General features: G+C 45.9%; 2 protein-coding genes and 2 non-coding genes across 4 annotated transcripts; 3 read left to right on the forward strand and 1 right to left on the reverse strand.

Moving 5' to 3' along the window:
- Nucleotides 1-3,084: 3,084 nt before the first annotated feature.
- On the forward strand, nt 3,085-27,245 carry OXTR (oxytocin receptor). Its single transcript, XM_029049760.1, has 2 exons — nt 3,085-4,945; nt 25,637-27,245. The coding sequence occupies exons 1-2, from the start codon at nt 4,015-4,017 to the stop codon at nt 25,882-25,884; spliced, it is 1,179 nt and encodes a 392-aa protein (XP_028905593.1). The 5' UTR covers nt 3,085-4,014; the 3' UTR covers nt 25,885-27,245.
- A 4,563-nt stretch (nt 27,246-31,808) lies between these two features.
- On the reverse strand, nt 31,809-51,819 carry CAV3 (caveolin 3). The gene is made up of 2 exons (XM_029051537.1): nt 51,578-51,819; nt 31,809-32,588 (listed from the first exon to the last, which is right to left on the reverse strand). The coding sequence occupies exons 1-2, from the start codon at nt 51,686-51,688 to the stop codon at nt 32,247-32,249; spliced, it is 453 nt and encodes a 150-aa protein (XP_028907370.1). The 5' UTR covers nt 51,689-51,819; the 3' UTR covers nt 31,809-32,246.
- Nucleotides 41,046-41,183, forward strand: LOC114806696. The gene has a single exon (XR_003754758.1). It is a non-coding gene; the product is annotated as a small nucleolar RNA SNORA7 (small nucleolar RNA).
- LOC114806751 lies at nt 43,922-44,059 on the forward strand. The gene has a single exon (XR_003754813.1). It is a non-coding gene; the product is annotated as a small nucleolar RNA SNORA7 (small nucleolar RNA).
- Nucleotides 51,820-71,668: the final 19,849 nt, after the last annotated feature.

Below are 71,668 nucleotides of genomic sequence, written 5' to 3' on the forward strand. Positions count from 1 at the left end.
CAGTAAGCGCTCAAAAAATACAGTTGAATGAAAGAATGAATTAGAGGGAAGGTGTGTGCACACATTTGGGGTGGTTTTCAGTTAGTGTGGATTTTAATAAAAATGGCCACCTGGGCCTAAAATAAATCAGTTGTGGGTAATTACAATTTGAGATGCAATTTGACAATTGATTCATTCATTTATCCAGAACTGATGTCCACTGTTGGTCAGCAATGCCAGACCCATCATCACTGTGACACTGTTAAGGAGAAGTTAAGCTGCTCTACATTTTGCAGTTGGTAAACATTTTTCTAGCTCACTGATAATAATGATGATGGCATTTGTTAAGCGCTTACTATGTACCAAGCACTGTTCTAAGTGCTGAGGGGAGGGGGAATACAAGATAATCAGGTTGTCCCACATGAGACTCACAGTCTTAATCCCCATTTTACAGATGTGGTAACTGAGGCACAGTGAAGTTAAGTGACTGGCCCAAAGTCACTCAGCTGACAAGTGGCAGAGCTGGGATTAGAACCCATGACCTCTCACTCCCAAGCCCATGCTCTTTCCATAGAGCCACACTGCTTCTCAGATTTTTTTGTCTTTGATCTTGTTTCAGGTCTGGGGGTAAACCTTTTTCAAAGTCCATTTCCATTCATTCTTTTCCAGATGTTTACCAATTGTGCTATCCTCCTTGTCTTAGAAAATAAAATTGATCTGGTTAGTTTGGTTTCTGATCATTGTTAGTTGTCTTCCTGAGCTGATATTCCTGAATCATCACAAATTATATATCAAAGGCAAAAAATACCATTCTTCCGAATTTATAAAATAGGGGAAATTTCAATGATGGGATACGATGATATTGCTCATGGGCAGGGAATGTGTCAACTCTGTTATATTGTAGTCTCCTAAGCGCTTAGTACAGTGCTCTGCACACAGCAAGCGCTCATAAAATACAACTGTCTGATTGCTTTGGTCACCCAGGATGACATTTTGTTGCAATTCTTCTTTTCTAATACAACCAGGTCAGATTTTATCTACCCCAGTGCTTGGCCCAGAGCAAGTACTTAATAAATACCAAAAGTATCACTATTATTATTTATCACAGACATACTGTCGTGTCAAAATACCAGAGAATTATGCCCCAACCAGAGTTTGAATGGTATCCTCCACTCCCTCCTCCCTCCACCCCACAGTTCAATCAATTAATGATATTTATTGAGCACTTAGGGTATGCAGAGCAGTATATTAAGTTCTTAGGAGAGTAATAATAATATAGCAATTGCAGTTCTTGTTAAGTGCTTACTATGTGCTAAGCACAGTTCTAAGCGCTGGGGTAGATACAAGTTAATCAGGTTGGACACAGTCCCTGTCTCACATGGGCTCACACTCTTAATCCCCATTTTACAGATGAGATAACTGAGGATATGTTAAGAAGCTAAGTGACTTTGCCCAAGGTCACACAGCAGACATGTAGTGGAGCCGGGATCAGAACCCAAGTCCTTCTGACTCCCAGGCCCGTGCTGTAACCACTAAGCCATGCTGCTTCTCATAGTGTTTTTCATTGTGGTAAGAATAATGGATTCACTCCCAAAGAAAGTTGTGTACACCAAAAATAGCAGGTTCAGGAGGGATTTGGAAAAACTGATAGCCAAGGGATCCATAATGCTTTCTTAAATGGAAGGTTAGGGATGTAGGGGGAAAGGTTAGGGTACTTCCCTAACCATGAGTATAGATGTCAAAAACGGTAACCATCATACTGTTTCTCCAAGCATATCGTGGTCACTGTCAGAGTCAGAATACTGGACTGAATGGGCCACTGGTCTGACCCAATAATAGCACTGGGCCATGAATTTTCTGGTTTGCAGGGCAGAGCTAATCAGATTTCCCCTGTACTTAAGAAGTTGATCGAGAAATATTTTTATACGTCTTACAAAAACGCAACTTTTCTCCTAACAATAGTTTTATATTTTAGTTGTCAAATTTGGGAATAACAGAGATTCCTTTTATAAAGCAGCTCCTCAAACAATCAAGGCTTTATTTTAATGAGAGGCAGTGTGGCTCAGTGGAAAAAGCCCGGGCTTGGGAGTCAGAAGTCATGGGTTCGAATTCTGGCTCCACCACTTGCCAGCTGTGTGACTTTGGGCAAGTCACTTAACTTCTCTGTGCCTCAGATACCTCATCAGTAAAATGGAGATTAAAACTGTGAGCCCCACGTGGGACAACCTGATCACCTTGTATCCCCCCAGCGCTTAGAAGAGTGCTTTGTACATAGTAAGGGCTTAACAAATGCCACCATCATTATTATTATTAATTAGTTGTCCTGGCTAATAAACTACACAGTCTAGCTACACTAGGTAGCAACCCAAATTACTATCATATTTGGGAAATCCCCTTACGTGCTTTTCGGCAAGGTTACGGATTATGGCAGAAGACAGGACGTTCTGGAGCAAATATATCTATAGCATCGCTATGAATCGGAAACGACTCGACGGCACTCGATAATAATAATAATCTTTCAGGGAGCATCATCATCTTTCAGACAAACTCTTGTTTTCCTCCAGGTTTCAAGCCAGGATGGAGCAAAGGGGCAAGTTCCGCCCAAAGCCTCTTCTCTCGATATATGAATTCCCGAAGAAGGAAACTGATGTTTAAACTCAGGTGTCTTGACAGCTCCTGTGCCGAAATCAGCTCTTCGGGAAGGTGTGTGGCGGAGGCGCCTTTCGCCACCTAGTGGGCCACCCTCATCGCCGCTCATCGGTACCGGATTGAACGCAGATAAGCGGTGGCTTTTTCGTCCATCGGTGATTCCCGAATTGCTCTCCGCAGACTTTCCGTTCCCCTTTCCCTGATTGGGTTGCGAACCCGACTGCGGCAAAGAGACATCTCAGGAGAGAAGAAGATGGGGGCGGGTGGAGAAGGACAGGAAAGAGGGGCAGGAGAAATCACCAGTCCGACAGTCAGGGCTTGGGGTTCATTCATTCAATCGACCGTCTTTATTGAGCGCCCCGGGCCTCACTCCTGATGCTTTTCTACTCTGCTGTCATTCATTCATTCAATCGTATTTATTGAACGCTTACTACGTGCAGAGCACTGTATTAATCGCTTGCAAAGTACAATTCGGCAACAGATAGAGACAATCCCTGCCCCACAACGGGCTCATAGTCTTTAAAGGGGATGGAACGGCAACTCGATTCAGGAAAAAAAAACTTCAGGAGAGCTGAGAGTTTCCAGAGGAGAGGGAGAGGAAGGTAAGGCGGGCTTGCATGCTTTAGAGAGGGAGGTTGTCTGTGGGCATTAGCGGCCGAGGGATAGGGCGCTGGTCTGGACCCAGTTCCCACCCGCTGGCTCTTTCTCAGGGGCGATTTTCTAGTGACCCAGAGAGTGGCCCGGGGTGCCAAGAGAGTCCCCGCGGAGAGGGGCGCTTTGGCTGATAAAGAGCGGCGAAGGGCTGGGAACCTGCTAGCGGGGAGAAGCCAGGGGGAGGGAGACGGGGTCCGATGGGTCGGCGCTGGCCGGGCTGCTGCACGGCGCCCCCACGCCAACCCCTCTCCGCCCTGCCGGAACGGTTGCCCCTCCCCGTTCTCGCCCAGGACTTTGAAGATCCTGCGGACCCACCTTGAGTGGGGTCCGAGGGCGGAGCCGGCCCGCTCCCCCTCCCTCCCCGCAGCTCCGCTCCCGCACCATCTCCGGGACGGGGGCGCCAGCGGGGCCCTCCCTTGACTCTCTCTCGCCCACAGGGGGCGAGCCGGCCCCCTGGCCTGCACCGTCCCGCCTATAAAGGGCGGGTAGAGTCCCGGCGCCAGCCAGTGGCGGGGGAAAGGCAGCCAGAGGAGAGGGCGACTCCGGAGTCACTCCGCATCGGGACGGAGCGAGGGTCCGCGGGTCCGCGAGCGGCATGCTCCTCGGCCGAGGGTAGAGGAGGAAGGGAGGGGGAGAAGAAGAAGAAGGACGAAGAGGAGGAAGAGAAGTAGAAGAAGAAGAGGAGGAGGAGAAGGAAGAAGAGGAGGAGGAGGAGAAGGAAGAGGAGTAGGCATGGGCGAACCACTGGACGTGTGGGCTACCAACGGCAGCGCCTTCCCGGGCAACGGGAGCCTGGACCCCGGGCCGGTGGGCGGGAACAGCTCGGCTGACCCCCTGAAGCGCAACGAGGCCATGGCCAAGGTGGAGGTGACGGTTCTGTGCCTCATCCTCTTCCTGGCGCTGACGGGCAACCTGTGCGTGCTGCTGGCCCTGCACACCACCCGCCACAAGCATTCGCGCATGTTCTTCTTCATGAAGCACCTGAGTATCGCCGACCTGGTGGTGGCCGTGTTCCAGGTGCTGCCGCAGCTCCTGTGGGACATCACCTTCAGGTTCTACGGGCCCGACTTCCTCTGCCGCCTGGTCAAGTACTTGCAGGTGGTGGGCATGTTCGCCTCCACTTACCTGCTGCTGCTCATGTCCCTGGACCGCTGCCTCGCCATCTGCCAGCCCCTGCGCTCCCTGCGCCGCCGCGCCGACCGGGCGTCGGTGCTGGGCACCTGGCTGCTCTGCCTGGTGGTGAGCGTGCCCCAGATCCACATCTTCTCCCTGCGGGACGTGGGCAACGGCGTCTACGACTGCTGGGCCGTGTTCATCCAGCCCTGGGGGCCCAAGGCATACATCACCTGGATCACCTTGGCCGTCTACATCATCCCCGTGCTGGTGCTCAGCGGCTGCTACGGGCTCATCAGCTTCAAGATCTGGCAGAACCTGCGGCTCAAGACGGCGCAGGAGCCCCCGGGCGGGCTGGCCTCCCCCGACGGCGCCGACGCCGGCAGCCGGGCCGTCTTGGCCCGGGTCAGCAGCGTCAAGCTCATCTCCAAGGCCAAGATCCGCACGGTCAAGATGACCTTCATCATCGTCCTGGCCTTCATCGTCTGCTGGACTCCCTTCTTCTTTGTGCAGATGTGGTCCGTCTGGGACAAGGACGCCCCCAAAGAAGGTAAGGCGGGTGTGGCGCTCTATCTGCCCTTCTCGCCCTGCCCCCGTCCCAGCTGTCAGGGGGAGGGCCGGTGGCGGGCTCTCCGCCATCCCCGCGGTCGACTCTCCCGAGGTGGGGACCGGGGGCCGGGCAGGGCGGGACGGGACGGAGACACCCGGACACCCACCTGGCTGGGTCCCAACGGCTCGAGTCCTTCTAAGGCGGGGAGAGGGGCGGGGGTGGCCGCCTTAGGGGAGCCAGCCCAAACGGAGGAGGAATGTGGGGTGGGGCGGCCGGCTAGTAGACCCCAGGCCAGAGCCAGCGGCGACGGCCGCGCTGTCGGGAGCGGCCCGCGGCTTGCTCAATTTAGCGCCCGTCTATTGCGCGCCGCCCCGCGGGCTGCACTGCGGCGGCCGCCGCCGCCGGCGGAACCTTGCCGCTAGAAGGAGAGGCCCGCTCTGTTCATCTCCCCTCCCCCGGCCCCGCTCCCCTCATCCCACCCTCGGGGAAGGGGAAGAATGAGACCCAGGGGGCGGCTGAGCCCTCCGTCACTGCCCCGACTCTGGGGGATGGATTTGACCAAGTTGGGGTGGGCGGCCTTCGCCACGCCCGCCTCGGAGGACTCCGGCGCGGCGTGTCATTTGGGACCGGGAAGGGCAGGAAGCAAGCTGCAGGGGCAAATGATTAGACAAAGAGGAGGTTAAAACGGTTTCTTGGGGGAGGGGGGAACAAACCCCAAGAAATCCCCCTGCTTAATTAAAGGTTCATTTCCCAGCGCCTCCTCGCGCCTCACCAAGCCCTAGGAAGATCTGACTTGGATTCCATCCCCATTCTTCGTCTGCATGTCTTTGGTCCTCCCGACTTTCCTGATGTGCTTCTGCCTTCGTCCTTCCGTCCCTCATATCCTCCCTGCCACCTTGCTTCTTCCTCCGATGCCCGGGGCGGGGGGCGGGGTGGAAGTCGGCGAGAGCTTGACTTTTGCTTTCTGTTCTTTCTGCTCTGAACTCTCCCCGGCGCTTAGTACAGTGCTCTGCACGCAGTAGGCATTCGATAGATATGATTGATTGATCGATTGAGAAACCAAATCGCCTTTATCAGGATGGACTGGTCCGATAGTTCCTAGTTTTAACGGAAAGAATAGCTCTTGCGTGTTTGTGTATCTGCATCTCTTTGATCTTTTGGGAGAATAAGTAAATGGTGACTGCCAGATTGATTAAAACTTGCATTTCTAAATTTATGCAAGTACATGTTGTACTTGAAGAAAGCAATGAAGCATACTAACCAAGGTAACTTTCCCTTGGATTGTCTGACTTTTCGTCTAAGGAAAGAGTATGTGTCTAGATCTCCTGAAGCCGCATTTAATACTCCAGTGGCTCTCTTGTAAAACACAGTTATCTTGTGAGCTCTGATAGATTAAATAAAAAAAATACATTTTTTGCTTTCGAAATCTATATTATTCACAAAGTGCTGTAAGAGTAAGGCAAATGCAAATAAGCACAAGAATAAATTTCATCACTTCTGTTTTGAAAATCGTGCTACCTTTCTGATCAGCACCGCTATAGGAAGCAGAGCAGAACTGGAAGGAGATGCGAGGAATAGTCTGATATAACTTTGAGCCCAGCAAGAGGGTTACAGAAGCAGTGGGCATGTGGGAGAGCAGCTTGGATGGACTGGAGTGCTAAGCCAGAGGCAAGGAAAAATTGAGTTTGTAAAAAGCAACAGGTCAGATCAAATGGCAATATTTGCATGATGATGCATTTGTTTGGATTTGCTTTTAATATTTTGACAACATTAAGTGGCCGATCTCAATCCCTGATATTAAATATCCCTTAAAGTTAATTCAGGAACTTGGTTCAAGTTTCATTAGTCAAATGGAATTCACTAACTCCATTAACTTCTCAAGGAGTAAGGTTAATGGCAGAATGAATGTGAAAATGAAGCAGAGATCAAATGTTCTGAAATAAGCTTGAAAGTCATGTTCTGTCAACAAGCTGGAGCTCTGAAGAGCTAATCTGCTGGAGAACTAAAATGAAAGTCAAAGCAAGTGAGTGGTGGCACTGCAGCAGGTATAGCAGTCTTGGAGAGAGGATGTGAAGAATACAATGATTTTGGTGCCCGGTGAGGAGGAGGAGGCAGAGGTTGGAGCTTTGTGATGCTCTGCTGCTGACTTGTTCTGTGCGCCAAGTGCCAGTGGTATATACTGAGCGTTTTCTGTGTACAGAGCACTGTACTAAGCACTTGGGAGAGTAAATATAACAGAGTTGGTAGACACCTTCCCAGCCCACAATGATCTTACAGTCTAGAGGGGGAGACGGACATTAATATAAATACATAATTTACACTGTGGGCCCCTCCTTCAAATATGATCTCTTTCCCACTCCTTCATCCCCCCAGTCTAAAAAGTCACTTAGGAAGTAGAAGTAGGTCAGGAGAAAGCTTGTCTCAGCCGTCTACCAAACTTGTCAAAGGCATGTGCTGCCCTCTATGTGCTTACACTACTTAATAAGAAAATTGATCAATAATCGGACACTGTCCTCGGCCCAGAGGGCGCTCCCGGTCTAAAGGAGAAGGAAATGGATATGTTGGAAAGAAGAAAAAAGGAAATGGGATTAAAACAAGCCAGTGGGTGTCAGCAAAGTAACAAAACAGTTATTTACTGGTCCATACTGCCACAGACTTCCCAGTTAGACCGTAAGCTCATTGTGGTCAGGGAATGTCAGTTTGTTACATTGTACTCTCTCAAGCGCTTAGTACAGTGTTCGACACACAGTAAGCACTCAATAAATATGACTGAATGAATGAATTTTGTACGTGCATAGTATGGTGCACTGAACACACTAAGCACTCCAAAAATCCCATTGATTGATTTATAGGGACTCCTGCCTGCTTCCTCCAACTCTGTTATGTTGTACTCTCTCAAGTGCTTAGTAAAGCGTTTTGCACATAGCAAGCACTCAAATATGGTTGAATGATCCTCCCTGAAAGTGGGGCAGGGCTTCACTCCCACAGTGTTGGGTGAGAGAAGAGCTCTGTTGACGAGGAGGCTCCAGGCTCCATATGGGACTGAGCTTCTTCCTGCCCCCCCTTTTCAATACAAATTGACTTTTTAATTTCATTGAATACGCCCATCTTTTAAAATGATAACATTTTCGTCTCCAACTTGTCAATGGCACTAAGACCCGGATTCTACGCTGGGCATCAGGGAGAGGGCTAGCGCTCCACTTTCAGAGAAGGAGAGTCTCCTACTGCCCTCTTTTGGCGTCAGTCAGGATGTGCCAAAGAATTACCAGGCCTGCTTTCAAGCTCCTGGATGTGCGATGTCACGAGTGACAGAGGAGCTCAATTTTGCCCATTTACTTTGTCTAGAACTGGGCTTCTGGAGATATGATGGAGCCAGGGCATATCCCTTGTAAAATTGCTACAGAAGGATGTTCAGTAGCTTCATTTTGCTTTTCCTCCGGTGTGACTCTTCCTTCCTACATAAAGCCACAGAGAGGAGTTGAAAAATCTTCCAACAGTCCACTGCCTCCCAACTGGGAGGGAGAATAAGGCTTTTGTTCTTTCCTATTACTTTGTCTTTCATGGAGTAATCCAAGGGCTTGCTTTCTATATACTTCTGTTTTTGATAAAGTATTTCGATCTTGGAGAAATATATTGAGTTTCTAGGAAGCAAAAAAACAACTTTGATGTCTTGAGGAGCAAGATCCAAAACTGTCATTGGATGTATAAGTAAACAGTTATATGAATGAGCAATCAGGTGTAGTTTTCTGTTGTTAACATATTTTATTCTCACAGTGGCACTCCAACATGACCTCAAAGTAGGGGAAAATGGTAAAAAAGAAACTGTTGCCTCTATTTTTCAAGGTTTTATTGATTTATTGATTTGTTTTCTTTTTATATAAAAGCTTGGACTGAAAGAACAGTTGAGGTTGGAAGGTACAGGGAAACCAAGCCAGGAGATCTGCAGCATCCAAAATGGCATCCAACGACCTACTGACTTACATGAATTTGCCAATAATGAAAGGGCACCAGAGATAACAAATTGAAACAAAAGGTGGGATGGCAGGTAACAGCTGTGTTGCCTAAGAGGGTACTGAGCCTAGTAGGTTGACATCTGGTGCTAGTCCCACTTTGAGACAGCCGATATCCACCTAAAGAAAACGAATAGGGTGAAAATCACTTAATTCACTTTGACAAATGAGGTGAATGTAATGCAGTCAGCCTCAAAAACAATGAGAAGGAAAATTTCCACCCTCCCTCCTAACAGTAATCTACTTTGAACCTGAACCTTGATAGTTATTTGTTCTTGCCATGGAACTCTAGAGACTGGATGCTTACGGACTGCTCCTGTCCTACCCCGCCTCCCTCCACCATATCAGTCATTTCCCATTGTCACAGATGACTTCAGCACCATGGAGGTATATTTAATCTTTGGTCTCCCCAAACATAGGTCGGTCTACCATAGGGCCCGTTGACATTAGTCTGGAACCGAGCCATTCGAATATTCCTCGAAGTCAGGACCTTGTTTTAATTCTTTTTTACCTCTTCAGCACTTACTGCAGAGCCCTACCCAGTCCCTAGTCAATATAGACTGTTGATTGGCAGAATTCTTGCCTGCCAAGAAACCCCAATGATTGTCATTGATGCCAACCTCTTCCCTCCGACAACATTATGCCCACTTGTCACCACCCCAAAATCACCCCAAATATGGCCGTTTCCCACCCGCTGGTATAAGACTTCTCTGTGGAATTTTGTAGAATCATGGTAGGTGAATGCAGTATTATGGTGCTCAGTTGGGAAAAGGGAAGTCCGTGGGTTTGTGGCTGTTGAGGATGAAGGTCGGATTCAATTTGGAGATTGTGGCAGAAGGATGGGTGGAGTTGAATACGAACACTTTTCTTTTAGTTGGTTTTTTTTGCTGCTGTCCATGAGTTTGCTTGTTGGTTAGAGTTTAATTCATTTTCTATTGATTTTTTTTGGCCCACTCAACTAATCTCATTTTTCATGGATCACCATTCGTGTTGAACACAATTGACTGGTATCCACCAGCTTTCTTCTTCTTACTTTTCCACCCTCTTCACCCACTACACTCCAGTTTACAATCTCTGCTCCTCCTGAGCTAACATTCTACCCCTTGACTCTCCCATCTCTTACTCATGGCCTTCCCCCTGCAAGGAACTTTCTCTTCTTTCAAGTCTGCCAGTCTATATTTCTCTCCACCCTCTTGAAAAGTCCCCTCCTCCAGGAGGCGATCCATGACTAAATCTCCACTTCCCTGGTCATGTCATCTCATCAGCCACCCTAAGCACTTATGTGTATATGAGTCTATTCATTTTTAGCTCACTCTTGCAGTTACCAGTTGTATCTATGAATTTCCTCCTTTTCCATGGTATGTTTCCATTTATGCCCATCTTCCCCATTAGATTGTGAGCAACTCAAGGGCACAGATCGGGTCCATTTGTCTTACTGCATGCTCCCAGGCATCAATCAATTAATCGGTCAATTGTATCTGCTGACCACTTACCGTGTACAGAGCACTGAACTAAGTGTTTAAGAGAGTTCATTACAACAGAGTTGGTAGACTTAGTCCCTTTTTTAATGGTATTTTTTAAGCATTTCCTATATGTTGAGCACTGTTCTAAGCACTGGATAGGTACAAATTAAAAATCAGATACAGTTCCCATCCCACATGGGACTCACAGTCTAAGTAGGAGGGAGAACAGGTATCGAATCCCCATTTTGCAGTTGAGTAAACTGAGGCATAGAGAAGTTAAGTGACTTGCCCAAGATCACACAGCAGGCAAATTGTGGATCCAGGATAAGATCCCAGTTTCTCTGACTCTCAGGTCTGTGCTTTTATCCCCTAGGTCAAGCTGTTTCCCAAGGAGGTTATAGTCTAAATGCAATGTTCGACCCACAGTAGGTGCTCAGGAAATGCTAATGAATGGATAGATGCTGTTGACTGGTTGTGACTCTTCCAGTAACCCTTCTCCTAGCCCTTCAATTCTGCGTACTGTGTTTCTTTTGTTCTTTTCCCTAAAGGAACAGGATTAGGGTCGAAGAAACTGGCTGCACGCCGGATCCTTCCATTTAGTGTTAGAAACCAACGGGTGTTGCATTACCTCAGAGGGGATTCAGGCGTTTTCCGCTGTGTCTTGCAGGACCGCCTATACGGAGTCGGGAGCAATGACAATCGGCTATTAAGTAACACCTCTGCATAACTCTAGACCTGCCCTCTAGTGGCAACACCTGGGAAGTGACACAAATGTCCAAAATCCCCATATCTGAAAGTCACATCCTTGGAAATTCTGTCAGTAGCCTACCACCTTGGAAATTTGTCCAGCCTATTGGGCACAGGTGTGGTGGGGTGTTAGGTGCCACACGAGTTAATGGGGTGTGATATGAGAAGCAGCGTAGTTTAATGGAAAGAGCACGGGCTTGGGAGTCAGAGGTCATGGGTTCTAATCCTGTCTCTGCCACTTGTCTGATGTGTGACTTTGGGCAAGTCACTTAACTTCTCTGTGCCTCAGTTATCTCATCTGTAAAATGTCCATTAAGACTGTGAGCCCCGTGTAGGACCACCTGATTACCTTGTCTCAACCCCAGCGCTTAGAACAGTGCTTTGCACATAGTTAAGTTAGAGAAGCAGCGTGGCTCAGTGGAAAGAGCCCGGGCTTTGGAGTCAGAGGTCATGGGTTCGAATCCCGGCTCTGCCACCTGTCAGCTGTGTGACTGTGGGCAAGTCACTTAACTTCTCTGTGCCTCAGTTCCCTCATCTGTAAAATGGGGATTAAGACTGTGAGCCCCACGTGGGACAACCTGATTCCCCTGTGTCTACCCCAGCACTTAGAACAGTGCTCGGCACATAGTAAGCACTTAACAAATACCAACATTATTATTAAGTGCTTAACAAATTGCATAATTATTATTTTTATTAGATAGTATTATCAGTAATAGTAGTAGCAGCATTTATTGAATATCTACTTAATAATAATTATAAAACTTAAGCATTTACTATTTGTCAAGCACTACTCTAAGTGCTGGCATAGATATTAATTCAATCGTATTTATTGAGCTCTTACTATGTGCAGAGCATATAAGCTAATTAGGTTGGACACAGTCCCTATCCCACATGAGGCTCAGAGCCTTAATCCCCATTTTACAGATGAGATAACTGAGGCACAGAGAAGTGAAGTGACTTGCCCAAGGTCACACAGCAGACAAGTGGCAGAGACAGGATTAGAACCCAGGTCCTTCTGATTCTCAGGCCTGTGCTCTAAACACTAAGCCATGCTGCTTGGTGCTGTGCACTGTACTTGGCACTCGGGAAGTAGAGAATAACAATTTGACACTTTCTGTGCCATCAGGATGCTTACACTTTACTGGGGAAGACAGATATACAAATATTTGCAAGTATGGAGATGAAAAATAAAGTGGTTGCAATAATAATTGTGGAATTTGTTAAGGACTTACTAAATGCCAGGCAGCGTACTAAGCACTGAGGTTGACACGATATAACTAGATCAGATACAGTCCTTGTCCCTCATGGAGCTCACAGTGTGAGGGAGAGTCTTTATTGGGATCTTTATGGGGTCTTTATTCCCCATTCTACAGATGAGGAAACTGAGGCCCAAAGAAGTTAAGTGACTTACCCAGTGTCACAGTGCAGGTAAGTGGCAGATCTGGGATTAGAACCCAGGTTCTCTGACCCTCCCCCCCCAGGTCAATGCTCATTCCCCTGGGTCATGCTGCTTGCACATGTATCTACGGGAGTGGTAAGGACAGGAGTGTAAATATGTTCATAAGTGGTAGAGTTGGCTGAAGGGATGATACAGTTCCGGGTGCTGGGGAATTCATCAACAGAAGTTCATTGGAAAAGGTATTAACCTCCAGAAAGTTTGCAGGCCTCAAGTTTGACCCTGGGTCTCTCATTCCATCTTGCTTCCTCTTGCTGCTGACTCAAAGGATAATTGCTTCTGGCCCTGAACATGCTGAGTGAAGAGGGGTAGGGATGAGCCATACATAGAAGGATGGTCTTTGGGGTAATTCCCCTCCTCTGGCAGATACTGTCACCCTAGTTGTTCACCTTTGAGTTTCCAGTAGAACAGGAAGTGGAAGAAAATTGGGACCATAGACTGCCCTGAAAGCCATGTATTTTTCCCCAAGTACTCCAGAAAACTTGGGAATGTAGTGGCAGCCAAAGTAGCAGCCATTACCACCTTCCTGGACCTCAGTAAGTATCTTTAGGCCCATCCATATCTCAATTTCAGGTCACTGTCAATTGGGTGGCATCCCAACCCTCAGATAAATCTTGTCAGTTCCATGGAGGACTTAGTCATCCCTCTCTCCCTTTCTGCTAGAGTCTCTGGCTCCCTGCTAAATGGCTTCTCTTTCTAATCCTACCTCCTCTGCTCTATCTTTTTTACTCCAGGGAAATGAAGGGAATTTGTAGAAAGATAACAGTGCAGATTGCCTGTGTAGTCTATGATCTCTTTTTTTCAGCACAATTACCTTCCAACATTGGTGATCTCAGGTATGGTCACTCTCATTAACCTGTCCGTTAGCCTCACCTGTAAACTCCTTGTGTGCAGGGAACATGTCTCACACTCCTCTTGTATCTTTCACTCAGTAGGTGGTCAATAAATACCTTTGTTTATACTACCACTATTAATAATAATAATGGTATTTGTTAAACTCTATGTGCCAAGCACCGTTCTAAGTGCTGGGGTAGATACAAGGTAATCAGGTCATCCCACGTGGGGCTCACGGTCTTAATCCCCATTTTACAGATGAGGTAACTGAGGCCCAGAGAAGTTAAGTGATCTGCCCAAAGACACATAGCTGATAAGTGGCAGAGCCGGGATTAGAACCCACGAGCACTATAATAATAATTATTATGGTATTTGTTAAGTGCTTACTATGTGCAAAGCACTGTTCTAAGCGCTGAGGTTGTTACAAGGTAATCAGGTTGTCCCATGTGAGGCTCACAGTCTTAATCCCCATTTTACAGATGAGGTAACTGAGGCGCAGAGAAGTGAAGTGACTTGCCCGAAGTCACACAGCTGATAAGTGGCGGAGACAGGATTAGAACCCATGACCTCTGACTCCCAAGCCTGGGCTCTTTCCACTAAACCACGCTGCTTCTCCATGACCTCTGACTCCCAAGCCCGACTACCATCATCAATGGTATTTATTGAGCACTTCCTGCGTGCAGAGCACTGTGCTATGCACTGGGGAGAGCTCAATATAACAGAGTTAGTAGGTACATTCCCTGCCCACAGCAAGTTTTCACAAGAAACCATATTCAAAGTGGGTACTCAATTACTACCACTATCACGACAGTGACAACGACTACTAGAAGAAGCAGCGTGGCTCAGTCAAAAGAACCCGGGCTTGGGAGTCAGAGGTCATGGGTTCTAATCTTGTCTCCGCCACTTAGCTGTGTGACCTTGGGCAAGTCACTTAACTTCTCTTTGCCTCGGTTCTCTCATCTGTAAAATGGGGGTTAAGACTGTGAGCCCCATGTGGGACAACCTGATGACCTTGTATCCACCCCAGCGCTTAGAACAGTGCTTGGCACAAAGTAAGCGCTTAACAAATACCACCATTATTATTATTACTACTACTTCTATCTGGCAGGCTGGGAATCTGGCAAAGGAAGAATAACTTGTAGTTTGAAACAGTTTGACAAAAGGAGAGTTAGACTAATAATACGGATGGTATTTATTAAGACCTTACTATGTGTCAAGCACTGCTCTAAGCACTGGGGTAGATACAAGCTAATTTGGTTGGACACAGTCCCTGTCCCACATGGGGCTCACAGTCTTAATCCCCATTTTACAGATGAGGTAATCTAGTCACAGAGTATTTAAGCGACTTGCCCAGGTCACACAGCAGACAAGTGGCAGAGACTGGATTAGAACCCAGGTCCTTCTTTCTTTCACTCATTCATTCAATCGTACTTATAGAGAAGCAGCATGGCTCAGTGGAAAGAGCCCGTGCTTGGGAGTCAGAGATCATGGGTTCAAATTCCGGCTCTGCCACTTGTCAACTGTGTGACTGTGGGCAAGTCACTTAACTTCTCTGTGCCTCAGTTACCTCATCTGTAAAATGGGGATTAACTGTGAGCCTCACGTGGGACAACCTGATTACTCTGTATCTACCCCAGCGCTTAGAACAGTGCTCTGCACATAGTAAGCGCTTAACAAATACAAACATTACTATTATTATTATTGTTGAGTGCTTACTGCATGCAGAGCACTGTACTAAGTGCTTGGAAAGTATAATTCAGCAACAGTTCCTTCTGATTCTCAGGCCCGTGTGCTATCTACTAGACCACTCTGCTTCTCAAATGAGAAGTAAATGGGAAAAGTTCCAGGGGGAAGGATCCACAATAGGAATAACCTGACAAGCAAAGCTTTAACCTCTCTGCGCCTGGTTCTGCTATGTTTCTTTTAATTTCAGTCGGTCTGGGCAAATCCAGCAGGGCAAATGTGGCCACTAAGTGGCAGTCTCTGATAATTGGCCAAGTTTTGCTATCAGCTCAAGCAAGCTTTTTGACGTTTTCTGGTGATCATAATCTTGGCTCTGGCAGTGGCCAGATATGTAAATTCTCGAATTTCCTCCATTGCTCCCCTTCCCTCTTGCCAGCACTTATCTAGCCAGTTGTGAAATTGAGAGTTTTTCTCACGACCTAATATTCTTCCATCAGTTTCTGCTCTAAAAATATGATATGGAATTAACCTTATCTTACTGCCTAACGGGAAAAATTCCTGATAGTCTCTCCTAGCTTTCTGGAGAAGAGGCCTTTCACTTTCATCATTCATTCAATGGTATTTGTTGATCGCTTATTGTGTTCAGAGCACATCAGTTGAAGGGCTTCTGCTTTGGACGGACAGGAGACATAATCCCTTTTGCAAATAACTTGGACCTGATTCATTCAATCATTTGTTCATTCAATTCATTCAATAGTATTTATTGAGCGCTTACTATGTGCAGAGCACTGTACTAAGCGCTTGGGATGAACAAGTCGGCAACAGATAGAGACAGTCCCTGCCGTTTGACGGGCTTACAGTCTAATCGGGGGAGACGGACAGACAAGAACAATGGCAATAAACAGAGTCAAGGGGAAGAACATCTCGTAAAATCAATGGCAACTAAATAGAATCAAGGCGATGTACAATTCATTAACAAAATAAATAGGGTAACGAAAATATATACAGTTGAGCGGACGAGTACAGTGCTGTGGGGATGGGAAGGGAGAGGTGGAGGAGCAGAGGGAAAAGGGGAAAATGAGGGTTTAGCTGCGGAGAGGTAAAGGGGGGATGGCAGAGGGAGTAGAGGGAGAAGAGCATTCAATGGTATTTATTGAGAGTTTATTGTGTGCAGAGCACTGTACTAAGCGGTTGGAAGAGTACAATATTCATTCATTCATTCAATAGTATTTATTGAGTGCTTACTATGTGCAGAGCACTGTACTAAGCGCTTGGAATGAACAAGTCGGCAACAGATAGAGACAGTCCCTGCCGTTTGATGGGCTTACAGTCTAATCGGGGGAGACGGACAGACAAGAACAATGGCAATAAATAGAGTCAAGGGGAAGAACATCTCGTAAAAACAATGGCAACTAAATAGAATCAAGGCGATGTACATTTCATTAACAAAATGATTAGGGTAATGAAAATATATACAGTTGAGCGGATGAGTACAGTGCTGAGGGGATGGGAAGGGAGAGGGGGAGGAGCAGAGGGAAATGGGGGGAAAAGAGGGTTAAGCTGCGGAGAGGTGAAGGGGGGCTGGTAGAGGGAGTAGAGGGAGAAGAGGAGCTCAGTCTGGGAAGGCCTCTTGGAGGAGGTGAGTTTTAAGTAGGGTTTTGAAGAGGGAAAGAGAATCAGTTTGGCGGAGGTGAGGAGGGAGGGCATTCCGGGACCGCGGGAGGACGTGGCCCAGGGGTCGACGGCGGGATAGGCAAGACCGAGGGACGGTGAGGAGGTGGGCAGCAGAGGAGCGGAGCGTGCGGGGTGGGCGGTAGAAAGAGAGAAGGGAGGAGAGGTAGGAAGGGGCAAGGTGATGTAGAGCCTTGAAGCCTAGAGTGAAGAGTTTTTCTTTGGAGCGGAGGTTGATAGGCAACCACTGGAGTTGTTTAAGAAGGGGAGTGACATGCCCAGGTCGTTTCTGCAGGAAGATGAGCCGGGCAGCGGAGTGAAGAATAGACTGGAGCAGGGCGAGAGAGGAGGAAGGGAGGTCAGAGAGAAGGTTGACATAGTAGTCTACCCGGGATATAACGAGAGCCTGTAGCAGTAAGGTAGCCGTTTGGGTGGAGAGGAAAGGGTGGATCTTGGCAATATTGTAAAGGTGAAACCGGCAGGTCTTGGTAACGGATAGGATGTGTGGGGTGAACGAGAGAGACGAGTCAAGGATGACACCGAGATTGTGGGCCTGAGAGACGGGAAGGATGGTCATGCCATCCACGGTGATAGGGAAGTCTGGGAGAGGATCGGGTTTGGGAGGGAAGATGAGGAGCTCAGTCTCGCTCATGTTGAGTTTTAGGTGGCGGGCCGACATCCAGGTGGAGACATCCTGGAGGCAGGAGGAGATGCGAGCCTGAAGGGAGGGGGAGAGGACGGGGCGCGGAGATGTAGATCTGCGTGTCATCTGCATAGAGATGGTAGTCAAAGCCGTGAGAGTGAATGAGTTCACCGAGGGAGTGAGTGTAAATGGAGAACAGAAGAGGGCCAAGAAATGACCCTTGAGGAACTCCAACAGTTCAAGGATGGGAGGGGGAGGAGGCGCCAGCGAAGGAGACCGAGAATGACCGGCCAGAGAGGTAAGAGGAGAACCAGGAGAGGACGGAGTCCGTGAAGCCAAGGTGAGATAAGGTATGGAGGAGGAGGGGATGGTTGACAGTGTCAAAGGCAGCAGAGAGGTCAAGGAGGATTAGAATGGAGTAGGAGCCATTGGATTTGGCAAGAAGGAAGTCATGGGTGACCTTAGAGAGAGCAGTCTCGGTAGAGTGGAGGGGACGGAAGCCAGATTGGAGGGGGTCTAGGAGAGAATGGGAGTTAAGGAATTCTAAGCATCGATCGTAGACGACTCGTTCTAGGATTTTGGAAAGGAAGGGTAGTAGGGAGATAGGGCGATAACTGGAGGGGGAAGTGGGGTCAAGATCGGGTTTTTTTAGGATGGGGGAGACGTGGGCATGTTTGAAGGCAGAGGGGAAGGAGTCATTGGAGATTGAGTGGCTAAAAATAGAAGTTAAGGAAGGGAGGAGGGCAGGGGCGATGGTTTTAATAAGGTGAGAGGGAATGGGGTCCGAGGCGCAGGTGGAGGGGGTGGCACTTGCGAGGAGGGAGGAGATCTCCTCTGAGGATACTGCAGGGAAGGATGGGAAAGTAGGGGAGAGGATTGTTGGAGGGGAGGAGAGAGGCGGAGGGGTGACTTTGGGGAGCTCAGACCTGATTGTGTTGATTTTCGTGAGGAAATAGGTGGCCAGATCATTGGGGGTGAAAGATGGGGGAGGGGGAGGAACGGGGGCCTAAGGAGAGAGTTAAAGGTCCGGAACAGTCGGCGGGGGTGACGAGCATGGGTGTCGATGAGGGAGGAGAAGAAGTTTTGCCTGGCGGAGGAGAGGGCAGAGTTAAGGCAGGAAAGGATAAATTTGAAGTGTGTGAGGTCGGCTTGGTGCTTGGACTTTCGCCAGTAGCGCTCAGCAGCTCGAGCATAGGAGCGTAGGAGGCAGACTGAGGAGGTGATCCAGGGCTGTGGGTTAGTGGAGCGAGAGCGGCGGAGGGAAAGGGGGGCGAGAGAGTCGAGATGAGTAGAGAGGGTGGAGTTGAGAGCGGAGACCTGATCATCGAGAGTGGGAAGTGAGGACAGGGCGGCAAGGTGAGGAGAGATGCTTTTGGAAAGATGGATGGGATCAAGAGAATGGAGGTCTCTGTGGGGCAGTAGCAAAGATTTTCAGGGGGAGGGAGTGTGAGAGATGAGGCAGGTGAGAAGGTTATGGTCAGAGAGAGGGATTTCAGAGTTGGTGAGGGAGGAGATAGTGCAGCGGTAGGAGATGACGAGATCGAGGGTGTGACCGAGTCGGTGAGTGGGCGCGGTATGGTGGAGGAGGAGGTCGGCAGAGTCGAGGAGGGATAGCAGGCGGGCAGCAGAGGAGTCATCGGGTACATCCATATGGATGTTGAAGTCTCCGAGGATCAGAGTGGGCAGAGAGAACGAGAGAAGGAAGGTGAGAAAGGGGTCAAGGTGGTTGAAGAAGTCGGAGGTGGGACTGGGAGGGCGGTAGATGACAGCGACAAGTATCTGGAGGGGGTGGTAGAGGCGAATGATATGGGCTTCGAAGGAGGGGAAGGAGAGGGAAGGGGGAGGAGGGATAGTGCAGAAGCGGCAACGGAGTGAGAGGAGGAGGCCGACGCCTCCTCCCTTACCGGTGAGTCTGGGGGAGTGGGAGAAGGGGAGGCCTCCGCTGGAGAGAGCAGCGGCGGAGACCGTGTCTTCGGGAGTGAGCCACGTTTCTGAAAGGGCGAGGAGGAGGAGAGAGCGGGAGAGGAAAAGGTCATGGACGAAAGGTAGCTTACCTGTAATAGAGTCGGGGTTCCAGAGGCCACACTTGAAAGTAGCTGTGGGTGCAAGGGGGGGAGGGGGGAAAGGGCGGGGGGAGGGGAGGGTTTGGATGGGAAGGAGGTGGCGGGGCCCTGGACGGGAGAAGGGGATGAGGGGTAGCGGTGGGACAGGAGCACTGGGATGGGGGGCGTGGGTGGGGAAGAGATAAGGGGGGAGGGGGTGAGGAGGGGGTTTGGTGGGGGGGAGAGTAGGGGGAGGGGGAAGAGGGGTAGCGCTGGAAAAGTGGGGTTCTAGGGCGGGGGAGGGGGGAGGAGACAGAGGAGAGAGCGGGAAAGAGCTGAGCGAGAGGGGGGAAGGGGAGGATAGGAAGGGGTGGGAGGGAGGAGGGGGGGAGGAGGGACATGGCGAGGCCAGAGAGGTGGGTGGCAGCACTGACAACAATAAACAGTAACAAACGAAATCGGTAATATAGCAACATGATACAGTATGATACAATACAGTATCTCTCCTTCCCTCTCCTTCCCCTCCTTCGAAGCCCATATCATTCGCCTCTACCACCCACTCCAGTTACTTGTCGCCGTCATCTACCGCCCTCCCGGTCCCACCTCCGACTTCTTCAACCACCTTGACCCCTTTCTCACCTTCCTTCTCTCCTTCTCTCTGCCCACTCTGATCCTTGGAGACTTCAACATCCATACGGATGTACCCGACGACTCCTCTGCCGCCCGCCTGCTATCCCTCCTCGACTCTGCCGACCTCCTCCTCCACCATACCGCGCCCACTCACCGACTCGGTCACACCCTCGATCTTGTCATCTCCTACCGCTGCACTATCTCCTCACTCACCAACTCTGAAATCCCTCTCTCGGACCATAACCTTCTCACCTGCCTCATCTCTCACACTCCCTCCCCCTGCAAATCTTCGCTACTGCCCCACAGAGACCTCCGCTCTCTCGATCCCATCCGTCTTTCCAATAGCATCTCGCCTCACCTTGCCGCCCTGTCCTCTCTTCCCACTCTCGACGATCAGGTCTCCGCTCTCAACTCCACCCTCACTACTCATCTCGACTCTCTCGCCCCCCTTTCCCTCCGCCGCTCTCGTGCCACTAACCCACAGCCCTGGATCACCTCCTCCGTCCGCCTCCTACGCTCCTATGCTCGAGCTGCTGAGCGCCGCTGGCGAAAGTCCAAGCACCAAGCCGACCTCACACACTTCAAATTTATCCTTTCCTGCCTTAACTCTGCCCTCTCCTCCGCCAGGCAAAGCTTCTTCTCCTCCCTCATCGACACCCATGCCCGTCACCCCCGCCGATTGTTCCGGACCTTTAACTCTCTCCTTAGGCCCCCTGTTCCTCCCCCTCCCCCATCTCTCACCCCTAATGATCTGGCCACCTATTTCCTCACGAAAATCAACACGATCAGGTCTGAGCTCCCCAAAGTCACCCCTCCGCCTCTCCCCTCCCCCCCAACAACCCCCTCCCCTACTTTCCCATCCTTCCCTGCAGTATCCTCAGAGGAGATCTCCTCCCTCCTCGCAAGTGCCACCCCCTCCACCTGCGCCTCGGACCCCATTCCCTCTCACCTTCTTAAAACCATCGCCCCTGCCCTCCTCCCTTCCTTAACTTCTATTTTTAACCACTCAATCTCCAAGGGCTCCTTCCCCTCTGCCTTCAAACACGCCCACGTCTCCCCCATCCTAAAAAAACCCGCTCTTGACCCCACTTCCCCCTCCAGTTATCGTCCTATCTCCCTACTACCCTTCCTTTCCAAAATCTTAGAACGAGTCGTCTACAATCGATGCCTAGAATTCCTTAACTCCCATTCTCTCCTAGACCCCCTCCAATCTGGCTTCCGTCCCCTCCACTCTACCGAGACTGCTCTCTCTAAGGTCACCCATGACCTCCTTCTTGCCAAATCCAATGGCTCCTACTCCATTCTGATCCTCCTTGACCTCTCTGCTGCCTTTGACACTGTCGACCATCCCCTCCTCCTCCGTACCTTATCTCACCTTGGCTTCACGGACTCTGTCCTCTCCTGGTTCTCCTCTTACCTCTCTGGCCGATCATTCTCGGTCTCCTACGCTGGAGCCTCCTCCCCCTCCCATCCTTTAACTGTTGGAGTTCCTCAGGGTCAGTTCTTGGCCCTCTTCTGTTCTCCATTTACACTCACTCCCTCGGTGAACTCATTCGCTCTCACGGCTTTGACTACCATCTCTACGCAGATGACACGCAGATCTACATCTCCGCCCCTGTCCTCTCCCCCTCCCTTCAGGCTCGCATCTCCTCCTGCCTCCGGGACGTCTCCACCTGGATGTCTGCCCGCCACCTAAAACTCAACATGAGCAAGACTGAGCTCCTCATCTTCCCTCCCAAGCCCGGTCCGCTCCCAGACTTCTCCATCACCGTGGATGGCACGACCATCCTTCCCGTCCCGCAGGCCCGCAATCTCGGTGTCATCCTTGACTCGTCCCTCTCGTTCACCCCACACATCCTATCCGTTACCAAGACCTGCCGGTTTCACCTCTACAATATCGCCAAGATCCGCCCTTTCCTCTCCACCCAAACGGCTACCTTACTATTACGGGCTCTCGTTATATCCCGGCTAGACTACTGTGTCAGCCTTCTCTCTGACCTCCCTTCCTCCTCTCTCGCCCCGCTCCGGTCTATTCTTCACTCCGCTGCCCGGCTTATCTTCCTGCAGAAACGATCTGGGCATGTCACTCCCCTTCTTAAACAACTCCAGTGGTTGCCTATCGACCTCCGCTCCAAACAAAAACTCCTCACTCTAGGCTTCAAGGCTCTCCATCACCTTGCCCCTTCCTACCTCTCCTCCCTTCTCTCTTTCTACCGCCCACCCCGCACGCTCCGCTCCTCTGCCGCCCACCTCCTCGCCGTCCCTCGGTCTCGCCTATCCCGCCGTCGACCCCTGGGTCACGTCCTCCCGCGGTCCTGGAACGCCCTCCCTCCTCACCTCCGCCAAACTGATTCTCTTTCCCTCTTCAAAACCTTACTTAAAAATCACCTCCTCCAAGAGGCCTTCCCAGACTGAGCTCCTCTTCCCCCTCTACTCCCTCTGCCATCCCCCCTTTACCTCTCCGCAGCTAAAGCCTCATTTTCCCCTTTTCCCTCTGCTCCTCCACCTCTCCCTTCCCATCCCCACAGCACTGTACCCGTCCGCTCAACTGTATATATTTTCATTACCCTATTTATTTTGTTAATGAATTGTACATCGCCTTGATTCTATTTAGTTGCCATTGTTTTTACGAGATGTTCTTCCCCTTGACGCTGTTTAGTGCCATTGTTCTTGTCTGTCCGTCTCCCCCGATTAGACTGTAAGCCCGTCAAACGGCAGGGACTGTCTCTATCTGTTGCCGACTTGTTCATCCCAAGCGCTTAGTACAGTGCTCTGCACATAGTAAGCGCTCAATAAATACTATTGAATGAATGAATGAGTAGTGTTAATAAGCAGGCGATGATACAACAATAAGCAGTCACATTCCCTGCCCACAATGTGCTTACAGTTTAGAGGGACGAGATTCCTGCTGTCCCTTTTTGGAGTTCTCAGACAATGTTGTTAGCTCCGCAAATGAATGTATTTTGACCAGTTGGCTGAATGGAACACCTCTGTATGATACACTGCAAATAGCACTTTGGAAATGAACAGATCCAGAGAAATCTGTGGTTAGGTGCCAGTCAGCTGTTACTGACTTATTCCTGGCATTCAGTTACTGTAGGTTCTGATTGAATTGCAAGAAGGTCAGAGCAAGACAGAACCAATTTGCTGAAGTCCAACATGGTGGCGAGTGGGTGTTCTGAGGCTGCAAAATGAACCAGGGTGAAAACTCTTGCTGGGAATTGCACTTCCCTGTGTAACAATGTTTGCATTTTTCTTTCTCCATGTATTAGGTTTGTGCCTTCTGTAAGATTTCATCTCTTGATATTATATCTCTTTCTGTGTACGTATATAGGAGGAGAGTGTCGCTACAAAGAGCCCTGATTGGCTCACAGGTAATCCTGATGGCAGTTGGCTGGGAGGGCCGGTACCCATTGCCTCCCTCCCACCTGCTGCAGCCCCTGTGTCCTGGGGGAGCGGGACTGTGGCCAAATGGCCCTGTGGGGGCTGGGAATCAGCTGGGCATGGCTGCCCACCAGGAGCGAGACCGGGTCCATGGACGGGCTGGCAGGAAACACCGAGGTCCAAGCTTAGGCTCTGGTGCCATGTTGGAGGAAGAGGCAGCAGGGAGCAGAGCAGCTGAAGTAAGTGCCTGCTCCCTGTTTGCCTCCACCTCCCCTTGTGTCCCTTGCCTTCTGCTCAGTTCCCTGGCCCCTCTGAGACTCCACCCCCTCTCCCCTCAGCCCAGTCCTGAGAATCCTTCCCCCTCCCCAAACTCCCATCCCCCCTTCCCCCCTTATCCTGCCTTCTGAGTCCAAGCATCCCTCTCCCCTCCATGTTCCTGCTCCGTGATCTCAACTCCCACCTCCTTGCTTCCTAGTGGCTACAGCCAACACCTTTCCAATCTCTTCCCTCCTTTCTGCATTCCTAACCTCATACCCTCATTCCTTGCTTTTTACACCCTCATTCCTTGCTTTGGGATTCCCTCTATTTTTCCAATGCAGGTCTCCTATCTCCACCACTTTCTCCTCCAACTTCCCTATGTGCCTCTGTGTGTGTGTGTGTGCACGCACGCGCGCACACACAAAGGTGTGAATGTGTCTGTATGCCTGCTTATATGTTTGCCTCTCTGTGTGTGCGTGTGTGTGTGTGTGTGTGCTTGTGCACCTCCCTGTGTATGTGTATGTGGCCCATTCATCTGTGAGTGCATGAGCAAGCCGCTGTGTAGGCCTGCATGTGCCTATGTGTGGGTGTGCATATGTGCTGAGCTGGGAGTGTGTGCAGATGCATAGGACTACTTGAGTATAATTGCCTGTGTGACTGCCTATGCTTATGTGATTCTGCTGGGTGCATGTGTGCCTACGGATATGTGAGTGTGCATTGTGCCTGGTGCGTATCTATGTGTATCCACGAGTACTTGCCTCCCTATGCAAAGCATGCGCTTTCGTTTAGCAGTTTAATGTCTAGCAGCTTGCTCTCAGAATTGGGGGAATCTTTCCAGTTTCAAATTCTGGGTGTGTTTTTTGTTGCTTTGTTTTGTTAATCCAGCATTGTTTTTTTGGCCGATGCAAAAGACTGGGACTGGGAAACATACTCTTTCGTTTAATTAGGGAAGGGAGATCCAGAATGTATTCAATTTTTATCATTAGATTAGGTCTTTACTTTCCCACTTCCTTTAGCAAGAAGCAGACTTCTTTTACTATTTAAAATATAGGAGTTTCTTAGCACCCACTCAAACTGGGAGCTCCCCAAATTGTCAGTTCTTCTCATTGTGATGTACCATACAATTGTCTTTACCAGAATCTTATGTCACTGATCACTATCATTAGCAAGATAAATGCCCTAAGTCACACAGAGCCAGATTGTTCTCTAGCCTTTTGGCTAGCTTTTCTCCTCATCTAAAATTCCAAATCTCAGCATATGAAACTAAGATGAACTATGAAGGCCTGCAGTTCCATCTGCAAGTAAGATTTCACCCTGAAGGAATGAGTAAATATGTCTAATTTAAGAAAAATCCCAGGAAATTTTCATCCGATATTCATCTTTTATATAAAGATCTGCTACTTAGAATGTGGTTATTTTCCTCCACCCCAAATGACCCATCTCTTCCATCTGTCTAATCCTGAAGGGAAATCACAGTGCTGCTCTAGAAAGGTCAGAGTTTTATTACAAACCCTAAAAGCTTAATTAATAATAAACCATTTTGAGTAAGTAAAGCTCTCCCTGTATAAATTGACATTTTCCCACATTTATTCTATCAGAGAGCCTCCCCTTCAGCAAACACAGTAACTCTGAAGTGCAGTTTACAAAGGCTTAGTGGCCTTGGCCTAAGTTCAATAATGCATTCCAATCGAGAGACCTGATGCTGCCCACCATGTTTAGCAATGGAGCCTTTCAACCGAAATGATGTAGCGATGACATAGAATTTTATCTAATCTTGGTTTGAGAGATAATGCTCATCTCTGCTGTACTATACCTCACAGTGACTTCTGTAATGTTTCATTATTTTTCTTGTTCTGTTCCTTACTTGTAGCGTCTCCGTTTATCATTGCCATGCTTCTAGCGAGCCTAAACAGCTGCTGTAATCCCTGGATCTACATGTTGTTTACGGGCCACCTCTTTCACGATCTCGTGCAACGGTTTCTTTGCTGCTCCACGAACTATCTCAAGACCAAACAAGCGGGTGACACAAGCGTCAGTAAAAAGAGCAACTCCTCCTCTTTCGTCCTGAGCCGGAAAAGCTCAAGTCAGAAAAGTTTTACTCAGCCATCCGCAGAGTGAGGAAGTTACCAAGGCTCACTGGACTATACTTCTGCTCTGGTGTCACTTGGCTTAATTCTGTATTTGTATAAAGTTGATGGTCCCTAGCATAGTTTTATATCTGTGTGGAAGAGGTGTATTCCTAGCTACCCCAGGTAAGCCTAGAAAAAGTAGTTGAGAGCTTGCTTAAAAATGGAGAGCTTGGCTCAGTTTCAGTTATAGCAGCTGGTGGGATGGAGGCCTGTGTTTGAAAAATGTGCTTTGAAAAATCATTCCCAACACAACCTTTTTTTTTTCCCTTTTATAACTTACTACTTGACACTCGTGGTGATGTTTTTCTAAGCAGTTTTAGTGTAGGAAGTATTGTTTGAGTTCAATAGGAGAAACTCTGTACAGAAAGATGAAGGAAATATCATAAAAGCATGCTTTATTCATCAGTTATCAATATTGTATGTAAATTTGTTGGTAAATTCGATACATTTATGGACTTTATGCAGTTCTGTTACTCTCACAGATTTACTGGTGGTTCAGAGTTTAAACAAGCGAGTAGTGTGGTTTATGGATAGAGATGAAGCACTCCCCTTATCAGTGTACAGCTCTCTGTACACTGTCCAGGAGGTTCATTTGCTGGGTGTGACCGACTGTCCTGACCAAAAATTACAATCCAGGATTGTGCCCTAGACTGAAGAGCTTCCCTGGTGAAGATTTGGGAGGGACAAGGAAATGGTGAATAATGTAAATTCACAGCATGAGGATCATAAACTACACTAGGGCAATTCTCCTCATCAGTGGTATTTGTTGAGGACTTATAATACTGTACTAATAATGAGGGCTGGAAACTCAGAATGTATTAGCAAGAGTGAATCAGAAATCTCCTCTGTGGAGATTTTGAAAAGTGGGGCAAACAGTCCTGGCTTGAGGAAGGGGGGCATACTATCCACTGGATTGTATGTTCCTTGAGGGCAGAGATCGAGTCTACTGATTCAGTTGTAATCTCCCAAGTGCTTAGTACAATGTCTGCCTCAGCAGGGGCTCAATAAATACTATTGAATGATTGAAGGGGGCTAGACCAAGGAAGATAGACCATGACACCTTGGGGTTCCTTCCAAAGATGTGATTCTCTGAGTTGGAGCAGAACATGTCCTTTGTTTTCCTCTTTCATTCCATTTTCTTCCCTATGATGTGTTTTTTAATTATTTTGGGGTTTCACATTAAATGACCCATGAGATCATTTGTGATTCCCCCAAAATACTTCAGTCTCTGTTTTTCTGTTCAGCAAGTGTCAGTAATTATTTTGCTCCGACAACTGTTGTGCTTGTGGTTTGTATCCTGGAAAGTGTGTAAATATACAGCAAAATAAAACATATACTTTTGTTTGGAAATTTTAATTGATTTATCATTGAGAACCAAAATATTTGAAACACTCTAGAAATTGAGTTGATAGGTCTGGCCTGAATTCTTTAGGCAATCAGGAGAAAATTCCACTGAAATCTAATTTGATCTCAAGATTTGGTCTCGTATTCATAACATATCTAGGAAAATGACATTCTATATAATACACATTTCGAGAAACACATTGAACAAATTGGATGATGGAAAATTGCAATCTGGCTTTCCTGAGAATCCATATTTTATGGTTTGGATTTGAAAATACTTACATATCTTCTAATTAATTACTACACAATCAGGCTTAAATAACAGAGCATATTTCCCACTAACTGCACACCCTTCTGTTTCTGAGTACTGTGCAAAATACTTCTTCAGAATGAAATTTCTTAAATTCCTTTCATAGATTGATTTACAAAAAATAATTTCAATATTTTTTTCCATGAGTGATTATTTTAATTTCAGCTGCAAGAATTGTGAAATAATATTTGAGAAACCATTTATTTATCATCCAAAATAATACTAAGAGGTTGCCTTAAAGATACATTATCTTATTTGTCTTATTCTTAGAAATCTTTATAATAAGAATTGCAAAATCCTTTTGGTCTTAGAATACTAATAATAATGCTAATGAAAGCAGCATGGCCTAGTGTCAAGACCACGGGCTTGGGAGTCGGAGGATGTGGGTTTTAATCCCGGCTCTGCCACTTGTCTGTTGTGTGATCTTGGGCAAGTCACTTAACTTCTCTTTGCCTCAGTTACCTCGTAAGATGAAGATTAAGACTGGGAGCCCTAGGGGACAGGGACTGTGTCCAACCTGATTACCTTTTATGTATCCCAGCGCTTAGAACAGTCCTTGGCACATAGTAAGTGCTTAACAAATACTGGAATTATTATTATTATAATGATGATAGTATTTGTCAAGTGCTTACTATGTGCCAACCACTGTCTAAACTAAGTGCTGGGGTAGATAGATACAAGATAATCAGATTGGACACAATCCCTGTTCCCCGTGGGACTCACAGTCTAAGTGGGAGGGAGAACAGCAATTGAATCCCCATTTTACAGATGAGGAAATGGAGGTTTTGAGAAGTTAAGTGATTTCCCCAAGGTAACACAACAGTTAAAGCCAGACTTAGAACCCAGGTCCTCTGACTCCCAGGCTAATGGTCTTTCTGCTAGGCCATGTTGATTAACATTTTTCACAGGAAATGGGATTCATTATTTCATATTCAATTCAATACCTTTGGTGATTGTGTGAATTCATTCTGTTACCAAAATGTTTCCTCTGATTCACATCGCTGAAGGTGTTAACATTTCTAAAGATGTGACACTAGCTTTTACAGGGACTCATTTTCCAAGAATTTCATTGATTTTCCAGCGGCCATGTACACTATTTTTGATATGCTGTCTTCACTCCTGGGCCTCAGTTACCTCATCTGTAAAAAAATCAAAATGGGGATTAAGACTCTGAGCCCTATGCGAGACAGTGACTTTGTCCAACCCGATTGTCTTGTATCTTCCCCCATGCTTAGTACGGTGACTGACACATAGTAAGTGCTTAATAATAATGTTGGTGTTTGTTAAGTGCTAACTATGTGCAGAGCACTGTTCTAAGCGCTGGCGTAGATACAGAGTAATCAGGTTGTCCCACGTGAGGCTCACAGTTAATTCCCATTTTATAGATGAGGTAACTGAGGCACAGAGAAGTGAAGTGACTTGCCCACAGTCACACAGCTGACAAGTGGCAGAGCGGGGATTCGAACTCATGACCTCTGACTCCCAAGCCCGGGCTCTTTCCATTGAGCCATGCTGCTTCTCACGCTGCTTAACAAATACCATGAAACGAACAAGCTCTCAAAGTGATATTTTCACTCCCATTTTCAGGTGGAAAATGGGGGCCCAGGGAAATAAAGCAACTTGCCCACTTAGATTCTAGTATTTCATCAAGGAGGAGGGCCTGGTATTATTTGACTCTTAAACTACATACTGTCCAGCTCCTTCTTTTTAGTTTAATTCAACCTTCATCCTGCCCTGCAAATGAAATGCGTGTTGAGCTTATCCTGGTAGTGTGGAAGAATAAGTAGAAGAACTGAGCATCTCAGATTCATGGTCTGATTCTATGTTGGTCAGCCTCCATCAGAGGTATTCCATGTTGGTTTTCTTTACAGTGAGGTAAAAAGGTAGATTTGGGGAAGGGGGAGGCCCAGGCCTCCCCGGTTTATTAGATAGCCATAATAGCCTCATTCTCCATTTTATTTGGGCAGTGGAGAGCTGGCTTTAGCAATTCAGGGATATAGGTTGGCTGCTCCCCAGCCCCCTTCTCCGGTAGCAGAAACATTCCACAGTAGTGCTGGAAATAACTCAGTGACCCAGGAAGCCGCATTATATATTACTCATCTATTTATTCTGTGTCTCTACCCATTCTGTGTTTCATTCGAATACAGGGTGCACGAGAACGTCTTTAGTTGCAAAAGGAGCCTTGAAAGAAACCAACAGAATCACAAGCAACTTCAGATTGTGTCCTAATTCCCCATCTTGGTAACATCCTCTGTTGACCACTGAGCAGGATGAGGTATGGACTTGCAAGTATCCTCTAAGTCACTAATTCCCAAACTGGGTTATACAAACTTTTTGGGCAGAGTCAGCTTCAGACATATGACCATCTCCCCTGACACTGTGTGGAATCTTTATGTGGCACTGCACGTCCATGCAACATTCTGCATGACATCATTACTTGGTACTATGCACATGCAGGACTTCACTAGATGTCATTTATGTGCTCTGTGTGGAGCATAATATAATTTGTTGGAGGCAACATTTTTCTGAAGTCCATGGCCCCCATGGCCACTACAACCCACCCTGCTGCCACTCCATAACTCGGGGTCCTGGGCAGCTCGGCTCTGAGAGGTCCACTTCCGCCCCTCTCACAGATCACTTTCCTTCTGTATGACTCACAATCCTGCTGCTACCATTTTAGAGGGGCGGAGAGACATATAGCTCTTGTTTCTGCTATCTCTGAGAGAAGCTGCCCAACTGCCATCTGTATGAGGAGCAAAACAGCTACTATCTTAGGTACAGCACAGCCACGGCCGCCATTTTTGTGAGAGGCAGAGTGGCCACCATCTTAGGTACAGCACAGCCACAGCGATCATCTTTATGAGATGTAGGCACAGCCAACATCCTAGGTACAGCACAGCCACAGCCACAGCCACCATCTTTGTGAGAGGCATCATGGCCACGCTTTTTAGGTAAAGCCCAGCTGCAACCACCATTTTATGAGAGGCAGCACATCAGTCATCTTAGGTACAGCACAGCCACAGTCACCATTTTAGGTACAGCAAGGTCACAGCCACCATTTTCATAAGAGGCAATAAGCCTCTGTCTTAGGTACAGCACAACCATAGCCATCATCTTTGTGAGAGGCAACACAGCTGCTATCATCATTACAGCAAAGTCACAGCCACCATCTTTGTGAGTGGCTGCACTGCCTCTCCCACTGAGCCATGCCCTGAGGCATTGCTTACCTCACTTACCATGTGAAGCCAGTCCTGTTTTGGTTGTTTAGGCTTATTCCAGGAGACATGTGGAGTAAATTCTCTCAACGACAATGTCTGCCATAGTTGCTGTTTCATTTGAGAGGAAGTAAGACCCAACCACCTGGATGTACCTTTTTTTCCACATCTTCTCTTCCATCCCCAATACGTGCCGACTACACTGTCAGCTCCAAGCTTGTTCACATGGTCAGCCCGAGAGTTCCCAACCTGTCCCAGAAGGGCTTAGTTAAAGCATCCTCAAGGCTACAATGCTGAATACACACACACACACACACACACACACACACACACACACACACACACTTGTGTTTGCACAGAATCATAGCTATATTTAGACACATTAGGAGGAGAAACAGAGGAAAAAAATGGAAGAAGACACGCTTTATCTTTGGTAAGTAAAGCAGGGACTACACAAGATGGTGTGTGTGTGTGTGTTTGTGTGGTTGTGTGTGATTGGGGGCTGAAGATGATCTCGGAAAGAGGAAGGGATGTTAGTGCCCAGGAATACTTGTGAGGTTTATGTCTGCATGGTACTTGCAATTTTGTTGATCTGTAGTCTGTCAGGTTGATTTCAAACAATTACGAATGATAAACTCAGTGCAGAAGAGCAAGAACAAAGATGTAAATTGAAAGCGACAGAAACTCTAAATCTTAGGTCAGTGCATGAGTGGCAGGATGGGACAGGAGAAAAATACATCATCAAAGGTGTTTATTGAGCGCTTACTGTGTGCAGAGCACTATACTAAGCACTTGGGAGAGTATAATACAACATGCTAGGAAACGATTCTACACTGACCCCCAGGAGGTCCAGGTGGATTCATCCAGCCTTCCCACCTGGAACTCCTATGATTACATTCATTTGGAGTCGGTCCCATCCCACTAGATTTCAACACACCAGCAGGAATGAGTTTGTTCCTTGGAGAAGTAAGATGCATTGTGAATCAGTTAAGGAGGGTGATTTGTTGTCGCTTTGATCACAGAAATGAATGCGAGACTCCCCCATGATACGGCCAGAGTCCTTTATTAGAACACAGCTCATTCTTACTCAAAAACTGTTCACTCACTGCGTACCTGGGCATTCATAGAAACATACTGCTTGGAAAGAGAGTGACTCATTTTCCTGCCATGAAAATGGTTAAATAGCTACAATTACAGTATGGATTAATGCAGAGACTTTTACGGTAGCTTCCCTTCAAGCGGTTGTCATTGTTGCGTCTTGGAAATTAACAGTATTGTTGGCAGGTGACCTGGACAGATTCAGGTGCCTTGTGCCCAAAAGTAACTTCCCTTGGTGCTTTCCCTCTCTTTTCGCAAATCTCATATACAGGGTTTGAAAGATGAAGAAGTCTTTAAAAGAAAACTCTCTGAAATATCAATGGATTGTTACAGTGTGAGCAGATGGGGATGGACTCCCCCCTGCTGCCCATTCTTCCAAACTAACTAGGGTTCCTTTCGTAGAGAAACTTTGATGCTGCTGAAGATCCGGCCTAGGGCTTCAAACAGAGGATCACAGAAGGTGTGGATGCACAGGGAGTAGATGCGGCTGACACACTGGATTTCAATCAGGTAGCTCTTGATGCATGGCACCACTGCCCAGATGTGGCAGAAGGAGATACATGCAAAGAGGAAGCCCCAGACCAAGGCGAGTGGGATCCCCAACACAGTGGAAAGCAGCCGGTAGCACCAATATTTAGTAACCGTGAAAGTGGTGTAGCTGACTTTCCAGACTCCATCAAAGCTGTAGGTGCCCTCTGGCTCAGCTATCACGTCTTCAAAATCCACCTACAAGACATTTAGTAGAGAGGGGAAAACAAGGCCCATGAAGTCGAATGATTCTGAACAAATTTAGAAAAATTCTATTGATTTGAGAAACCATCCCCGTTCCGAACAATCCTTCCATTTTTGAATTTGATTAATAAGTAGGTAAAGTGCTTTGGTCTATCCACAGGCAGTCAATCAATCCATCAATCAATCACATTGATTGAGCACTTACTGTGTTCAGAGCACTGTACTAAGTGCTTGGGAGAGTACAATATAGAACACGTTCCCTGCCCACAAAGAGCTTACAGGTTAGAGGAGGCGATGCTATGTAAGTCAGATGCTCTTTAAGAAAAAAAAGATGATTAGGTAGATTTGTATTTAGGATTGGCAAATAAAGTGTGCTTTGCACAAGGGTGATAATAATTATGGTATTTGTTAAGCGTGTACTATGTGCCAGGCACTGTAATAAGTGCTGGAGTGCATATAAGCAACTCAGGTTGGACACAGTCCCTGTCCCATCTGGGGCTCACAGTCTCAATCCCCACTTTCCAGATGAGGTAACTGAGGCCCAGAGAAGTGAAGTGACTTCCCCAAAGTCACACAGCAGATGAGCAGCCGGGATTAGAACCCATGACCTTCTGACTCCCAGGCCCATGCCCTTCTCACTATGCCATGCTGCTTCTCATGAGCAGCATGATAGAGTTGCACCCATGCACACACCAAGTCAGACAGTCAGAGGCAGATAAAGATACAGATTGAAAATATAGGAACAGGCATACAGAGACATACAAATAGATTCAGTCATGAAGGAGAGGGAGAGGAAGAGGGGGGAAGTGGCCCAGAGAGAAGGGGCCAGTATGAGCTCAGAGAGGAGAGGAAGGGGCATATTCAGGTCCTTAGGGTTGGGGAAAGTCATGTCTGGGTTACTCAATCAATCAAGCAGTGGTATTTATTGAGCACTTACTATGTGCAGAGCACTGTACTAAGCTCTTAGCACTGTACTTTTCTGGCCATGCTGCCTCTCCTCCACCAAATTTCTTGGGCTGGCACCATCTAGAAGCTCCTCCTGCCACTGCCACCACCGCAACTCTTTCATTCATTCAATTGTATTTATTGAGCACTTACTGTGTGCAAACCACAGAACTAAGCTCTTGGGAGAGTACACTATAACAACAAATAGACACACTCCCTGCCCACAATGAGCTCAGTCTAGAGGGGGAGACAGACATTAGTACACATAAATAATAAATCATTTGACAGAGTACTTAGTCTAACATTTAAATAGTAAAGATCTTGACTATTTATACACATGAGCTGGAGTCAGGATTCCTAGGTCCCAGTCTAATTTTAATTGACCCTTAATTTATCAATAGTATTTATTGAGTGTCTACTGTGTGCAGAGCTCTACTATCCATCAATATTATTTATTGAGTACTCGCTGTGTGCAGATCATTCATTCATTGTCGTATTTATTGAGCACTAGTACTAAGAGCACTATAGGATACACTTGGGAGAGTACCATACAACACACTTGGGGAAGTAGTATGGCGTAGTGGATAGAGCATGGACCTGGGAGTCAGAAGACCATGGATTCTCATCCCAGCTCTGCCACTTGTCTGCTGTGTGACCTTGGACAAGTCACTTCACTTCTCTCTTCCTCCGTTACCTCATCTGGAAAATGGGGATCAGACTGGGAGCCTGATGTGGGACAGGGACTGTGTCCAACCCAATTTACTTGTAACCATCCCAGCACTTAGCACAGTGCCTGGCACACAGTAAGCGCTTAATGAATGCCACCATTATTATTATTACTTGGTAGACACATCCCCTACTCTCAGGGAGCTTACAGTCTTGGAGTTGGGGCGGGGGGCAGACATTACATTACAGATATGTACATGAATGCAATGGGACTGATGGTGGGATGAGTGTGAAGCGCACAGGCAGCGCAGGAGGGAGAAGGAGTAGGGAGGATGAGAACTTAGTTGGGGAAGGCATCTTGAAGGAGGTGTGACTTTAATAAGGCTTTGAAGGTGGGAAGAGTAGGGGTCTGCCATATATGGAGGGGGTGGCATGTTCCAGGCCAGAAGGAGAATGTGGTCAAGGGATCAGCAGCGAGATAGATGAGATTGAGCTACAGTGAGCAGGTTGGCATTAGAGGAATGAAGTGTGCAGGCTGGGTTGTAGTAGGAAATCAGCAAGGTTAGATAGGAGGAAGAGAGCTGACTGAGTGCCTCACAGACAATGTTAAGGAGTTTCTGGTTGATGCAGAGGTTGGCGGGTAACAACTGGGGGTTTTTGAGGAGTGGGGAGATGTGAACTGAACAACCTTTTAGAAAAATGATCCGGGCAGCAGAATGAAGTAAGTAAGGACTGGAGTGAGTAAAGGCAGGGAGGTCAGGGAGGAGGCTGACGAAATAGTCAAGGCCAGATATGATAAATGGTTGGATCAGCCTAGTAGTAACTGGGATGGAGAGGAAAGGGTGGATTCTAACGATGTTGTGCATTTGGGAGAGTACGATTGGATCAATAGGTATATTCCCTGCCCTCAGGGAGTTTACAGTCGATTGGGGGAGACAGACATTACAGAGAGGAGAAAATAACAGCATATATAAAATATAACACAGTAAAACAAAGCCTCAGACAAAGTTGCCTCCCAGCTGAAAGCTGGGAGTTAATTCCTGAGGATAGACCAACATGCCACACCGCTGTCAAGAAAGGACAGACAAGAGTCAAGGGAGGAAAAGAGAAAATAGTATGAGGCACTGCAAATATTAACCATGACAACACAACATAGAACAGCATTTTTGTATGCACAATGCAGCCAGGACTGTAGGTCTCACATTGGCCTTTCAGTAACACGTACTCAAAGGTGAATTTCACACCAATACAAAGGACAATTATAGGTAAGATTTGTATATAAGTACTGTGGAAGTTGAGCATTAAAGTGTTTAGGCAGTGTGGAACTGCTGAAATGACAGTTGGGGGATTTTGAGAGGTGAAGGTGAGAAATTATTTGGGGAAGACCTACTGGAGGAGATGTGATTTCAGATAGGCTTTTAATATAGGAAAGCAGTGGTCTGCTGGGTGTGAAGTGGGAGGGAATTCCAGGCAGGAGAGAGGATGTGAGCTAGAGATTGTCTGTGTGTACAAACTTGTCAGCCCCTGACACCCTTAGCTAGATAGGTCCAAGAATTGCAAACTTCTATTAGCTGCAATATTCAACCTGCTTTTAAAACAGCCATTTTACAACATAAACCCCTAGAGAAGACATTGGCAGTTCCCGGCATGCCTGCTGAAGGTGGCAACCCAAGCCATTCTGGTTGTCAGGCTTGTCTCTAACATTGGCTGAGTGCGTCGTTGTCCACTTCCACAGGTAAGGGTACTTGAGGGTCTGTAGGGCTGCTGGCAGTTCAAAATCACTATCCCAGAGAGCTGCCCGCTTCCTGGGTTGCCTTAATAATGATGGTATTTCATTCATTCATTCATTCAATCACATTTATTGAGTCCTTACTCTGTGCAGAGCACTGTACTAAGCGCTTGGAAAGTACAATTTGGCAACAGAGACAATCCGTACCCAACAGGCTCAGAGTCTAGAAGGGGGGAGACAGACAACAAAACAAAGCAAGTGGACAAGCATCAATTGCATCAATGTAAATAGAATTATAGATATAGACTCTTCAATAAAATAAATAGAATAACAAATATATATGCACAAGTGCTGTGGGGCAGGGAGGGGGGTAGATCAGAGGGAGGGAATTACACACCTGGTCTCCCTTCAAAGCCTTACTGAAGGCACATCTCCTCCAAGAGGCCTTCCCTGACTAAGCCCTCCTTTACTTTTCTCCCCCTCCCTTCTGTGTCACCCTGACTTGCTCCCTTTATTTATTACCCCCCCAACCATAAAAGCTTAGGTACATATCTGTAATTTTGTTTGTTTGTATTAATGTCTGTCTCCCCGTCTAGACCATAAGCTCACTGTGGGCAGGGAATGTGTTTATTGTTTTATTGTACTCGCCCAAGCACTCAGGACAGTGCTGAGCACGCAGTAGGTGCTCAATAAATATGATTGACTGACTGACTTTGATTCAATAAGCTGGGCCCAAATCAAACTCTCTGGTTTACCTAGTAGGGCCTGGAGTGGCACAGGGTTAATTAGGTTCCAAGTGATGGCACTACTGAGTGGCTCTTGGCAATATCTAGAGCACAGATCCAGGTGTCAGAAGGACATGAGTTCTAATCCCAGTTCAGCTACATGTCTGCTCTGTGACCATGGGCAAGTCACCTCACTTCTCTGGGCCTCAGTTACCTCATCTGTAAAATGGGGATTAAAAGTGTGAGCCCCATGGGGGACGGGACTGTTCCCAACCTGATTAATCCCTACCTACCCCAGTGATTAGAACAGTAAGTGCTTAACAAGTACAATAATTTTTATTATTCATATATCTCCTCCCCTTTCTCCCCCTCAGGGACTCCTTTCCTCTTTCCTTCTCCTTTCAGACTCTCTCATCTCTTCCCCTTCCCCCCACTCTCCCCCTCCAGTCAATCAATCAATTAAGCACTTACTACGTGCAGAACACTGACTAATAATAATAACGATGATTGCATTTGTTAAGGTCTTACTATGTGCCAAGCACTGCTCTAAATGCTGGGGGAGATGCAAGGTTATCAGGTTGTCCCACATGGGGCTCACAGCCTTAATCCCCATTTTACAGATGAAGTAACTGAGGCATAGAGAAGTTAAGTGATTTGCCCAACATCACACAGCTGACAAGTGTTAGAGCTGGGATTAGAACCCACGACCTCTGATTCCCAAACCTGTGTTCTTTCCACTAAGCCACATAAGCCCTTGGGAGAGTACTTTACAACAATACAACACCCTTATCTCTGCCTTTCTTCTCCTCCCTTTTTCCTTTCCCCCACCACATTGCTTACCCCTGCTGATGGCCCATGGGGGCTTCAAAATGTTGCTGACCCTACCAGGCTTGGACAGCAGTTCTCAGAATGGCCATTAGGCATTTGTGTTTGGTATACAACTACAAATTAGGTGTCTGTTAAGTGCTATGTGCCAGGCACTATACTACGCACTAGGTTGGATACAAGCAAATCCTGCTGGTAACAGTCCCTGTCCCATGTGGGTCTCACAGTCTCAATTCCCATCTTACAGATGAGGTAACTGAGGCCCAGATAAATGAAATGACCAAGATCACACGGCAGACAAGTGGTAGAGCCGGGGTTAGAACACCTGACCTTCTGACTCTCAGGCCTCTGATCTTTCCACTAGATCTATTCTCTTTCCATTAGGCTATGATGCTTCTTCAAGTAAGCCTTATCACCCTAACTTGTCTGTTCTTCTTTGTTGAGGTCTACGATGCAAGATCCTAACTGCAGCCTCAAATGCTGCAGACTTGGAAATGTCTGGCAACTGCACAGTGACTCTGGCTCCTTTTGCTAGCCTGGCACACACCCCGTCTCTTTCATCCAAGCCTTTTTCTAGAAAGGCATGTTTGGAGTTGCTGATGCCCACCATATAGGGCGGAACCCATAGCTCAGCACATTTGGATTTTCAATAAATGATATTCATAATGATGATTTTTTATTAAGAAATGAGGGGATTGAGAAGTACTTTCCCTCTATCTACTCTACCTGGAAGCTTGTCTGCTCTTATGTTGCTTTCTATGACCAGTATGTAATAAGTGGCTGCCATATCCTCAGATATGAACTTTCAATTTTGTGAGGGGGGCAAATGAGAGGTGGGGCTTCCAGGAGGTAGGTGAAAAAAGGCTTGGGAAGAACAAGTGAGAGAGTAGGGTATCCAGAGGTCCAGCTAGGGATATAGGGACAGGCATGAACAGTTGGGAGCAGGCAAACAGAGGACCTTGCTGCCTTAGCCCTCCATTTTATGTTCCCTCCCTTGTAGAATTTTGCTTTCTCTGTTTCTGCTCTTCAACCCAGATTCTCTACTTTTCATCTCTTGCAGGGAGAAAAATGAGAAAAATGAGCAGCAGCTATGTCACCACATTCTGATGTGGGCCAGATGGTAGCCAAATCCCACCATTCTGTACACTCTAGAATCCCAGAAGTGACAGATTTCAGTGGTTGCTTGCTCCAAATCTACAATCAAAGCCGTTAGATCGCCAAGCTGGGGCAGAGAACTGTGAGAGGAAAATGAGCACAGATAGATCAGTATGGGGGCTCTCTTGCCTACGGCCCTCAAGGAATTGACACCTGTGTCCTGGTCTCTCTCTTTACCCCTTTCCTCTCCACCCAAACGGCTACCTTACTGCTACAGGCTCTCGTTATATCCCGGCTAGACTACTGTGTCAGCCTTCTCTCTGACCTCCCTTCCTCCTCTCTCGCCCCGCTCCAGTCTATTCTTCACTCCGCTGCCCGGCTCATCTTCCTGCAGAAACGATCTGGGCATCCAGATCCACTCCCCTTCTTAAACAACTCCAGTGGTTGCCTATCAACCTCCGCTCCAAACAAAAACTCCTCACTCTAGGCTTCAAGGCTCTCCATCACCTTGCCCCTTCCTACCTCTCCTCTTTCTACCACCCACCCCGCACGCTCCGCTCCTCTGCCGCCCACCTCCTCACCGTCCCTCGGTCTCGCCTATCACACCGTCGACCCCTGGGCCACGTCCTCCCGCGGTCCCGGAACGCCCTCCCTCCTCACCTCCGCCAAACTGATTCTCTTCCCCTCTTCAAAACCCTACTTAAAACTCAACCTCCTCTAAGAGGCCTTCCCAGACTGAGCTCCTCTTCTCCCTCTACTCCCTCTGCCACCCCCCTTTACCTCTCCGCAGCTAAACCCTCTTTTTCCCCTTTTCCCTCTGCTCCTCCACCTCTCCCTTCCCATCCCCACAGCACTGTACTCATCTGCTCAACTGTATATATTTCCATTACCCTATTTATTTTGTTAATGAATTGTACATCGCCTTGATTCTATTTAGTTGCCATTGTTTTTACGAGATGTTCTTCCCCTTGACTCTATTTATTGCCATTGTTCTTGTCTGTCCGTCTCCCCCGATTAGACTGTAAGCCCGTCAAACGGCAGGGACTGTCTCTATCTGTTGCCGACTTGTTCATCCCAAGCGCTTAGTACAGTGCTCTGCACATAGTAAGTGCTCAATAAATACTATTGAATGAATGAATGAATGAATTTTCCTCTATCTGAGCCCAAATCTCACTGTTGGCAAGACATCTTTAATTGAATGTCCTGCCACCACCTCAAACTCAGTTCTACTCTTCGGGGCTGGAAGGGACTTGCCATGTGCTTTGCTGTTAAAGGAGAGGGGTCCAAATGACAGCAACTGGACAGGCTGTATTCTCAGGACTAAGTCCAACCCAACCTGAGCCAGACAAGAATAGATGCTTCAGGGTCCAGCCCACCCGAACCCTGGACTATGAAAAAATGTTCCCATACAGCAGCGTTGATTCACAAAAGGCCTCGGCTAGGGTGACCAATCATCCGGTTTCACAACAAACAGTCTGATTTTCAGCGGGTCTGTCCCCCTTCTGGAACTGATATGGGCCTGGCTGCTTTCTGTTTTGAAAGTTCTCAGCACGGAATGGCCTGCCACTGTGTTCTCCAGCTCAGACATGTTGCTAGAGTTCCTATGGACCTTGTAGGGGAACACAAAGACTCCAGAATGAGTGAAGAGTTAGGAGGTCTTCCTGGAGAAATACCCCAAATCAGCTTGCTCATTCATGATTAGTTTTGACTCTGTGCTGACCCAGTAGAGCACTACTGCTTTGAGTGCCCTAGGACTTAATAATAATAATGTTGGTATTTGTTAAGTGCTTACTATGTGCCGAGCACGGTTTTAAGCACTGGGGTAGACACAGGGGAATCAGGTTGTCCCACGTGGGGCTCACAGTCTTAATCCCCATTTTACAATGAGGGAACTGAGGCACTGAGAAGTGAAGTGACTTGCCCAAAGTCACACAGCTGACAAGTGGCCGAGCCAGGATTCGAACGCATGACCTTTGACTCCAAAGCCTGTGCTCTTTCCACTGAGCCACACTGCTTCTCTGGACTTGTAGGGTGATCCAAGTCCATGTAGGGTTCTAGCAGCTAGAGTACAGTCAGTCCATTTGAGGCTATAAAATATTTATATTCACAGGGAAAATCAAATACTCTTTCATTTAAAAAAATGGCATTTCGACTTTGTTAAAGGTAGCACAGAATGATGGAAAAGGAGTACTAGGAGATTCTCTGAATGAGGATCCACTTTAAAACCTGAGGCAATGATAGAGATAATCAGTCAGATATTTGGACCAGTCGAAATAGATTACTGTTAATGTAGTTAGAGCTGAAATTAAAATTTTTCAAAGAACAGACCAGAGATAAGCCGATTCATTTACTGAGATGTTACCCTTATCTTTTCCTAAAATGATATCTTCTATATCACTGATACTAGATTTTTTCCCAAAATGATATCACATTATTTTCTGTTTATATGCATATAGTAGTTTCAAACCTCTCTTAGGATTGCACCTGGAGAGTTTCTAGTACTCTACCAGTCTCGACTATGGGAGGGAGAGTCAAGCGGAGCCATATCCATTCCATTCCTAGCTTGGGCAGTGGCTAGTGAGTGGAAGTCAATCTGCTACAAATCAAAACTCATCTGTGCTGGGCAGCAGCAGCATGGGAGAGAGTCGAGGCTGGAGACTCAAGTTTACTGCGCGGAAGAAGGCAATGGTAAGCCACTTCTGTATTTTTACCAGGAAAACCCTAAGGAGACTACCAGAATGATTGTAGATAGAGGTGGGGCGCTCAGGGACAGATGTGCCCATGGAGTCGATATGTCTCAGAGATGACTCGACAGCATACGACAAGAAAAGTAGTTTCAAAATATTATTCACTTCACTCTACTCCTGATATAAATCTATCAATCATTCAATCAACGGCTTTTATTGAGTACTTACTGTGTGCGGAGCACTGTACTAAGCACTTGGGAGGGTACAATGCAACAGAGTTGATGGACACATTCCCTGCCCATAATGAGCTTATGGTCTAGATAGTCTTGATATAAAGAATAACAATGAAAAGAAAAATAGCCTCTCATTTAGCAGGAAGGAACTTACGGTGTCATGGCCCTGGTGTCTAGCACCCTTTCTGCTACCCACCAGGCTGCTACCAACTCCACACCCTAAGACTGTAAGCTCCTTGAAGGCAGGGATTGTGTTTATCATCTATGTTGTAGTGCGCTCTCCTAAGTGCTCTGCACTCAGTAAGCACTCAATAAATACCGGTAATTTATTGATTGATTAGAACTGGCCTTCCACAGGAGCAGGCCGAAGACAAAGCCAGCGGGACCAGAGGCTCTTACTTTGGCCATAGTGATCACAGTGGGGTAGAGTACAGCAGACCAGCTTTGGTAAGTACCCTGTTTCCTCCCAATGTCTATTCCCCCTTCTCTCCCTGTCTCCCTCTGATCTCTTCCCTTCATATTACTCTCTGTGCCTTTCCCCTCTGTGCCCCTCTGAATCCACTCCTCATGCCTCTCTCCAGTCCCATCCTTGCTTTGGGCTGAGTCCCCTCCCATCTGTGCTTGTGTCTGCTGGGATTAGGCAGTTCTATCTGAAGTGCAATTAGGATTCCAAATGGATTTTGGAAATAGCAACCAATCCAATCTAATTAATCTGGACTGTGCCTTGTAACCCTGCTGCTATCCTGTTTCTTGTAATGCTCCCTGGAGTCCTCACCTCTCCAAGGAAGCCAGCAAGAAGCTGTTGCTTCTCCTGCTGCTATTGTTGCTTCTTTTTCAGCTGATGCTCCTCCTGCCACCATACTGACTGAACCTCCTCTGTCACCTTGAAATGCCCTCAGGATTAATTCTACCCCAGGTTGAAACCTCTGATCTAAAACGTAGGTCATATCAACAAATTTTCAACCACCACTTGATTTAGGGATTTGCTTAGTATATGTAATTACATACTAAATTCATCTATTTAATCATCATCTAAAATATTTATAGTAACTGCTGTGACCATGGCATGGTTCTAAGCACTACTGAATTTTATGGTGTTTTCTACATAGATGCACTCCTTACTCTCAAGGGTTTTATTGTCTAAAGCTGTATATAAAACACATGAACATACCATCAGCACGTACATACATAAGCAGGACAAAATGCATAATCATGGAAGTAGGGGAAGATGTGATCTTTGCCTTGTAAGAAAGATGAATTAACTCAATCTATCTCTCATTTTCTACTTATGGTAACATTTCTACTCCAGAGAGTTTTGATTCAGTGTCTTTTCATAGCTATTTTTATTAGAAACAATTGAGTTTGAGATTTGAATTGGTTATTTACCATTATTGCCTTTGAAACATTCAGAGAGCCCAAAGCTGTCACAAGCTTCATTTTCTTTGAATTACATATCTCATGATCAATTAGCAGGACCTAGAATAGGCCTAAACTGCTTGAATTTAAGAGAAAAGATTGCTTTTTTCACGCTACACTAAGCCACTTGCAGGAAATGAAAAGGAGATTTTTACGCACAGTTCATGGGAAAGCTATGTAGAGCCAGTGGTTTAGCAGAAAATACAGTGACTTAATATCTTAATTGGTTACCAAAATTTGAGAATAAACTCTTTTGTGGAATTTAGGATTGCATTCTCAGTGAGACAGACCATTTAGTTTGGGTTTGAAGTGAGAAGAAAGGGAGAGAGAATATTAAAAAGGCCTCTTGGACAATTTAATTTTTAAGCAAGAAGAGGCCATATTAATTTAACTTAGTCAACCAGGGCTGCCTGGTAGAGAACCCATGGGAAGGTTTATAAGACTGTGAAGCTGTAGCCTGTCATCAAGTTGAACTTTCCCTTTGCCTTCACCTTTCATTTTCCTCTCCTCCAGCACTTCTGCCGGCGGACACGATCTCATGGAAATAAGCAAACCTACCTAGAGGACCCAACCAAATAGACTTTAGCTTGTGTCAGAGACCCCTGGGTGGCAATTTCTCCTTTGAGAAAGAATTGGTCAGCATTTGCTCTAAGAAGCATGGGGAATCTGCCATTGTTTTTCCAAACTATATTTGTTTTGCTCTTTCCCTGCAGTCTTTCAACTCCTTTTGCCTTCAGGACACCTCCACTTGGCTATCCTGCTGACAACTCACACTTAACATGTCCAAAACAAAACTCCACACCTTCTTTCACAAACGCTGTCCTCCCCCTGCCTTTCCAATTCTTGTAGATATCACCACTATCCTCCTTTTCCCCCAAGACTGTAACCTTGACATTATTCTTAACTCATCTCTTTCATTCAATAATGGATTATAATAGTAATTATGGTTTGGACTGTAAGCTCTTTGTGAGCAGGGACTGTGTCTGTTATATTGTTCTCTGCCTAGCACCTCTCAAGGTTGTACCTGGAATGTTTCCAGTACTCTACCAGTCTTGACTATGGGAGGGAGAGTCAAGCAGAGGCCTACCCGTTCCATTCCTAGCTTGGGCAGTGACTAGGGAGTGGAAGGCAATCTGCTACAAGTCAAAACTCACCTGTGCTGGGTAGCAGTGGCATAGGAGAAAGTCGAAAGAGAAGACTCAAGTTTACTGTTTGGAAAGAGGCAATGGTAAACCACTTGCATAATTTTACCAAGAAAACTCTAAGGATATGAACAATTGCAGATGGAGGTGGGGCATTCTGACAGAGATGTGTTCACGGTGTTGCTATAGGTCAGAGACGATTAGACAGCATAAGAGAAGACAGGACTCTCCCAAGTGCTTAGTAATAATAATAGTAATGTTGGTATTTGTTAAGCACTTACTATGTGCAGAGCACTGTTCTAAGCGCTGGGGTAGACAAAGGGGAATCAGGTTGTCCCACGTGGGGCTCACAGTCTTAATCCCCATTTTACAGATGAGGTAACTGAGGCACAGAGAAGTTAAGTGACTTGCCCACAGTCACACAGCTGACAAGTGGCAGAGTCGGGATTCGAACCCATGACCTCTGACTCCAAAGCCCATGCTCTTTCCACTGAGCCACGCTGTCCTCTGCACACAGTAAGCACTCAGTAAATATGATTGACTGACCTGACTGACTGACTTTTGTTAAGTACCTACTATTTGTCAAAAACTGTTCTAACTGCTGGGGTAATTACAAGTTTATCAGGTTGGGCTCAGTCTCTCTTACAGTCTAAGAAGGAGGGAGAACAGGTATGAAATCCCCATTTTACAGATGAGGAAACTGAGACCCTGAGAAGTTAAATGACTTGCCCAAGGTCACACAGTAGACAAATGGTGGAGTCAGCAGTAGAACCATGGTCCTCTGACTCCCAGGCACTTGCTCTTTCCACGAGGCCATGCTGCTTCTCAATCTACATATTTAATGTCACTAAATCCTGTCAGTTCTACCTTCACAACATGGCTAAAACCTGGCTTTCCTCTCCATCCAAACAGCTACTATTCTGATCCAAGCACTATCATACCTCACTTTGACTAGTGCATCAGTCTCCTCACCAACCTCCCTGCCTCCTGCCTCCTGTTTCTCCCAACTCCAATCCATACTTCACTGCTGCTGCCTGGATCATTTTACTGAAAAGCTTTTCAGTCCACATCTCCCCACTCTTCAAGAACCTCCAGTGGTTGCCCATCCACCTCTGCATCAAACAGAAACTCCTTACCATTGGCTTTAAAACACTCAAACCGCTTACTCCCTCCAACCTTACCTCTCTGATTTCCTGTACAACCCAGCCCGCTCACTTCACTCTTCTAACACCAACCTACTGTACCTCAATCTCTATTATCTCACCACCGACCTCTTGCCCACATCCTCACTCAAGCCTGGAACTCCCTCCCACTTCATATATGACAGCTCAGCACTCTACCCACCTCAAAGCCTTATTAAAATCACATCTCCTCCAAGAGGCCTGCCCCGATTAAACCCTCATTCCCCCTACTCCCTGTCTCTTCTGCATCACCGATGCACTACTTGATATTCACTCCACCCTCTGCCCCACAGCACTTATGTACATTTCTATAATTTAATTTAATGTCTCTCCCTCTGGACTGTAAGTTCCTTATAGGCAGGAAACTTCTCTACCAACTCTACCTTATTGTACTCTCCTAACCACTTAGTACAGTGCTCTGCACAGTAAATGCTCAATAAATATTAATGATTGATTGATTTGCTCCGTGCAGATTCGGACATTCTGTACCTGAGAGAAACATGAATTAGGAAGTCAATCAATCAGTTGTATTTTTGAGCATTTAATGAGTACAGAGCACTGTACTAAGCGCTTGGGAAAGTTCAATATAACAGAGTTGGTAGACACGTTCCCTGCCCACAGTGATTTTACAATGTAGAGGGGGAGACAGATACTAATATAATTCAACTACAGACTTGTATATAAGTGCTGTGGGGCTGAGGGAGGAGTGAATAAAGGGTGCAAATCCAAGTATAAGGGTGATTCAGAATGGAGTGGAAGAAGAAATTGAGGGCCTAATCGTGGAAAGCCTCTTGGAGGAGATATGCTTAGACTGTGAGCCCATTATTGGGCAGGGATTGTCTCTATCTGTTTCTGAATTGTACATTCCAAGTGCTTAGTACAGTGCTCTGCACATAAAAAGCGCTCAATAAATACAGTTGAATAATAAGGGTCACTTTAGGTCCTGAGGGACATTCAGCTAAGAGCATAGAGAAGCAGTGTTGCTTAGTGGAAAGAGTGTGGGCTTGGGAGTTAGAGGACATGGGTTCTAATACCACCCCCGACACTTGTCTGCTGTGTGACCTTGGGAAAGTCACTTAACTTCTCTGTGCCTCCATTACCTCATCTGTAAGATGGTGATTAAAAGTGTAAGCCCCATGTGGGACAACCTGATTTCCCTGTATCTATCTCAGCGCTTTGAACAGTGCTTGTCACATAGTAAGCACTTAAAAATACCACCATTATTATTATTATACATGGGATGCTGAGAGGGCAGGGGTGGGGGAGAAGTGGTGTCTTGCCTCATGGTGGACCACCAGCTCGAAATCTCAGATCTGGGTATGGCACAAGCTAAGCAGAAAGTTTTGATCTGGGCTCTGAAACAGCTAGAAGACATCGAGGAGTTGCTGTAGTGTGGCAGAGAGATGGCATCTTCTCTTTGTAGAGGACAGAAGGTAGCCATTTTGTTGACACTAAAATCTGCTGAGCTGACGAAGAGGGAGGATAGGGAGAGCAAATTTCTCTGGGTGATGTGAAAAGAGGTGTGAAAATATAGATCAATATTTTAGCAGTGCATGACAACCTACTGAATGCAATGCACTGTACAGAGTGTTTGGGAAGAAGTATGACCGAGTGGAAAGATCACGGGTCGGAGAGTCAGAGGACTTGAGTTCTAATTTTGACCCCGTCACTTGTATGCTGTCTGACTTTGGATAAGTAAAATGACTCTTCTGTGCTTCAGTTTCCTCATCTGTAAGATGGGGATCCAGTACTTGTTCTCCCTCCTACTTAGATTATGAGCCCTATGAGGGACAGAGACTGTGTCTGACCTGATTATTTTGAATCTTGTATCTTGATTATCTTGAATAAGTACAGTGTGTGGCACAATGTAAGTGTTTAACAAATATTATCATTATTATTCCTATTATTATTATACAATAGGAGAAGTAGAAGTTTATTAAAAATCATATAAACTGAGCAGAGATTCCCTTTCTCAAGGTAGCCTTTTTTCCAATACACAAACATTTGTTTCCTTTTTCCCCCATAAGGAGGCTATATGCCATACTCTTTGCTGTTCATCTTCTCTCAAAGGCATTTTCAAGGGGATTAGGGCTAAACGGAGTTCATTAAACATTGTTGAAAATCTTCCCTGCTTTGAGTGTTTTGGACTCAGAAGGATTTTCTTTAAATTTTTTTCTTTTACTTGCAACCCACTAGCAGATCTAATGATACTATATCAAAAGCAATCAACTCATTAAGGAGATCACACCACAGCAGGACAAGAACGGTGTTTTTCAGTTAACCTTTTCTAGAAGGAAATTATAATTCTTCATATCAAGAAAAATCCTCACAGGAAGGACAGTTCTAGGCAAAGCAGGATCTCAAAGTTAATCTGGATTTTAAAATCTGGTCTCTTTGAGCCTTATATTTTACTCCAAGGTAATTGAAAACTTCAGAGGAATAGCTTATGCATTCCTGTTGGCTATAATGTTTAAGGCATATTCTGTAATGGGAGCTAAATTAGCTCTTTATTTAAATATAGATACAGTGTACGGAGCTGGGATGCATACGAGCACGTTCTCTCTCTCTCACTATCTATATATAAATTTCTCCCCAGCTTCATATCTGATGAGAGTTCCGAAGTAGCATACCAAGCAGCACAGGACATTAATCTTTGGAGTGAAATGTTGCCATGTTGGGGATCAGAGGTTGCCAAACTCTTGCAACTGAAATACTGAACCAAAGTAGGGGTGTTTGGTAAGGCTGCTCAATGAACAGCGCTGTTAGATTGGCTCAATCCTCCCCACCATGATCCACTCTTGGGAGTTATAGGGAAGGAAGTCAAAGATAGAAATAGAAATCATGAGGAGAAATAGGTATACCAGCTTTATGGAAGTGAGGGATTGGCATGGATTGGTCCACAGCTTTTTGTGTAAAATGGGTGTCCATTACCAAGCACTGTACTAAGTGCAGGTTAGATGCAATGCTATCAGATTGGACACAGCCCCTGTCCCACATGGGGCTCACAGTCTAAGAGGGAGTACAGGTGTTGATTCCCCATTTTACAGATGAGGAAACTGAGACCCAGAGAAGTGAAATGGCTTGCCCTACCTCACACAGCAGGTAAATGGTGGAGCTGGGATGAGAACCCAGGTCCTCTGATTCCCACACCTAGGTTCTTTCCACTAGACCATACTGCTAGAAAGGGTTTGGAAATGGAGCCAAGGTGTTGGCACCATTTCTTGTCCTCGACTGACAGACTGTGGTCCCTAGCCTCACCCAGGCCCTTCTGGATCCCCCTTATTTTCAACAGGTTCTGAGGCTGAGCCACAGCTTTCCCTTGCCTTTGGCCGTAGAGCCTAGTGAGGATGAGTTGTATGTCTCCTAGACAGCCTGGGACATCCTACAGGAACAAGGAGACAGCATAGTGTAGTGGATAGAGCACAGGCCTGGGAGTCAGAAAGTCATGGGTTCTAATCCCGGCTCCAACACTTATCTGCTGTGTGACCTTGGGCAAGTGACTTAACTTCTCTGTGCCTCAGTTATCTCATCTGTAAAAAATGGGAATTAAGTGTGCAGGCCCAATGGGAGACAGGAACTGTGTCCAATCTGATTACCTTGTATCTACCCTAGTGCTTAGAACAGTGTTTGGTACTTCAGTGCTTCAGTTCATTACGTGGTTCAGTGTTTCTGAACCCAGAGCCACTGGCCACCCCCTGCCATCACTTAAGCAGGAGTGACCTCTGGCTCAGCTGGTCTGTCCTGTGCCTGTACCAGAACTATGTGCAGCAGCAGCAAAGAGCAAGGCCGGGGAGGAGGAGATGGCCCACCGATGGAGGGTAAGTGCTCTCTTCCCTACCTCTCTCTCCCCTGCTTCTCCTCCTTCCCCTTCCTTCTCCTCTTTGCTTTCCATTTTTAATCACCTCTTTCCCATTCATTTTCCTTCTCCTTTCCTCTATCTTTCCTCTCTTTTCTTCTTCTCTCAACCCTATTTTCTCCCCTTTTCCTTCCTCTCCCTCTTTGCCTCCCCACAAAAATCCCACCCCCCTCAAAGCTCTGCCCCTATCACCCACCCCCTCAGTGCACCTCGAAGTTTGACCAGGGTGAAATAGCTATTGAGGCATCCAGGGGGCCTGCCTCAGGGCCTCAGAAACTTGAGGAGGCCTTTTCTCTCAGATGGGGGATCCATCCATCCATCCACCCATCCATCCATCCATCCTTCCCCTGTCATGGAAGGGGGGGGGGTGGGGGAGCATGCTTCCCAAAACCAAAGATGACCCTATAATCAAAGACTGTGAGCTGGGCAGATCTGAAAATGTCTGGCCTTCTGAGTTTGGGGTGAGAGCATATGCAAGAATTCCCAGTGTTTAGATTCTAGTCTTGGCAGTCTATGTCACTGAGGGTACTTGGGGCACCAAAGGCCAACCTAGACCCATCAAGGGGCATGACTACTTATGGATGGCACTCACCTAGAAGAAAGGTAGGAAGAGGGGCTTATGTACACATCTTCCAAATTCACTTTGCATTTGGGGTTTCCAGCAGAGCACTAATCTACACTTCTCAGTGCTCAACCCAACACTCATGCCTGATCACAAAAATTCTTAATACTTCTCACTTCTCTATCAAACTCTTGTCTTCCCCTAATCCACTTTTCCTTATTGAGCCTGGGCTCCCACTGGCAAAGTATCCAGATAATTTGCATGCTAGAAAAATATTTTGGCTTCAATTATCCAGGTATTTCAAATAAAAGTGAAGACTTTGGCCTGATTTATCCATCTAACTTGACAATACAGATTGCTTCAAATATTAAGAAGGGTATTAGAAAAGGAAGAAAGAATGACAAGGGAGGTATGGGAAATGACATTATTTCAAATGGAGCCTGTTCCAAATAAACTGCCTTGCCTAATGGATCCATTGTTCTAATTGTATTGTATTTACCTCAGTGCTTAGTTAAGTGCTTGGCACATAGTAAGCACTTAAATGCAGTCAGTATCACAGAAGGTGCTTAACAAATCTCTGTCAATCAATGGTATTCACTGAGTGCTTACTGTGTGCAGAGCACTGTAGTAGGTGCTTGTGAGAGAATAATAGAGTAGGCAGGTGTGATCCCTGCCCTCACCTCTATTATTATTATTATTATCATTATTATTTGCTTTCCCATGCACTGTAGCACTGACATCATCTAATGTATCAGCTAATTTGATTGTCACCATCTCCCCTTGTAACAGAAATTCATTTTGAAAGTGCAAGCACCCAATCATATGAGTGTGAGGTAGCTGGCTGAGAGAGCATATCAATCAGTGATATTTTTTGAGAATTTATTGTGTGCAAAGCACTGTACTAAGCACTTAGCATTACCTCCAAGATGATGGTAACTGGACTGACAGTTCTATCCCAATCCACACACACCTGAGATATTTGTCTACAGATTCCAATATCAAAGACAAAGAGGTATGAAACAGAAATGATTTCTGTCCCCTCCACATCTCCTCATGTGTTGACTTCACTTTTATGATTAAAAGAATGAAGAAGAAAAAGAAGACATTTCAATATGCTATTTGACAGCTCCTACTATGTGAAACAGTAGCTGTTTCTTTGATACCTCCATCTCGGCTCACGCAGTAATTTACAACCTTAAGATGAGAAAATCTCTATTTGGGATAAGATTCTGAACTGGTGATCCCCCTCAGAGATGTCCTTTCAAATAGCTGCAAGAACTGGCAAATGCCATCCTCAGAGGCACATTCTCGGACAGGTTACTTGAAGCGTACTGGAGGACTGACAGATTTCTTTTGCCTAGTTCATCTGGCGAGTGTGAGTAGTGAATGGCATTGTGCTGAGGTATGAGATCTCCAGAGTTTGTTTGTGTTCTCAGGCCAGAGAATTTTGCTTTTACCTTGGATAAGACTTTTCTCTATAGACTAGCTTTCGGCACTCACACTACCAAATTCAATTTCCACTAGAAAAGTAAACGCTACTGGCCATCTCATTTCAACTTATTCTAGAGGAAAGGCAGGGATAAGTATATAAGCAATCATTTTGAACTTTAGGACTAGAAATATTTTCTTGTTTTACATCTTAATAATTGCTCCCCACCCCACTCTCTTCTCTTCTCCTCTCTCCTCCAGTTATATCCTCAAAACTTTGGATTTTCTTCCAGGAGGTAAACTTGGCACAAGCTTTGTACTCTAAGTTGGTATAATTTCTGGAAGGAAGAAAAGTTAGGAATACAAACAAAATGTCAATAACAGGTCCTCTACTACCAAGCAGGCTAATTCTACATATCCACCTTTTGCTAAGAAATAACCCAACTCTTCCAATGGTGAAATTAAGGTCAAAGTTAAGGATCAGAAAATATACCTTTACCACATCTTCGTTAATGTGTTTTGGATCTCTGTTCACCAGATCGATTTCTTTACTGTGTATATCCTTTATTATCCTTGCTTCCAGGTCTGTGTGCTCTTCGGCCATGATTTCTCTTTGGTTTCAGAATGGTAATCTTCAAACTCTTTCGACTGGAAAACAATACCTTTGGTGAAAGTTGTGAATCCAGTGCTCCAAGATTTGGGCTCTACCCTTCTAAATAGCCCCACCCCACATGCCAGAGGACAGCTGTCTCACATAACTTTACCCAGATCCTCTGGTAAAGCTGACTATGGCAAGTCTCCAAGCTAAAATTAATATTGTAACTCACACTGTGCTCTGAATGCACTCCTTAAAGGGGACTGTTCTGAATTGAGATCTCACGCTGTAGAGTAATATTTTCGGTCACTGGGATTATTCTAAGGCTGAGTCTACATGGCAGAGAGAAGGTGTTTGGGGAAAAGATTAATCAGAACATATGGGCCTGAGGGTTACTTCTTAACAAAAAAAACTGTTCTTTCCTACTGTTTGATTAACATATTTGTTTCAGACTAAGTGCTCTACCATTAAAAGGGTGGTTTTTCATGTAAAGACAGTACAGTTGCCTGTCAGGGTGCCTCTTTCATTGAGTTTCCTTGGGACTTTTTCTAGTTTCCTGAAAACAAACAAGAGAGAGACTAGCAATAGAGAAGGAGTGTGCCTTAGTGGAAAGAGCTTGGGCCTGGGAGTCAGAGAACCTGGGTTCTAATTCCAGCTCTGCTATTTACCTGCTGTGATCCTGGGCAAGTCACTTCTCTTCTCTGTGCCTCAATTCCTTCATCTGCAAAATGGGGATTCAATACCTGTTCTCTTTCCTACTTAGACTAATGATCTTGTATCTACCCCAGAGGTTAGTACAGTGTTTGACACATAGTAAGTGCTTACCAAAAGGTACACATTCTTCTTATTATTATCATTATTAACACAATATAGAAATGAGTGAGTTAATTGGTGAAGAAATTAACAACTATGCTTTTCTATGGTGAAAGTCAGTTAAATCCCTAACCAACATTTTCATTTTAAAATGATGAGAAAATGCTTACTGGAGCTCAGTTTACCCTTAAATCCTACCCAGGTTGAAGGTGAGTGGAGTTGTAGGTGTGATGATCCCTTCCCATCAGCTTCAAGGCTCTCTATCTGGCTTCTTCTTCCTTATCTGTCCTCTTCTCCTGCTTTACCCAACTCGTGGTCTTCACTCCTCCCAAACGAAACTTCTCCCTGCTCTCACATCTCCTGCCTCTGCTCCCTTGTTCTCATCTTTCCTCTTGCCTGGATTGCTGTTCCCCCTTGACTACTCCCATTCTTCCCTTCCTCCAGAGATTTTCTAAAAAGCCACCTCTTCCAGGTGGCCTTCCCTGATTAGTCCCTTCCTCTTCCCAGTCATGTTCTCCTATCAGCTGCTTCAGCACTCACTAGTTTATGTATTTATTTGTTCATGTTCCATTTAACCATTTGGTTTTATTACTTATATCTATTTTCTTGTTCCTTTAGCTATTCTTTAAGAGCCCAGGCCAGGGAGTCAGAAGACCTGAATTCTGATTCTGTCTCTGTCATGTGCCTGCTCTGTGACCCTGGGCAAATCACTGAATTTCTCTGGGCCTCAGTTTCCTCATCTGTAAAATGGAGATACAGTACCTGTTCTCCCCACTTCTTAGACTCTTAGCTCCATATGGGACAGGGTCTGTGTCCAGCCTGATTATCTTGTATCTAGCCCAGCACTTAATATAGTGCTTGGCACATCAGAAGTGCTTATCATTATTATTATTATTATTATTAGAGGAGTGAAGCAGATCTCATTATTATAATTATTTGGGCACCAACATTTGGAGTGTAATTATCTTCTGGGCTGGCAGCACCTGTATGCAGGCCAGATCTCTAGGGAGTCAGGCAGTGAGGAAGCAGTGACATTAGCCAGCCTCCTTAGGTTGTGATGAATGAAAGTTGGAGAGATACAGACAATGATAAAGGGAGTTGAGCAAAGTGAAAATAAAGCAGAGAGAGTGGGAAGAAAGAGGGTGATCAGAGTAAGGGCAGGAATTGGGAGGATAAATTGATGAAGAGGAAAGAATGGTGAAGACAAAAAAGGAAGGAAAAGGAGAAAAGTGGGTAAAGGAACTGTAAAGAAAAATGAGGGAAGACAAACAGAAAGAAGAAGCGTGGAAATGAAATATACTGTGTTGTTAACCTCAAAGTTCTAGTTTCTCTTTATTCAGACCCTGGAGTGGGTACAAATTTCACTTGTGGATACAGTGTTAGTTCATAGCTCAGAAAAAAAAATGCATTTAATGGCTAATAATGCAGTGCTGATTCCTGAAAACAAGCTAAAATCATTCTGGCTTCATGTTAGGTGAGGCTTGCCATCTTCTTTGAGGGAAGGGAAGTGGTATGAAAAGGACTTCTTTCCATTTAGATGCAGGTGAGAATTTTCTGTACATCAGTGATGTTGATCAAAGGGTAATCAATTTCATTGATTATAGTTCTTCATCGAAAAAACACTGAAGAGATCTTTTCTTTTATTCTTTATTTGAATTTGAAAGGACTGAGTTGTTAATGTTTCCAAAATGTTCCCTTCTGGGAATATTCAAAATATCCTATTAAGGACTTTAGGACATGATGACAGGGGAACTTTCAGCTGCAGGGCTGATGGAGCAACTGCAGAGGTGGTAACTGCTTATTTTTTTAAAATGATACTTGCTATGCACTTAGTATGTGCCAGGCACTGTACTAAGTGTTGGGGTAGATATAAGATAATCAGCTTGGACACAGTCCCTGTCCCACAATCCAAGTCAGAGGGATGATTTAATCTCTATTTTACAGATGAGGGAACTGAGTACAGAGACGTTAAGTGACATACCCAACATCACACAGCACACAAGTGGCAGATCTGGGATTAGAGCCCTGATTCTCTAACTCCCAAGCATATGCACTTTCCTTATAGCCATGTTGGTCTTGCAGCCACTGAGGAGAGGGAGAAGACTCCTCAGCAGTGGCCACAACAGCTCTGACTGTTGTGGGAAGCAGTGTGACCTAGTGGAAAGAGCACTGACCTGGGAATCAGAGGACCTGGCTTCTAATCCTGCCTCTACTTGCTGTGTGACCTCGGGCAAGTCACTGAACTTCTCTGTGTCTCAGTTCCTTCATCCGCAAAATGGGTATTCAGTACCTGTTCTCCCTCCTATTTAGACTGTGAGTCCCATGTGAGACCCATTTGGCACATAGCATTTAAATACCACACGTTATCATTATTATTATTACTATTGTTGCTGCAGCTCAACTGACCTTTCCTGGCCAATGATGGAAGTTTTTACAGCAGCTGGAAATGTATCGTCTGTCTGTGCCAGAAACATCTGTCACCGGCCCACAGAAGTCAGCTTTGGCATGGCCAAATGTCTGGGCAGCACAGCTGCTCACTGCCTGCCTCCATGAATCAATTGGTCAGTCAGTAGTATTTACTGAGTGCTTCCTGGGTGCAGAGCACCATAGTAAGCACTTGGGAGAGTACGATAAAAAGAGTTGACGGATATGATTCCTGCCCTCAAGGAGTTTACAGTCTAGTGGAGGAGCTTGTAATTTAGTGGCCAGCCATCGCAATTTCCTTGGCTGCTTAGCTTCCTTGTCTGCTCTACATGGGTGTCGTAATGGGTCGTGTATGATGGGATGGGCAGGGGCAGGGTTCCTTAGGAGGTGGGGAGAGGGGTATCAGAATGTCTGTTGTACGATGTATGTTGGCCCGGGTTGCAGGGGTGTTGGGAGGGAACATCTTCTCCTTAAATATGCACCGCCCTCCCCCGCACCTCACCAGCCCAAATCGATGGTCCCTAGCCCCGCACTCTTCTGTGGACAATTGGGACACAGGAACTCATCACTAAGGAAACTCTTGGACAATGGTACCAGGAAAGAACAGCCTTTCTCTTGTATCTTTATCTGAGTTTCCCAGAAATCTTAGGGACACATATTATCTATGAGTTACAAGGGGACAGGGCTGTTGGGAGGATGCTGAAGTCCCTGGAAATCCCTTTTGGACACCTCCTGTTCCACATTGAGCCTTTTTTTGGGCTGGGTTATAGGGCTCCCCTTTTCCTCCTTACCACCTTTACTTTAGAAACGTGTGCAAGGGTCTAACCAGGTTGAAAGAAAAGCCTACCTAAAGAGTGGTATCACATTAGTTTTTTCCCTTTTTTCAAAGTGTCCCACTTTTCAGGCACTTCTTTTTAATGAGTGAGATTTTCAAGATCTTGTTCTAAGAGATAAATGTACCTCTGAGAGAGCAGAAGAGTCATGCAAAAAATACAGTCGAGCAAACTGTGGAGACTGGGGTTGTGAGGGGAAAGCTAATGGAATTAAAAACACTCTATTAGCACCCATGTCCTCTTTTCTGGATTAACTTTGGCTCTTATCACACATAACACATCGCTAAACATTGCTATAATCCACCCTTTCCTCTCTATCCAAACTGCTACCATGTTAATATGATCACTCATCCTATCCCACCTGGATTACTGCATCAGCCTCCTTGCTGACACCCCAGCCTCCTGTCTTTCCCCACTCCAGTTCATACTTTTCTCCACTGCCTGGATCATTTTTCTATAAAAATGCTCAGGACATGTCACCCCGCTCCTCAAAAAGCTCCAGGGGTTGCCTATCCACCTCCGCATGGGAAGCAGCATGATGCAGTGGATAGAGTAAGGGCCTGGGAGTCAGAAGGTCATGGGTTCTAATCCCGGCTCAGCCATTTTTTGCTGTGTGACCTTGAGCAAGTCAATTCTGTTCTCTGGGCCTCAATTACATCTTCTTAAAATGGGGATTGAGACTGTGAGCCCCATGTGGCACAGGGACTGTATCCACCCCTGTGCTTAATACAGTGTCTGGCACATAGTAAGCACTTAACAAATACCATAATTATTATTATTATTATTATCAAACAAAAACTCCTCACCATTGGCTTTAAAGCACTCTACCACCTTGCCCCCTCCTACCTCACCATGCTACTCTCCTTCTACAACCCAGCCTGCACACTTTGCTGCTCTGATTCTAACCTTCTCACTATACCCTGATCTCGCTTATCTCATCACTGACACCTAGACCACATCCTGCCTCTGGCCGGAATGTCCTCCCTCCTCAAATCTGACAGACAATTACTCTCCCCCCTTTCAAAGCCTTATTGAGGATGCATCTCCTCCAAGGAGCCTTCCCACACTAAACCCCTCCTTTCCTCCCCTCCTAGCCCCACAGCATTTATGTACATATCTGTAATTTATTTATTTGTGTTGATGTCTACCTCCCCCCCCCCCCAGACTGTAAGCTTGTTGTGGGCAGGGAATGTGTCTCTTTATTGTTGTATTGTACTCTCCCAAGCTCTTAGAAGAGTGATCTGCACACAGTAAGTGTTCAATAAAAACGATTGAATGAATGAATGAATGAATGAACACGAGTAAAACCTGGCTTATTGGCCAATGCCAACAGGGTATCATTATTTTTTATTTTATAAACACTTGCAAATGACTAAAAAATATTTACCAGCCCACAGAATTATTTTACCAGTCCATCTTCCCATCGAGAAGCACAGGACAGGAGAAAGAATCAGTTATTTAATCAATGGTATTTATTTAGCAACAGTTGTGTGCAGAATGCTGTACTAAGCACTTGGGATAGTATAATACAGTAGAGTTGGTAGACATGATCCCTGTCCATAAGGAGTGTACAGTCAAGAGGTGAAGTCCGACATCAAAATAAATTACAGATAAGGGAAATGGCAGGGTATAATGATATGTACCAAGATGCTGTGAGGCTGACAGTAGGCTGGATCTCAGATGCTTAAAGGGTACAGATCCAAGTGCATAGTTGACGCAGAAGGGAGAACAAATTGGGGAAATGAGGGCTTAGTTGGTGAAGGCTTCCTGGAAGAGATGTGATTTTAAGATAGCTATAAAGAGAGTGGTGGTCTGTTGTATATGAAAGCAGAGGGAGACAGAGGGAGGCCGGGCCAGAGGGAAGATGTGGGCAAACAGCTGGCATCGAGACAGACAAGATTGAGGTACAGTGGTGTTAGAGGAGTGATGCATATGGGCTGGGTTGTAGTAGGTGGTCAGCAAAGTAAGGTAGGAAGGGGAGAGCTGATTGAATGCTTTAAAGCTGATGGTAAGGAGTTTCTGTTTGATGTGGAGGTGGATGAGTAACTACTGGAGGTTCTTGAGGAATGGGGAAACATGGACTGAAATATTTTTAGATAAATGATATGGATAGCAGAGTGAAGAAAGGACTGGGATGGGGAGAGACAGGTGGCAGGGAAGTCAGCTAGGAGGCCGACTTCAAGGAAGTCAAGAAGACTTCAAGTCAAGGAAAGATGTGGTAAGTGCTTGGATAAATGTGGTAACATTTTGGATGGAGAGGAAAGAGCAGATTCTAGAGATGCTGTGAAGGTAGAATAGACAGGATTTGGTAGGTTGAAGGAGAGAGATGAATAGAGCCAAGGTTACAGGGCTGTGAAACAGGGAGGATGGTGCTGTAGAAATTAAATCAGCATTCTGTTTAATTTGCTATCACATTTCTGGATTTTGCAGAGGTCTGTCTAGATACTCAGATGCTGTAATTTGCAGCCTTCATAGGGCAGTACCAGAAATGCGGTGATCTCAGTGAGTTCTTTCAAACTGGATGAATGAAGTTTGTCTCTGAAAATTTCAGACCATTTTTATTGTTATTTGAATTGTCTTGCCCAACCTTGATTGGGCAGTTCAGTTGTTTTAAATATTAGGTTATTTCTAAAAATTGAAGCCTTTTACCTAGCATACTGGAGTAAATTCCCTCAGGTGACTGAGGTTTTATTAGACTTCAGTAGATTATTTAATCCTGATTTCAACTGTCACATACTACCAAAGGATGGTGGATGGAGTACACGTGGTAGAAAACACTGTGAAGAACACAATGAAGCATAAAACTTTGAATTTATACCTCAAAGTTTATATCTTTGGCCATATCATCACTACATACATTAATCTCGGTCTTTGGAGAAAATGCCACTGACGGTGATAACTTATCCACGTTCTTTGTCTATGGCCCAGAAAGCCAATACTGGAGTTACATTCCCAACCATACCATGGACAAACAAAAAGCTGCCTTAAATAATAAGGGTGGCATTTGTTAAGCACTTACTATATGACAATCACTGGGGTAGATACAAGATATTTAGGTAGGATACCGATCCTATCCCACATTGGGCTCACAGTCTTAGGAGGAGGGAGAATAGTTTATTAGATCTGCATTTAACAGATGAGGAAAATGAAGCACAGAGAAGTTAAGTAACTTGCCCAAAATCACATAGCCTGCAAGTGACAAAGTCAGGATTAAGAACCCAGTTCTTGGACTCCCAGACTTGTGCTCTTTCCACGAGGCCATTATACTTCTCAAATACTGCCTTTTTGGTACTGTTGTAATAATAGTATTTGTGCTATTTGTTAAACCCCTACTATGTGTCAAGCACTGTACTAAGTGCTGGGATAGTTAGAAGACAATCAGGTCGGACACCAGCCCCTGTATACATGGAGCTCACAGTCTAAGTAGGAGGGAGAGTAGGTATTTAACCTCATTTTACAGATGAGGAAACGGAGTCACAGTAAAGTTCAGTGACTGGCCCAGTGTCACACAGATGGGCAGTGGCAGAGCCAGGATTAAGAATCCAGGTCCTTTGACTTTCAGGCCCATGCTCTTTTCACTAGCCCATGCTGCTTCTTTGTTGAGTTTGTTTTTTGTCGCTCCTGCTGCTATTTTCAATTTTGTTTGTCTCATGGTCCTCTTGAAGCTTCAGCCAAGTGTCTGGTCAGAGAGAGCCCATCCTTTCTTGATTACAGGACGTCTCCACCTGGATGTCGGCCCGCCACCTAAAACTCAACATGAGCAAGACTGAGCTCCTCATCTTCCCTCCCAAACCCGGTCCTCTCCCAGACTTCTCTACCACCGTGGATGGCACGACCATCCTTCCCGTCTCTCAGGCCCGCAATCTCGGTGTCATCCTTGACTCGTCTCTCTCGTTCACCCCACACATCCTATCCGTTACCAAGACCTGTCGGTTTCACCTCTACAATATCGCCAAGATCCGCCCTTTCCTTTCCACCCAAACGGCTACCTTACTGTTACAGGCTCTAGTTATATCCCGGCTAGACTACTGTGTCAGCCTTCTCTCTGACCTCCCTTCCTCCTCTCTCTCCCCGCTCCAGTCTATTCTTCACTCCGCTGCCCGGCTCATCTTCCTGCAGAAACGATCTGGGCATCCAGATCCACTCCCCTTCTTAAACAACTCCAGTGGTTGCCTATCAACCTCCGCTCCAAACAAAAACTCCTCACTCTAGGCTTCAAGGCTCTCCATCACCTTGCCCCTTCCTACCTCTCCTCCCTTCTCTCTTTCTACCACCCACCCCGCACGCTCCGCTCCTCTGCCACCCACCTCCTCACCGTCCCTCGGTCTCGCCTATCCCGCCGTCGACCCCTGGGCCACGTCCTCCCGCGGTCCTGGAACGCCCTCCCTCCTCACCTCCGCCAAACTGATTCTCTTCCCCTCTTCAAAACCCTACTTAAAACTCACCTCCTCCAAGAGGCCTTCCCAGACTGAGCTCCTCTTCCCCCTCTACTCCCTCTGCCACCCCCATTTACCTCTCCGCAGCTAAACCCTCTTTTTCCCCTTTTCCCTCTGCTCCTCCACCTCTCCCTTCCCATCCCCACAGCACTGTACTCGTCCACTCAACTGTATATATTTCCATTACCCTATTTATTTTGTTAATGAATTGTACATCGCCTTGATTCTATTTAGTTGCCATTGTTTTTACGAGATGTTCTTCCCCTTGACTCTATTTATTGCCATTGTTCTTGTCTGTCCGTCTCCCCCGATTAGACTGTAAGCCCGTCAAACGGCAGGGACTGTCTCTATCTGTTGCCGACTTGTTCATCCCAAGCACTTAGTACAGTGCTCTGCACATAGTAAGCGCTCAATAAATACTATTGAATGAATGAATGAATGAATTACACGTCATACTGGTCCATTTCCCACAGTTGTCTCCCACTTTTCTGCTGAAATGTAATATAGTCTGAGGATTTGTTTTACGAGTCTTTAAAATGTTTCCTCTGTCCCCCTTGTGTTGAGTTGCACAGTTTCAACTCACTGAACAGCAGATGTTTGGGTATCCTATTTTCACCCACTCTGCGCATATGTCTCACCCAATGAAGCTGTGTTGATTTGAAGGTAGCTTCAATTCTAAGAGACTGGCTTTATTCCAGAACTTCATTATATGTGGTTCTCAATCAATCAGTTGTATTTGTTGGGCACCTACTGAACACAAAGCACTGTTCAAAGGAGTATAATAGAGTATAAAAGAGATAAAATACATTATCCCTGCCCTCTAGTAGCCTAGATTCTAAAAGGAGAGACAGACCTAAAATTATCTAGCTAGAAAGAAAAGGAAAGATACAATTAGTTGTAATGAAAGAAAGGGAAGATGGAAAAGTGAATGCAAAGTCCTTAAATTGTAATGTCAATCAATACTTCTATAAGTGCTCTGTGTGGCTGTGAGTAATTGAGTGCTGAAGTGGTAGTTGGGAAAATATGATCCAAAGAGAAGAAAATTAATTGGGAAAAGCCTCCTGGAGGAGATGGGATTTTAGGTGGGCTTTGAAGATGGGTCAAGCTGTGGTCTTAGATTTGGGGTTGACTGTGGGAGTTTCAGCCAGGTTGAAGGGCCTGGGGAAGGAGCTGGAGACAGGGGTAGTGGGAGGGAGAAACAGTGAGAAGGTTCACTTTGGAGGAGTGTAGAACGCGAGCTGGAAGAGAGCAGGTGAAGAGGGAAGATGAAAAAGGAGAGAACTGGTGGAGAGCTTTGAATCAACCAATCAGTGGTATTTACGGAGCACAGACCATGAGCAGAGCAATGTACTAAGTGCTTCAGAGAGTATAATCCAACAGAGGTGGTAGATACAACCCTGCCCTAAAGGAGCTTACAGTCTTGAGGTTGAGAAAGACATTAAAATAAATTATGGAAATGTACCTAAGTGCTGTAGGGATGAGAGTGGGATGAATGTAAGATATTTAAAGGTGGCTCTTGAGGAGAGGGAAGATGTGGACTGAATGGTTTTAGAAAAACGATCCAGGCAGCAGAGTCAAATAAGGACTGGAGTGGGGAGAGACAGGAGGCAGGGAGGTCAGCAAGAAGGCTGATGCAGTAATCAAGGTGGGATAGGATAGGTGCTTGGATCAATATGATAGTTTGGATGGTGAGGAAAGAGCATATTTAAACCATGTTGTGAAGGTAGAACTGACAGGATTTGGTTTACAAATTGAATATGTGGGTTGAATGAGAGAGCTGAGTTGAGGATAATGCCAAGGTGACAGGCTTATGAGACAGGGAGGCTGGTGTTGCTGTCTACAGTAATGGGAAAGAAATAGGGAGGACAGGGTTTGGGTGGGAAGATGAGTTCTGTTTTGGACTTAAATTTGAGGTTTCGGCGGGACATCCACGTAGAGATGCCCTGAAGCCAGGAAGAAATAATAATAATAATAATAATGTTGGAAATGCAAGACTGCAGAGAAGGAGAGAGGTCAGGCAGTGCTGGAGAAGTAAATATAGGAATCATTTGTCTAGAGATGGTAGTTGAAGCCATGGGAGCAAATGAATTCTCCAAGAGAGTGGGTATAGATGGAGAATGGAAGGGGACCCAGAACTGAACCTTGAAAGAATCCCAGAGTTAGAGGGAGGAAGGCAGGGAAGGAAATTGTGAAAGAGACTGACAATGAGCTGCCAGAGAGAAAGAGATAGGAGGAGAACCAGGAGACGGCAGTACAAGTGAAGCCAAGGTTGGATAATGTTTCTAGGAGAAGGAGTTGGCCCACAGTGTTGAAGGCAACTGAGGATGAGGAGGATTAGGATGCAGTGGATGCTATTAGATTTGGCAAGAAGGAGGTCACTGGGGACCTGTGAGGGGCAGTTTCTGTGGAGTGAAGAGGGAGGAAGCCAGATTGAAGGGGTTCAAAGAGAGAATTGGAGAAGTTAAAGTGGAGGCAGTGAATGTAAACAACTTGATCAAGGAGTTTGGAGAGGAACTGTTAGAGGGAGATGGAGTGATAACTGGAGGGAGCCATGGGGTCAAGGGAGGTTTTTTTTTTTTTTGAGGAAGCCAATGATCAGGAGTTTTGGCTTGATGTGGAGGGAAATAGGAAAGTTTTGGAAGTTTTTGAAGAAGGGTAAGATGTGAGCTGAACAGTGTTTTAGAAAACCTTTGTGGCAGAGTGAAGTATAGAGATGGAAGAGGGGAGGTGTTGAAGGCAGAGAGAACAGAGAGGAAGCTATCTTGGCATTTGATATTGAGTATGCCCAGGAGAGAAGCTACTGAATCTGACTCTAGGAGCCAGATGGAGCACCTCTGTAGGGTCCAGAATTCCATAACCACAGAGAAGGTTGAAACATTTTCCCAGAGGGTGTGATGATGTTTAGCTTGGTAATGAATAATATAGATCTTTGGTTGTGCGTAGGGTTTCTCTTGTGCAGTCTGATATATTATTTCGATTTTCTTCAGGTTGACTATTACTCTGCAGTACCTGGCTGACTTGGCAAAAATGATTTACAATCACTGCAGATCTTCTTGGGAGTGTGCCTCTAGAATGCAGTCATCTGCTAGAGCCAGTGTTGAATTAGCGTCTCTAGGATTTGGATGATGTTGGTAGCCTGTTGAGCTAATTGTGGTATTTGTTGAGCTGGAAGAGTTTCCAGAAGGACAAGAGCATATCCTAATGCCTGCATCCAAATCCCTTCTCATATCCCTCAAATTACATCGAACAGGATTGGGTCCACTACACATCCCTGCTTCACTCCATTGGCAGTGAACAATGGTTTGGACAGTGTACCAGTTCTGACATGACCAGCCATACTATCATGAAGCAGTATCAGAATCTGAATGATCTCAAGGCAGCAAAATTTACCAAGCAATTTCCAAAGTTTAGATCTACTGGTAACATCAAATGCTTTGGGAAGGTTTATAAAACTGTCTAGAAGTCTTGGCTCTTCTGCCTGTATCTTATGTGCTGCACAGATTATATCCACTGTGTCATGCCATAGTTTGAAGTCATGTTGTGATTTTTTCAACATGTCCAAGATATTTTTCAGTAGCCAGTCCAGCTACTAGATCCAAGTCTAGGATCTTGCCCGCAATAAGAAGCAGCATAGCCTTGTGGATGGAGCACGGGCCTGGGAGTCAGTAGGATCTAGGTTCTAATCCTCGCCTGCCACTTTTCTGCTGTGTGACCTTGGGCAAGTCACTTTACTTCTCTGTGCCTCAGTTACCTCATCTGTAAGATGGGAATTCAATTATCTCTTCTTCCTCCTCCTTAGATTGTGAGCCCATGTTCATTCAATAGTATTTATTGAGCACTTACTATGTGCAGAGCACTGTACTAAGCGCTTGGAATGAACAAGTCGGCAATAGATAGAGACATTCCCTGCTGTTTGATGGGCTTACAGTCTAATCAGGGGAGACAGACAAGAACAATGTCAATAAATAGAGTCAAGGGGAAGAATATCTCATAAAAACAATGGCAACTAAATAGAAGCAAGGCGATGTACATTTCATTAACAAAATTAACAAAATAAATAGGGTAATGAAAATATATACAGTTGAGCAGACGAGTACAGTGCTGAGGGGATGGCAAGGGAGAGGGGGAGGAGCAGAGGGAAATGGGGGGAAAAGAGGGTTATGCTGTGGAGAGGTGAAGGGGGGGCGGTAGAGGGAGTAGAGGGAGAAGGGGAGCTCAGTCTGGGAAGGCCTCTTGGAGGAGGTGAGTTTTAAGTAGGGTTTTGAAGAGGGGAAGAGAATTAGTTTGGTGGAGGTGAGAAGGGAGGGCGTTCCAGGGCCACGGGAGGACGTGGCCCAGGGGTCGACGGCGGGATAGGCGAGACCGAGGGACGGTGAGGAGGTGGGCGGCAGAGGAGCGGAGCGTATGGGGTGGGCAGTAGAAAGAGAGAAGGGAGGAGAGGTAGGAAGGGGCAAGGTGATGTAGAACCTTGAAGCCTAGAGTGAGGAGTTTGTGTGGGACAGCGATTCTATTTGGCCTGAATAACTTGTATCTACCCCAGACCTTAGAACAGTGCTTGACACAGAATAAGTGTTTAACAAACACTGTAAAAAAAACCAGCAGTGGAGCCTGGATTAGAACCTAGGTCCTCTGACACCTAGGCCTGGGCTCTTTCCAATAGGCCACACTGATTCTCTAATCACTTGGAAGCAGGCAATAGAAATACAAGTCATAGTGTTTTGGGGGGACAAGCAGATATGAATTATTTACTAAAAGTGGGAGCAAGAGGAAGAACAAAAAAATTAGAGTAGATTAAAGAAAGATGATTTACATTAAGAAATGAGTAAAGAAATAAGTAGTGTAGGTAGATCAATACAGATCTGATTGCTAAGATCGGTGTAAATACCTCAATGCTAGGGGTGGATGTTAGGCTGATGTGGCTTGGGGTTTTGGGAATTATTCGGGGAAGACTTCCTATAGGAGGTGGAGTTTTAGGAGGGCTTTGAAGATAAGGAGAGCAGTGATCTGGTGGACTCAAAGGCAAGGGAGATATAGGTGGGCAGAAGTCTGTGAGTGGGACAGTTAGAAGGTTCACTTAAGAGGTTCATGAAGAGAAAGACATGGGAAATAGCAGGTGAAGAGAGCAAATTTATAAAAACAAGAAGCTATATTTAAACTATGCTTCTAATTATCTGTACAGTAGAAATCCGATGAAAAATGATCCTACTACCAAAAAATAATTATGTTGTCGGGGGCTAGGGAGGGAGCCACCCTTTATAAATGTATACCATTTGTCTCTTTTGTAATCAAAATATTGTTTGAGCTCTCCAGGCATAGTAGAAGTGAATTCCCAAATGACTTGCTTTGGGGGTTGCACGACGTTTCATCTCTCTAGTTTGCCAGTAGTGGCCATCACCATAGAGCATGCAGAAAGCAAGCCCCATTGCTGCTGGCCAAAAGCAGATTTCTCAGGTAAAAAGGAGTTTTCATATTATATGCCTGATGAGGCTCACAGAGTATAATCTGCTGTGATTTTCAAAGTGATGACAAGACTAAAGGATGTCTTTGAGGCACCACTGCTGGCAGAGGGAGCAGCCAGGACAAAGCTCTGAGAAGCCAAGGAAAATGATTACTGACCACATTGAAGCTGTTCTTCCTATCTTTCAAAGTCAATTTTGCCTGGGAAAAGAAAAATGGGTCTGTCAGTTCCTTAAAACACAAATCAATCTTTTATGACAACTAACAACAGACTTAAATGAACTTTTTCTAATCTGAAGTTGGAAGGTACCACATCCCCATGATCTTTAAGGAAAGAGAGATGAGCATTCCTTTAATTGAATCCCCAACCTTCTGGACCTCTGGCAGCGGTTGACATGTGGTCTAGTGGAAAAGGCATTAAATGTCTGGGAGTTGAGAGACTTGGGACCAAGCACCAGCTCTGCTGCTGGTCTGCTGTGCCATCTCTGACAAATCACTCAATCTCTCTGTTCCTCACTCTCCCCATTTGGAAAACTGGGATTAAGAGTACAGTTCTTAGCACCCAGTCAGTGTGCAATAAATGCCACTGATTGATGGATTAATTGAATTAATAATAAGGATTTAACACACAGTACTGAACATGGTTTTGCTATGCAGCATGATCTAGTGAAAATAATGTGGGTCTGGGAGTCAGAGGACCTGGTTTCTAATCCTGGCTCTGCCACGTGTCTGCTGTGTGGCCTTGGGCAAATCACTTAACTTCTCTGGGCCTCAATTTCCTTAACTGCATAATGGGAATTATATACTAATCCCTTTTACTTAGACTCGGAGCCTCAAATGGGACAGGGACTGTTAACAACCTGATTATCTAGTATCTACCCTAGAACTTAGTAAGTGCTTAACAAGTACCATAATTATAGAAATTATTAATCATTATGATGCGTACCATGGAAAGATACGGCAGTGCTGAAAAAAGTCATGCATTTCCAGAGTTTTATTCTCAGTGGATTTTCTTTCAAATTACTGTATACAGTATATATTTCTCTAAGTTCCCCAGACTTTGTCGAGCATATATTTTCTTTTTATTTGCACCATATGGTTTAGAGATCAAAATTCTTTAAGGGAAAGCAGTGAGGCATAGTGAATAGAGCATGGGCCTGGGAGTTAGAAGGACCTGGGTTCTAATCCCATCTCTGCCATTTGTTTGCTGTATGACCTTGGGTAGGTCACTTAACATTTCTATGATTTAGTTACCTCATCTGTAAAATGGGGATTAAGATCATGAGCCCCATGTGGCAAATGGACTGTGTCCAAACTGATTAGCTTGTATCTACCCCAACGCTGAATATAGTGCCAAGCACAATGTAAGTACTTAACAAATGCCAATAAAAAAGGGGGGGGGGGCTGGGGAGAGGTCCTTCTACTGAAGGCCTGAGATAGAAGTTCAAAAAAAGGAAGAAAGAGAAAGCTGTACATTCAATAAATTCCACTTTAGAAGATTTAATTAAATCATATTTCCTAGTAATTAGCTCCTTCAAGAGGCCTTCCCCAACTAAGCCCCTATTTCCTCTTTTCCTATTCCCTCTGGGTTACCCTTACATTTGGATTTACACCCTTTATTAATAATAAAATGATAATGATAATAATGATAATAACTGTGGTATTTGCTAAATGCTTACTATGTGCCAGGCACTGTTCTAAGCCCTGGAGTGGGTACAAGCAAATCAGGTTAGGCACAGTCCCTGTCCCACATGGGGCTCACAGTCTTAAGCAGCGTGGCTTAGTGGAAAGAGCACAGGTTTGGGAATCAGAGGATGTGGGTTCTAATCCCGGCCCCACCAATTGTCTGCTGTGTAACCTTGGGCAAGCCACTTAACTTCTCTGTGTCTTAGTTACCTCATCCATAAAATGGGGATTAAGACTGTGAGCCCCAGGTGGGACAACCTGATTATCTTATATCTTCCCCAGCACTTAGAACAGTGCTTGGCACATAATAAGCTCTTAACAAATACCATAATTCCTCAAGGGTCAGTTCTTGGCCCTCTTCTGTTCTCCATTTACACTCACTCCCTCGGTGAACTCATCCGCTCTCACGGCTTTGACTACCATCTCTACTCAGATGACACGCAGATCTACATCTCCGCCCCTGTCCTCTCCCCCTCCCTTCAGGCTCGCATCGCCTCCTGCCTCCGGGACGTCTCCACCTGGATGTCGGCCCGCCACCTAAAACTCAACATGAGCAAGACTGAGCTCCTCATCTTCCCTCCCAAGCCCGGTCCGCTCCCAGACTTCTCCATCACTGTGGATGGCACGACCATCCTTCCCGTCCCGCAGGCCCGCAATCTCGGTGTCATCCTTGACTCGTCCCTCTTGTTCACCCCACACATCCTATCCGTTACCAAGACCTGCCGGTTTCACCTCTACAATATCGCCAAGATCCGCCCTTTCCTCTCCACCCAAATGGCTACCTTACTATTACGGGCTCTCGTTATATCCCGGCTAGACTACTGTGTCAGCCTTCTCTCTGACCTCCCTTCCTCCTCTCTCGCCCCGCTCCGGTCTATTCTTCACTCCGCTGCCCGGCTCATCTTCCTGCAGAAACGATCTGGGCATGTCACTCCCCTTCTTAAACAACTCCAGTGGTTGCCTATCGACCTCCGCTGCAAACAAAAACTCCTCACTCTAGGCTTCAAGGCTCTCCATCACCTTGCCCCTTCCTACCTCTCCTCCCTTCTCTCTTTCTACCGCCCACCCCGCACGCTCCGCTCCTCTGCCGCCCACCTCCTCGCCGTCCCTCGGTCTCGCCTATCCCGCCGTCGACCCCTGGGTCACGTCCTCCCGCGGTCCTGGAACGCCCTCCCTCCTCACCTCCGCCAAACTGATTCTCTTTCCCTCTTCAAAACCTTACTTAAAAATCACCTCCTCCAAGAGGCGTTCCCAGACTGAGCTCCTCTTCCCCCTCTACTCCCTCTGCCATCCCCCCTTTACCTCTCCGCAGCTAAAGCCTCATTTTCCCCTTTTCCCTCTGCTCCTCCACCTCTCCCTTCCCATCCCCACAGCACTGTACTCGTCCGCTCAACTGTATATATTTTCGTTACCCTATTTATTTTGTTAATGAATTGTACATCGCCTTGATTCTATTTAGTTGCCATTGTTTTTACGAGATGTTCTTCCCCTTGACGCTGTTTAGTGCCATTGTTCTTGTCTGTCCGTCTCCCCCGATTAGACTGTAAGCCCGTCAAACGGCAGGGACTGTCTCTATCTGTTGCCGACTTGTTCATCCCAAGCGCTTAGTACAGTGCTCTGCACATAGTAAGCGCTCAATAAATACTATTGAATGAATGAATATTTATTTTTTATTAATCCCCATTTTACAGATGAGGTAACTGAGGCACAAAGAAGTTAAGTGACTTGCCCAAGGTCACACAATAGAGAAATGGTGGAGGCAGGATTAGAACCCAGGTCCTTCTGACTCCCAGACCCATGTTCTAACCATTAGGCCATACGTTACCTCACCATCAGTCCCACAACACTTATATACATATCTTTAATTTCTTTTAATGTCTTTCTCCCCCTCGAGACTGTAAACTCCTTGTAGGCAGGGCACATGTCTACCAACTGTTATTATTACTCTTCCAAATGCTTAGTTCCGTGCTCTGCACATAGTAAGTGCTTAATAAATACCATTGATAGATTGAGATAGAGTAACAATAGGCACTATCACATGCAAGATCACAGATTGTAGAAATGAGTTGATAGTTAACTTCCACAAATGTAATTCATTGGCCAAGTGAAGGAATAGCTGTGCACATACAGTGACTACCCTTTGTTGTGCTGGGCTGGGGGGTTGCTGTTTATAGCACCTGGTGTGGTTTTCATCTTTGACCCTTTATATCATGATTATCTGGAAGATTCAGCTCTAAAAGAAACACTTCTTTCTTGAATGCACTGATTGAAGCTGGAACTGTGACTGGTTTGTCACAGTTGTCTCCTAGCTTTCAGCTGCCTGTTGGAACTACTTTATGCTGGCATGGCTGGGTGAGTTAAAGCTGTGGGCACTCTGCTCTATCCATTCCATATCAACAGTGGAATAAATCAGGGAAGCAAAACAGGCATGATTCTGCTGAAGTTATTCTAGTCAGTCATGTTGTAAGATGCCATAGGAGACCTGGATGAAGGTGTTAGACTGTCTCCTGCACCTCTGGAGAGCTTTTCCCACTCAGTAGTCTTTGGACACAATTCAAAGTCCTAGAGATGGACATTCAAAAATTGCTGTATGCAGTTGACTGCACCCTAGAGGCCCATGTCCAAGAACACACAAATTATCAGGCAGTCAATCAATCGGTCAATCGTATTTATTGAGCACTTACTGTGTGCAAACCACTGTACTAATCACTTGGGAAAGTACGATATAACAGTGCAACAGGCACGTTCCTCGCACTTCACTGATACAGCCAGATGGTATGGACCGATGCTTAGTCTAGAGGAAACTGAGGTGATGTATCAACCTGCACCAGAGAAGCCATACACACAAACAAAATTTACATTGGCAACACAGACCTAAATGCTATCTCAGAAATCTCCTGGCTACACCAGCACACTGACAGATGATTGACAAAGAGCAGAAGATTATTATGATATTTGTTAAGCACTTATTAAGTGCCGGGCACTGTACTAAGCGCTGGGGTGGATACAAGCAAATCGGGTTGGACACAGTCCCTTTTCCACATGGGGCTCACAGTCTCAATCCCAATTTTCCAGATGAGGGAATGGAGGCACAGAGAAGTGAAGTGATTTGCCCAAGCTCACAGAGAAGACAAGTGGAGGAGCTGGGATTAGAACCCATGGCCTTCTGACTCACAGGCCCATGCTCTATCCACTACGCCATGCTGATGTTAAATGGCAAGACAGCATCACCAACAATGAAGTCCTGGAACAAAGTCAGTCTCCCAGCACTGAAGCCCAAGGTCACCTCAATACAACTTCATCAGATAGGATGTGTGAGAACGAATGACTGCAGGATGCCCAAATGACTCCTCAACAGTGAGCTGAAATTGGGAAACCACAAGCCAGGAGAGTAGATGAAAAGTTTTAAGGACATGGTCGAACAAAGTCTCTGATAATTCTTTCCAGAGGAAAACTGGAAATTAGGTTGCAAAGATAGACCAGTAACAACAATTTTGGTATTTGTCAAGTGCTCACTATGTGCCAGGCACTGTACTAAGTGCTGTGGTGAATACAAGCAAATCGGGTTGGACACAGTCCCTGTCCCACATAGGGCTCACAGTCTTCATTCTCATTTTACAGATGAGGTAACTGAGGCACAAAGAAATGAAGTGACCTGCCCAAGGCCACACAGCAGACAAGTGGCAGAGCTGGGATTAGAACCCATGACCTTCTGACTCCTCGGCCCATACTCTATCAACTACACCATGCTGCTCCTCTGCATGGCTTACTGCTATCAAGAAAGGAGTGGCTCTTTTTAAACAAAATCTTTTAAAGAATGAGAGACAAAGAGGCAAAAGAGAAAATAGTGTGAGGGGCTGCAAACATCAAACATGACATAACAACAAGAGCTATCCTTTATTTGTGCACAATGTGGTCGGGACTGTGGGTCCCACTTTGGCTTTTACAATTGCACAAACTCTCACTCATAAGTTAATTTGATTGGCAGTGGTGTCTTCTTCGAGTTTGAAGGACAACAGTCTTCAGGAAGAGCTGCAATTTCACCCCAGCTCCACAATACTTACGTAAATATGCTTATACTCTTGTAATTCCGCTACTCCTAATCTACTTTAATGTCTGTCTCCCCCTGTAGACTCTAAGCTCCTCATGGGCAGGGATCATGTTTATCAATTCTGCTGAATTACTCCAAGCACTTAGTACAGTGCTCTGCACAGAGTAAGTGCACAGTAAATATCATGAATTGATTAATTGAATCCTCTTTGGTATCCCGTTCTAGTGTTTACATTCTCTTATAATAATTTACAATTAAAAGTCCAAATGACCTTGGACATTTGATATTT

The sequence above is a fragment of the Ornithorhynchus anatinus genome, chromosome X1 (genome assembly GCF_004115215.2).
Source record: "Ornithorhynchus anatinus isolate Pmale09 chromosome X1, mOrnAna1.pri.v4, whole genome shotgun sequence".
Classification (NCBI taxonomy): Eukaryota; Metazoa; Chordata; class Mammalia; order Monotremata; family Ornithorhynchidae; genus Ornithorhynchus; species Ornithorhynchus anatinus.

What these genes read in the sequence shown, in the direction of transcription:
- OXTR (XM_029049760.1), top strand. Translation starts at nt 4,015, where the DNA reads ATGGGCGAACCACTGGACGTGTGGGCTACCAACGGCAGCGCCTTCCCG. An exon ending in CAAGGACGCCCCCAAAGAAG is followed by an intron (nt 4,946 to 25,636) that starts GTAAGGCGGGTG and finishes CCTTACTTGTAG; the next exon opens with CGTCTCCGTTTATCATTGCC.
- CAV3 (XM_029051537.1), bottom strand. Translation starts at nt 51,688, where the DNA reads ATGGCCGAAGAGCACACAGACCTGGAAGCAAGGATAATAAAGGATATA. An exon ending in TTAACGAAGATGTGGTAAAG is followed by an intron (nt 32,589 to 51,577) that starts GTATATTTTCTG and finishes AATGTCTTGTAG; the next exon opens with GTGGATTTTGAAGACGTGAT.